General features: G+C 38.9%; 1 protein-coding gene across 1 annotated transcript; it reads left to right on the forward strand.

The window, feature by feature from the left end:
* The first annotated feature begins 9,918 nt into the window (after positions 1–9,918).
* On the forward strand, positions 9,919–55,257 carry LOC126161780 (CKLF-like MARVEL transmembrane domain-containing protein 8). Its single transcript, XM_049917849.1, has 5 exons — positions 9,919–10,086; positions 19,787–19,968; positions 27,499–27,672; positions 35,573–35,671; positions 52,035–55,257. Exons 2-5 carry the CDS (start codon positions 19,828–19,830, stop codon positions 52,170–52,172), a joined length of 552 nt encoding a protein of 183 aa, XP_049773806.1. The 5' UTR covers positions 9,919–10,086; positions 19,787–19,827; the 3' UTR covers positions 52,173–55,257.
* The last annotated feature ends 16,832 nt before the right edge of the window (positions 55,258–72,089 follow it).

A 72,089-nucleotide genomic window follows, 5' to 3' on the forward strand; every position in this document is an offset into this window, starting at 1 on the left:
ACAGCAATAAAGACTTAATTTTTTATTTAACAATTCTGTATGCTTATGCCACCTTAAATGTTCTTCTAGCCATACTCCTAAAAATTCAGCAAGAGGAGTTTGGTCTATCTTACACTTTCCAAGTTCTACTGTTAAACTGATTCCTAGTTTGTTTGTTGTATGGCTTAAATTTATCCAAACAGCTTCATGTCATTCACAATTAATCTGTTACCTCTCAACCAAGTGTATGCTTTTTCTGTAGCCACTGTGTTTCTAATCTGTATGGCAGCTTGGAACATAGCTTTAATAAACACACTGGTGTCATTGGCAAACAAAACTGTATCTGCTACTGATATGTACATATAAACATACATTAATTCTTGTTACATAGATCATGAATACGACATTTCATAATGATGTGGAACATGTCACTTTAATATAAGTTTTCTTTACAGAAGATAATTAACTTTTTTATTTTATTTTTGTGGATTGGCATATCATTTCAAAATATTAAGAACAGCAATTGTTCTATTATTGAACTCTAGTACACTCTATATGTGACTCTCTGGTGTGCTGATGAGTAAACTCCACCTATATATGAATGGAATGAATCATATGCCATTCCACAAATCCTGTAACAGGGCAGCGTCCTGGGCAATAAATTATATGTTGATTACATACAGTATCTTGGATAGATCCATAAACATGCCACAATTTAGTTCATTACTATCTATGGAATTTATGATCAGTTTTAAAATCAGTTGACACATTTTTCCTAAAACCAATTTCTTTATTAACCAATATTTGATTTTTATTGAGAGTGTCTTTCACACATTGTGCTTTGAATTATTTTCGAAAAACAAGGTATCAATGATATGAGTTGATAGTTAATAATATCAGAGTGGTCACCCTTCTTGTACAATGTCTTGATAGTCAAATTCTTTAGTTCTTCTGGAAAGACTCCTGTTCATACATTAATGATATCAGCAAGCTCCGAAGTACATATATCATGCATTGTGTTTTATTACTTTGTCTGGAATCCAGTCACTGCCACGTAAAACTTTCATCTTTTAGTTTATTTATAGCATTTTAGACCTCTAAAGCAGTTACAGGGTATAGAAACACAGTCTTACCATTCATGGGAAATAGCATAATTTAGCTGGAACTGTATTTGCTTTGAATTGGGTATATTGCTGTATTTCTGTAATGTTTTTGTGTATGTTGGCTATCGGCAGTGGGTCCTCAAAAGTTCTACCTTCACTTTCAATCACAGAGTTATTGTTTTTTTTTTGTCTATCAATATTCCCATTCATTACCTCTCACACTGATCTTATTTTGTTACTACTTGTCCTAATACATGTGAGTCATTATCAAGCTTCTTAACTGCTATTATAATTTTATTATAGTTTTGTGTAAATTTTCTCTAGGATGTAACATGTCAGTGTTACTGGAAGATTTGTTTAACTTTCTGAGGATATTTTTTGACCTTTTTCATTGCTGGAATTACCAATATCTTTAATTTAACCTTAAATTTCTCTTGATTTATTGGAAATGAAACAATAAAACAATGCCTGTAACTTGCGAGAAATGACTCAAACTTTTATCTAAATTGTAGATTGATTCTATTGCTGAGTTACATTTTTCAACATGTGATTAAAATTTTGTATGCCATCTTTGTTCATAGTTCTGCTCGCTCAGTATTTATCACTAAGCACCAGATCCTCATTAGAGAGAATATTAAGGTCAATATGACTGTGTTATGATCAGAAAACCCAGAATTTACTACTCAGTGATATGTTCACATTGGTTCTTGTTGATAATTAATACTTGGTCAATCATTGTTTCATATCCTTCAAATACCGTTGCTGTCACTTTATAAAATAAGAACATATTACTCAGTTGATGTCATTTATCACCCTTATTTTTTGATTATGATTAAAATCTGTGAGAACAATTGCATTCTTTAGTTGATGTTTGAATTCATTTAGCATTGTTTCAAGCCTTTGCAAGAAAACAGTAAAATTGCATGATGGTGGTGTATATACACCCACAAAAATCACCTTCAGTTTGATTGATTCACTTACACAATACTCAAATTTTTTTCTAAGTATACAATGTTATTAATTTAATTTCCTTTGAATCAAACCCTGTCCCAACATACTCATATATGCATGAACCCTCTCCTTTTTTGTTAACTCTACAATACTTACCTATCATTTCAAACTTTTTAATAACAGTAGTGCATGCTTGCACATGTTTTAATCAATGCTCCTTTTTTACATAAAATCTATTTTTTAACCACTATTTCAGATTGACTTTTATTGGACGTAACTTCCTGTTTAATCCCTGTGCATTCCAATAGAAAACTATTAACAGATTTTTGTTTTATGACTTACATGCACTGTTTAAACAATTGTTTATACAATATTGCCTGCTGATAAAAAATCCTTGAGAGGCATCAATGGAGCTGTTTTCTTTCTGGATCGAAGTCTAACACTCCCTTCTGAAGTTGCTTCTGCTGATGGTAGTGGTGCTATTGCTACTTCATCTTCAGCAAATTATGCATCTTCCTGTAATGGTTGATTTCCAGTTATAATAGATTCAGCTGCTTTTGTGAGAGAAGTAGTTCCTTCTGTGGAATTTGTGGCATTAATGAAGGAGCTGGAACAACATCAACTAAATCTTCTTGCCTATTAATTGCTTCCAGCATCCAGCTAATTTTTCTGCACAAGAGAGTCTTCCCACTTGTGTTAAAATGCATTCCATGTCTTCTGTAGCAGTCTCTTTGTATGGGAGTCTACACTTACGAAATATAAATTTTGCTAAGCCTTGCATATCTTTGAGTATTCTTTGTTGGCTTTTCTCATATTGATTCACACATGACGAATCCAGAAGATCATGTCTGTGTGGAATTTCAACAACAGAAAGAGTTTTTTTCTCAACGGGGTTTATGATTACTTTCATATTACATTTACACTATGTACTTTAGTTATGGGAACATAACTGGCCATGACAATGATAACAATACAACGATCTCCTTCAGTTTTTATCTATTTTGTAAGTTCATTCATAGGTGCTCCTTGTTTGAAAAAGCTAGTAGCTTCCACACAGTGATCATAAAGTATTATATCCACAATCCCCCGACCATGGTAGTCAGAATATATGGGACACTAACAATCATAAGGGCCTAACATAAAGACACAAAGTTTTGAGAAAAATAGATTTTTGTAAAATTCAGATTCGTAGATGAGCCGTCAGTCCCATATGTTTGATTTGTTTTTTAACCAAGTCTCAGTATTGGAAGTTATGAAATCTTAATTAATATTCAAGATAATTATTCATATTAATTTACAAAATTTTCATGTACAGGCTGGTGACAGGTGTCCTTTTTGACAGTTGTTAAGTCTGTAATAAACGTTAAATTAGAATCAGAGCATAAAGAACAAATAGTAAATGCACCACATGCACAACTGTGGTATATTCAGACACTTCAGAGTCCTCACTGACATCACTTTCTTTAAACACATTCTGTAGCAGATATTTGCCTTCTGCCTATGAATTTGGGCACTAGATTTTGCAAGGCATCTACAAATTGTGTGGCAATGACAAATTGTGACCTCCCTCGACGTTACTTGAAGAAAATGGTGGTTTCCCAAGATTCCAATGAAGAACATGTTACTTTAAACAACAGTTCCTGGCCACCTGCTGAAAACTCTATCATTGTAAAAATACTGAAATATTCATTCTTACAATGTACATCACCTTTTGGTTTGGTAGAGAGATTGGTAACACTCTTAGTGGTTCTGAAATCCTCAGCATTCGTTTTACACACTATGAAAGATTTAGCTAGCCTTGCCTTTAGCATAATGAGATACCAACGATGAGGTGAGAAAACAGGAATTTAATGTTTGTGACCTTAGATATCAACTGAGCAGAGCAGAGAAACAAAATTATGATTTGTGCTTTGGGCTCACATGCAGGTGAATATGGTAACAGAAAAATAGATGAGACAGTTTTTTTTGACTGTTCATATGTACAATGTGGGCCGACAGCATAGCTAAAACAGGTTCACCATACGACCAACAGATGCTAGAATTATCACAAAATGTTATTAGACTTAGATTAGATTAGTTTTTCGTTCCATAGATCTGTGCTGAGGAGATCCTCATGGATGTGGAACATGTCAATTTTTTATAAAAAGCTGAAATAACAATATTAATAGTATGAATATATATACAATACATCATTTGTTTCTATTAAAAAATTCGTCAATGGAATAGAATAGTATGAATATATATACAATACATCATTTGTTTCTATTAAAAAATTCGTCAATGGAGTAAAAGGAGTTGGTCACTAGTACATCTTTCAGGCTCCTTTTAAACTGATCTTTATTTGTAACTAAATTTTTTATGTTTGCTGGCAAATTATTGAAGATGAGAGTTCCTGAGTAGTGGACCCCTTTTTGAAATAAAGTAAGGGCTTTTAAGTCCTTGTGCAGATCATTTTTGTTCTTGGTATTGTATGTATGAACTGAGCTGTTTGCTGGAAAAAGAGATATATTATTTAGGACAAATTTCATTAAGGAGTAAATATACTGAGAGGCAGTAGTTAGTATACACAGTTCTTTGAAGAGGTTTCTACAGGGCGTCCATGAATTTACTCCACAAATAATACGTATTACACGCTTTTGGACTCTGAAAACTTTTGTTTGACTTGAAGAATTACCCGAAAATATTATACCTTATGACATTATGGAATGAAAGTAGGCAAAGTATGCAAGCTTTTTCATTTTTATGGCGCCTATGTCTACTAACACTCGAATTGCAAATACAGATTTGTTAAGGCGTTTCTGCAGTTCTGTGGTGTGCTCCTCCCAACTGAATTTATTATCAAGTTGTAATCCCAGGAATTTAAGACTGTAAACCTCTTCTATCTGCTCTTCTTCATACTTTATGCATAGGCTGGGTGGAAACCTCATTAAAGGGTTCTGAATTGCATATACTGAGTCTTTTCGAAGTTTAATGTCAATGAGTTGGCTTTAAACCATTTATCAATATCCATGAAAATATCATTAGCAGATCTTTCTAGAACTACACTCGACATACTATTTATTGCAATACTTGTGTCATCTGCAAACAAAACGAACTCTGCTTCTGGCAGTGTAACTGATGAGGGATCATTAATGTACACAAGAAAAAGCAATGCCCCTAAGATGGATCCTTGTGGGACACCACATGTAATTTCTACCCATTCTGATGATGACTGATGACTTAATTCACTAGTCCCTTGCACTGGCACCCTTTGTTTCCTGTTAGCGAGGTATGACTTAAACCATTTTGCAGCACTGCCCGTGACACCATAGAATTCTAATTTGTTTAAAAGGATGTTGTGGTTCACACAATGGAATGCCTTTGACAAATCACAGAAAATACCTGCTGCTTGTAACTTGTTATTTAATGAATTAAGTACATTTTCACTGTAGGTGTAAATAGCCTTCTCGATATCAGAACCCTTCAGAAATCCAAACTGTGTTCTTGATAATATGTTATTTGTGGTCAGATGGTTGAGAAGCTGCCTGTACATTACTGTTTCTAAAATTTTTGAGAATTCTAGCGAAACTAAATGTATCCTTCAACCTCTGACCCAATTATCACCAATTAATGAGGCTTTTCTATATCCTGCCCATGCTCATGGTCATGGAGCACTCTGTTTGGATTTTTTGCACTAATTCTGTGTTGATGTACAGATTATGGATTCTGCAAGAATGTGTTGTTGACATATCAAGCTGTCCACCACACTGACCAACAGAGATATTATTATGGGCCTACTGCTTGGTGTACCTAATGTACTACCGAAAGGGCAACATACAATATTAATACTACATTTCAGTGTCTTGGCTACATTGATAAATGCTTCAGAAAAGAGACCTTCAGATTGACACACCTGGTGTTCTACTTCTGTGAAAAGATACGGACTTTTCAATGCAGTTATGTGCAACCCACTGTGCTACAACCATGATGCTATTCTTTCCATTCCTCACCTTCTTCTTATAAAAGATACTAAAGACTCTGAACTGACAGTGCATATGCACTTTATCCGATTCATAATATTCATGTCTACCTTTGTATGTTCACTACTTATATAATTTGTCAATGATTTCATATATACTCTGTAACTACATGAAACATGTGTATATTAATTACCAAAACTCATTTTGTAGACTTAGTAAACTAAATATTTCATATCTATTTGCAATAGAAAAATTTGTTGCTAATGGCAAGCGTAATCGACTCACCATCGCTGCCAAATTTACCGCCCCCCCCCGCCCTGTGGAGGGTTATGTAAGGGTTTCACCACTCTGCTGGAGCAAATATAATTTTCATGTATCGCTCTCGTGCTACCCGCGACAGAAAATATCTTTGCTGCAATAGAATTGCAGGTCAGAGCAGTCTCGGCAGCAACTGCAGTTGCTCGCTGCTACAGTGCAGTTGTAGTCTTGCTCGTAAAGTGCAGTTCATAGCCATGTATTGTAAGGTAAATTTTATTATTTTTATTGGCATGCATCTGGTTAAGTCACTTGTCTGAGATGTTAACATGAATTTGTTTCAATCTTTTTGTGATTTGTCAGCACCAGTTGACCCAGATTTGTAATGTTCAAATTTTCATATAATTATCTTTCTCAATAATATGAGGGATTTTCAAAGTATAATTTTTACCAAAGTATAATTTTTAATTTACCAAAGTATAATTTTTACCAAAAAAAGGAGCGAATAATTTTGGCCAAAGTCATTGCCAGTCCCAATTCAGTCATTTATTTAAATTTAAATATTTCATAAATTTTCTCGGATCATAGTCATGAGTTCTTTAGTAATCAGACGACCAGCTGTTCAGCAAAGTCAGTTTTTCTGATAATTCAGATCTCAGACAAATGTTGTCCGGTATCAGTAGATAGGCCAGCAGTGCACTAAGCTGTGCCATTTACGAGCAGATATAGAGACAGCGTTATCCGGCGACACCATCTTCAGGTAAGAATTTTTCAGTTTATTCAGACTGAGCTCACAGGGCCATGGCATAGCGCTCCTTACGTCAAAATTTATCAGTTTTCATGAGTTAAAATATAAACAAAAAAAATTTTATTTTTATACGGGAAGGTCACATGCATACCAAGTGTACATGATCAAATTCGTAAAATGTGGTGATGTAAACAGACAATTCACAAATTACTGATGTTTAGAAATGCACTCACAAATTATTTTGTTGGAAAATTTTCTAAAAAATTCGCTGTCGAACCACTTCCTTATCGAAAAGCTGAATCACAATATTAGTTCCGTGTGGAATCCAATCTATGTTAACAGTCTTTTCATTGTCTTCTGGAAGACAGAGGTGTCATTATGTCCAGGCCAAGAGTAGAGAAAAGGGATGATTAATTTCTGCAACTGACAAGAAGACATTTCAGGTGCAATATTTAAATTCTTCTCTCCCATTTCTCAAGATTTTGCTTCGCCTGTTATAATATTATTGCAACTAAAGATTTTTAAATTTTTGGTCCTAATTTGCCTTGCAGTTCGTGAAGACTGATATAAAGCTGAGGCAACATTAATCCAATGACACTTATCGCTGGCATTATTGTATATGAATGTGTGATAGCATTCATTGACTGCATAAGCGACTCTATCTTTTTTCGCTCAAAATGATGAAGTGCAGTTTGCACACAGGTCTTGCATGAAATCTGGCTGATTGGCTTAATACATAGCATTTTAAGGAGCAACAAGAAGCTTCATCTATATATCAGCGACGAATTTCTCTATAGTGTTACCTATTGGTGACATATCTACATGTTTACTTTAAATAAACTTTCTAACTATGCAACATCCTTTTCCATATAATATCCTGAATATGTATAACCAGAGGACCCAGTTACATAGATCTTCCTTGGTAATGGTGCACTGCCTACCATTACTGGCTACAAATCTTTCAAACAGTTTTTCTTTTACACTTTTGCGAGTTTCATTTTGGCTCATATTTTGGACTTCTTAAACATCTTGTGATGTTGAAGTTCTTCTTCTTACATCCATGCTTGCTACGAAATGGGAAGAGGAATTCCGCTTTATGGAAGACACCTTTTCTCTATATTGTTTCACCCAGACATGTTTCAGCTAATTTGGTACTATCTTCAGTGGGTTATTTTTTTTATTTTATAACTTACGTGATACTATTGGACATTAATTTTGGTAGCTATTCTGCTACACAATCTACAACTTCTTGTGGTTTTGATTTTGTGGTGCTTTCTCATATGTTGCTGGCGAAGTGAATAGTCAGATTTCGTGACCTATGGTCGCTTGACACTGCACTTGCTCCAATTTTTCAAAACTCTGCCTATGTGAAGTGTCCAAGAAGATCTAAGATGAATCCAACATGCAAAATACATTACAAATGAACTGAATACCATTTGCTATACAATCAAAATTCTTTCTGGCTGCACATCGAAACAGGCACTAAAAATGTATACTTCACCCAGGCAGAATTGTTATAGCGATATGGCATACACAACACTAAAACAGAATAGACCTCTGCAAACAGGAAAAAGACTATACAATAAGCTACATAATAGCATTAAAACAGTAAAATACAGTTTCAAATTTAAAACTGATGTCCATAAATATTTATTGCAAAAGTGTTGTTATACTATAGATGAATGCCTTGAAACATAAAAATTTGTTCTGTCCATGTTCTGTACTTTGTATGTGAACCTGAACATCTTAATATAGAAGTGTGTCACATTGACTGTTTTACTTTAGTAACAGATTTTTCAATGGATATGGTACTTTTGAATTTGCATGTTATTTGTTTATAAGTTTCTTTCCCTTAATAATGTGAACTTATTTGAAAATAGTGTGCAATTTTGAACCTTTCACAAAGTATCCACCCATACACTTTTCAGTTTCCTGGCATAACACATGTATTATATGAGCATCTGTATCGTTATAAGAACACTGCCATATTCATTTAAACCATGTATCATCTCACCTCCTTTTTTGACTTGTTCTATATCATCATGTGCTTCTCTGCACACAATGTATGATCTACAGGATTAATAAAATTACAGTTACAATATTTGAGGTGGAAGCAAGATCTGATATGTAGTTTTACTTGTAACGTAACACTAACGTATTTTAATGTGTTATACACTGGAACAATGACAAAACCCATAGAAGTATCTTTTTTTTTTCAGACGGAATCTGAGATAGTTGTGCCCTTAACAGTCACGTTCATAACAAACTGTGATTAAGGATGTCATTGGATGGTGCTTCCTCCACAAAGCTGTGTAGACTATGAGACTGTATATGATGACAGTTTCTTTTTTTTTCTTTTTTGCTTTGATGTAAGTAACAGAGATAGCTTGAAAATGCCCAAGGGGGCGAAATTAGCCAATAGCTTAATCATGAAATATGATGATAGTTTTTTTTGCTGTGATGTAAGTAACAGAGGTAGCTTGAAAATGCCCAAGAGGGCGAAATTAGCCAATAGCTTAATCACGAAATAAAATGATTATCTTAAAAATAAAAACAGCCAATGCAGGAAAACGTCTTTCCTCAAGAAAGTTTCTTCTTAAATTGTTTTTTTCCGACTTTTTCATGTATATTTTATTTCTTGCGGTTAACGTATTTCTGTTTTCGATTCAGCCCTCTTTCTCAATTTTTATACATGCCATTTTCATGTTCTCGGCTGACTCTGCCAAATACAGAAGCCCGTAAAATTTCACCCAAGTTTTCTCAACATCATAGGACGAAAAGCGTGGTGTCAATTTCGTACTCTCTTTATTGTTAAAAAAGGTGCACACAAATCAAGTTTTACTTCTATGGGACGCATGAAGTTACTCTGTCCGTGGTAAAGTTGTGTGAGCCATCAAGAGTCGCTGGTTTGTTTATATCTTTCGTACTTCACTGGTTCGATGTCGTTTGGTAGGCGTCACCTATTTTGAGTGGTGATGCGCAGTGGGCGTTGTGTGTACTGTCTTCGTGGGAGGGAAACAATCGATCTGCAAGCTGAAACCTTCCGTTACTAATAGGACAGTCCTCTCTGTTTATTCGCTGTGTTCAAATAGTAAGTTATGCCGTAATTTACGTACACTTTCACACAGAGTGACCTAGATAATGTTTGCTACACGTAACTTTCAGACGCCCTAGTTTTATCCTCATCAACCATGTAGCTCTTGTTTAACTCACCATACCATTGAATGTTTTGATAGATCGGGCTCAATATTAGTCAGTAAGTTAACATATATATCATTTAATTATACGTTTTCTAGAAGCGTTTCTCTTAAGTAGGTGTATGCAGGCTTTCGACTTGAGTGTTAGATCTAGGTTAAATCTTGATTGTGGTGACAGACTGATCGTTACTGTAGCCCGTGGTCTAGGCTAGGGCGAAAAATAATTTGGTTGTGAGTTGGCGAAGCCAATGAACGTGAATGCCAAGTAAAGGTAATCGCAACAGGTTGACCACTAGCGTAGCCCTTTGCTTAAGATCATAGAATATTTAAACGCACTTTGCCATATTTAATACACTTTCCGTACAAACTAAAATTGCAAAATAAATTCAGAAAACTTATATTGCATCTGACGAGTATTTGGTGCGCGTTATGTACATATACCGCACAAAAACTGCGAGAAAAGCACCGAGGTCCGATAGGTAATTTTTACCAGGTTTTGTATCCATATTAGTTCGATGCACGGTCCAGGCCTGGGGTATAAAACATGTTACTACCAAATTCTGAAATCCTGAAGTAGCCTTTCGTGTGTTTGGTTCTCATAGATTAATAGAAACGCCACCGTGTCCAAATGAAAACATCATGGCACATAAGAAATTGGAGAAGTAACAAGTGAACAGCTTTCAAATCTCGAAGAAGCCCTTGAAATAGAACTAGCCATTACGTAAGTCAGTCGTGAAATGCGCGAAAAGTAAACCATAACCCTAGACAGCACCACAGCAGTACCATATGTAATTGATTTAACGATGTCAGAAATTTGTGCAGTACTGTGTAAGAGAATCAATTCTGAAATGATGCTTATTGGGTTGTTGTATATCACTACATATGCCATCAATTTTATTTGTTTACCTTTTGACAGGTTAGGTTTTATGTTTGATTCATGAGCAGTATTTATGTACAGTGCCACAGTACCAAACTCTGCAAAACAATAGCTACCATCCATCAACTCTTCACTTGTTTAGCTTTTAGACTGTGAAAGTACACATATGTTCAACTTCTTTCAATTTTTACCCTTAAGGTGGGTGCGGAATTGTAAAAGATTCAATCTATCATGGCTGTCTTAGTTTATGCTCCTTGTCTTGGCTGAAAGATATTAATGACCCAATAACAGATAACTGCATGTGCCAGTCAAAACTTTAAATAAATGAATAATGTAGACTTACAGTATTACACCCATCTCCTGGTTGTATGTAAGGCTCGTAGCTCATTACATGTGTCCCATGAAGTTGACTGGCAAGTTGCTCATTGCAGTAATGTACAGAGAAAATGGTATAACCAAGTTGTGGAAGACAGTCAGTGGCTTTTGAGCTAAAGAGAGGGGGCGGGGGTCCTAAAAGAAGGAAATTGAGCAGCTGAGCTCCTCATCTCACCAATATTTGAGAGAGATGTTGACTATGTTGGAGTGCGAAGGCCAGCAAACATACAGTGGAACAGTTTGCTATCTAAACACTGCACGGTGAAGAATGCAATCTCCAGTTTGGCTGTTTGGTGTAAAGTTCTTTTTAAAAAAAAATCATTAAAGGACAGCAAATTGCAGAGCTTCCTAGTGTGTGTTGAAGTGGATTGTTGTTGAAGTCTTGTCTCCTACTTCTATGGGAAGTGTCTTAGTTCAAATATGATACACATACACTTTCAGCCTTTACTAAAGGAATGTGAGACAATGAAGGAATAGCATTCATGTGTGTGGACTCTCCAGGTAGGAATATCAAAAATGTAGGAAAGTACAGATTTCTACGTACCATAAAGAAGACACGTCAAGTTGCAGACACACAATTAACACTTCCAACTGCTGTCCGTAGACAACATGGAACACAATTCCAGATGCTTGTGGAGAACAGTCTCTTTCCCTGGTAGTAATAAAGTTCTTAGATAGTGTCTTTTGTGTCTGCTGCTTAACAGGTCTTTTTTTATGGTTAATATTAATCTTTTCCTACATTGTTGGTATTCATGTGTATGGAATATTTGTGGCACTGCATAGAGTAACTTCTTGATGAGGATAGATCTTTCGATGAATTTTAAATTCTTCCTTATAGTGATCTATGTATGAGTGTCTTCACTGGGGAGGTAATGTGTGTTGCTATTTGGCTACAAGTACCTAAATATGCCTGGGAAATCATGGTATAGACTTCAAAGTACATCCCTGGCTTTAAAATTCCCAATATCTAAATTAATTGAATGTCTGTGGACCTCTTCATTTGTAATGTTCACATCCAACAGCCTTGGATAAAGCTGTAGACAACAAGTAACATGATTCCAGGTACTTACGGTGATCAGCCTCTCTCTCCCTGGTAGTAATAAAGTTCTTCGATAGTGTATGTGCTTATATAAGTTATGGGAAAGAGGAGTGTGGTCAGGTGGTTACTTGTTTATGAGATATCTGAGCATTTCAAATACTATTGTTTTGATTGTTCTCATAAAACAGGAAATGCCAAGATCAAATTTGTAAGCAAACATTTTACAGTTTTGCAGACTTTGTGGCACATTATATCTTTCTTAGGTGCTGAATTCCACTTGTTACTCCTCTTTAGTACTCCCAAAGTTACACATCTGGTGGCTTGCATGATATAATTTTGAATATCTTGAGTTGGTAAAATTGAAGTTTGCAGTACCAGTGGTTGGTTGTGACCCATGTTGTCAGGACAGTGGATACCTCTATTTCAAGCTTATACAGCTTGGCGACCACGACAACTCTCATTACACAGACACAAATAATACAGAAAATAATGAATCCCAGAAATAAGTTGAAACCAATGATTTTGGGTGGGAACAAACTAAATATTTGACAATCCTAATAACGGAGACATTCCAAAACATGCTAATGTAAAAATGAAGCAAACAGAATCCTCAGTAATCAAAAACCCACAATTAAAACAAAGAGTATCAGAAATTTCACTTGACTTACATAGTTAAAACAAAGTCTACAGTATCGGGTCATTCCATGTCAAGTCACCCAGGCCTTGACACCAACCATGCCAGATTTCGATGAAACTTGGTACAATTACTTCTTTTATCATCCTGAAAGAACTTGTAAAAATTTTTTTTGCTCTATCTCTTATATATATATAAAGTTTTTAGATTTGGCATTCTTAAACGTGTCCTCACGACTAAAAAAATTTGTATATTAAAGAATGCTCAAGATATCAGTATGAAATTTTGGAATAAGTTTGTGTATTATACCTAAATGTTAAAAAAATTACCATAAAGATATATTAAAATCTTCCAAATGAAAAAAATTTGCAAGTTTTTTTTTAGCTAACGGATGTTTAGTTTTACAAAAACTGCAATATCTAGAGTCTCAGACCTGATAGAAAGCTCAAATTTGTTTTAAAATACTCTTAATTGTATAGGCTATTAGATAAAAGAAAAATTATGTTGGCTTTTTAACCTGTTTAATAGTTATCAAGTTTTTAATATAATATTAATTATATTTTAAAAATAAAAAGTACCAAGTAACTTAGACACCGGAAAAAAGTTTTTGTCTTCTTGGAGTAACAATGTATGCTTGGATTTTGTTTTGTTACTCCTGTGTTTTGAAGTAAAAAATTATTACAGTGTTAAATAGTGCTTGGATAGTATGTTATTAAGTTTATTCGAACTTTCAGTAAGTACTGTTACTTAGTTTACAGAGATTCTTTTCCAATATCCTATAAAAGTAACCAGAACAGTATTCAGACCAAAAGTGAAATCAGTATGTCAGATATTCAAACCTGTAGCATAGGGTTATTTAAAAAATCTGACTGTTTCCAAACAACCTACACACCTTCAAAAAAGTTACAACTGGTATCTGAATTGAGTGAGGAAGAAAAAGATTTGATCCACTTACGATCTGCAATTAATCTGTGTGAATTTAAGAATATATGTTCACACCACAGCTACAACTTTTTAAATGTTTTTGAAAAGTATCAAACAACATGTGTAGACCCACTAAAAAAACACAAAAAGCCCATCAAAAAATTGTTGAGAAGTGTAGGCTTGGATCTTTCTAAACAATTACTGACAAGAAATATTAGCATAAAACGTGGACAAAAGCTTTGCTCAACATGCCGTAACTTTTGTGAGGAAAAATCAAGAGTTGAAGTCAATGAAAGTGAAACAGATGATGAAGTCATGGTTGAATTAGAATTATTGGAATCCAGAAATGAATCCCTCGTACAAACAAACATTGCTCTTGATAATTTAGGTTTAACACAGATAAACCTTCATGGCTTGTCAGGACAAAGTAAAGGGCCTTATTTTAAAAGGAAGGTTAGCAGTATTGAAAAGACTACAAAGAAGCCTGTTTCAAAAAGCATTAAAATATGATGCACCAAGTTCTGATGATGACGAAGAAGATACAAGTGTGGTTGAGAAAGCAAAGGATTTTGATGTAATGATTTCTCTTATGAAAGAGAAGATTTCATCTGTTGGGAGGTCTAGAAAAATCAAGATTCTGACTTTGGCTCCAGATTCTTGGAGCCGAAATAGTCATGAAAGAATTTAATGTAAGTGAGCACATGGTGCGACAAGCTAGAAAGCTAAAATCTGAAAAGGGTATTTTGGAAACTCCTGGTCCGAAAAAAGGTAAAACTCTTTCTGAAAATACAGTACGACTTGTAACAGATTTTCATGAAAAGGATGAAAGTTCCAGAGTGCTACCTGGAACAAAAGACAAAGTAAGTGTTCAAAAAAATGTGTACATGCAAAGAAGATTCATTTTGTGTAACTTGAGAGAACTCCATTATTCTTTCAAATGGGAGAATCCCGAGGTAGAAGTAGGATTTTCAAAATTTTGTTTCTTGAGACCTAAATGGTGTATCCTTGCTGGTGCTGCAGACACACACTGTATGTGTATGTAGTATCCACCAGAATTATCCTTGCTGGTGCTGCAGACACACACACTGTATGTGTATGCAGTATCCACCAGAATGTTAAACTATTACTGGATGCTGTGAAAATTGAAGAATCTTATAAAGACCTAACTAAGATGCTTGTGTGCAACACGGAAAACCAAAACTGCATGCTGCATCATTGCGACAGCTGTCCTGCAAATACTGCACTAAGTATTTAACTGAAAAACTAAGTGATGATTATGATTTAGAAGAAGAAATTGTAATCAGTCAGTGGGTTAACACAGACAGAGCAGAAATGATCAAACAGTCTATCAGTGTTGAAGACTACATTTCTTTATTTGTTAGGTCATTGAAAAAGCTCACCCCGCACTCGTTTATAGCAAAATCCCAATCAGCAGCCTTTAAAAGTTTGAAAGAAGACCCACCACCCAAAACAGCAATTGTTGTGATGGATTTAAGTGAAAATTATTCCTTTGTTATACAAAATGAGATCCAAAGTTACTACTGGAATAGAGGTGGTTGTACTCTAAACCCAGTTGGAGTTTTTCTAAGAAATGAGGAAAACAATGTTTTTGTTTCCAACCACTGTTTTATTAGTGATGACCAACTTTGTACAAAAAGAAATTACAAAGTGGCTGTCATTACATTATACTGACATTGACTCAGTTCACTACTTTACAGATGGTTGTGCTGGGCAGTACAAAAATAGAAACAGTTTTAAAAATCTGACTGAACACTTGAGAGACTTTAATTTGAAGGCCCAACACACTTTTTTTGCAACAAGTCATGGGAAGTCAATTTGTGATGGCCTAGGAGGAACTATTAAAAGAATTTTAAGGAAAGCCCGTTTACAGCTTTCAGACGAAGAACAAGTAATGACAGCAATCAGTGTGTACAAGTTTTGTGAAAAAATATTGAAAACATTCATTTTCACTTTATTGACAAAAAAGCTGATTTGCTACGGTTAAAACTAGAAAAACATTTTTCAGCATACCCAAACCATTCCTGGAACAAGAAGTTTTCATAAGTTCAAACCACTTCCAACAAACAACCTTGAAATTAGGACTACAGATAGTGTAAAACCCTCCTTTGTCTTTTCTTTCCATTCTTCTTCTGATTGGGTTCGTGTTGAACCATCCATAAATAGCTATGTGGCTGCAAATTATGATGGTAACTGGTACTTTGGACTGGTAAAAAACCATATTCAATGATGAAGAAGATGCAGAAATTCTATTTCTATGTCCTTCAGGACCAGCTGCATCATTTTATTGGCCTGAAAGAGAAGGTTCTTGCATAGTGCCTTTGGAGCACATAGTCTGTGTAGTAGGCGCACTTCAATCAAGGGGCACTGGAAGAATGTATTACTTCAAAAAAGACTGTATCAAAAGAACTGAAAGCTCTTGGATGAAGTGGAAAAACAGTTTGAATCAGCATTAATGTTTATTAAAAAGACAAAATTACTTTAAAAAATTCAATGTTTCAAGCAACAAGTTGGGTCATACATAAGTGTCGTAAGTACACTATCTTTGTACATAATTCTAATGTAATCTACTATAATTAATAAACATGTTAAAAAGCCACCATTATTTTTGTTTTATCAAGTAGCCTATATGTTTAAGAGCAAATTAAAACAAATTTGAGCATTCTATCAGGTCTGAGACTCCAGATATTGCAATTCTTATAAAACAAAACACCCGTTAAAAAGAAAAAAATACATATATATCTTTTTTCATAGAAAATATTCATATATTTTAATAGTTTCATTTTTATCTTCAAATATGTATGATAAATAAACTTGCTGCAAAAATTCATGATGTTATCTAAAAGAGTTTTTAAGATAAAAAATTTTAAAGTTTTGAATACAAATTAAATTTACCATTTCCAAAGGTTCGGAAAATGCAAAACATAAAAACTTTAAAAATTTATAAAAAACTGAGATACAGCAAAAAAAAAATTGCAGGTGTTGTCAGGATGGTATTAGAACCATTTGAGCCAAATTTCATGAAAATCTAAGGAGGTGGGTGTAAAATTTATTTTTTATTGGGCGATTTGATATGGAATGACCCTATCACAAACCCAAAATTTGTCCATGTAGTTGTGTCAAGAATCTAACCTCATCAATGTGGGTAAGCCATACTCCATGATGCCTGCCAGCCATAATCTAACATATATAAGCAACAACAACCACAAGATATCTTAAATTGGATCCACACAAATTTCGATACACAATTGTGCACATAAATACTCATACCAAACATACTAAAATTAAAAAAAAAGACCATAAAAAGGTGCTTACCAATCAGTCACACGACACAAATCTAGTGAGACCAAAATAATGTCAACACAATATTTCAAATGCCCACTCTAGACTTTGCAGAGAAGGAACCCCTCTGGACAGAATTCCATATATTGGTCCACAGACATCCCCACGTATACTGGTCCATGGTCTGGGATCCAGCTACTTTGGTCAGTATCATACATTATCAAAAACACAATACTCCACACACTTGGCATTTAAACTGAATAACTATAAGAATTTAATCATGGTCATTGTGTTGTCTCTCGTTGTAGCATTCGGGGACCTACTTGTGAACTTCATTGTCATATGCATAACTGACATACATACAGACTATTAATCTCCTACCATAAGCAACATACTGCACTGACGAAGAAAAGAAAAAAAAAACTATTGCCTATAATTCCAAACATTAAAATAACTAACAAACTGGCACAAACTCTCCCATTATTATTCTCACAAACAGCACACAATAAGCCCAATGAATCACTCGCAAACAATTTAGAAAACAAACATCTCATGCTAAAGTGCCAAAACATTGGTCTACTTCAACATGCCCTCTGCAAACACTATCCATTTCAAATACACTGTGCTACCGTGATGTTGCACACAACACAGTTAAGTCGCAGGTCAAAGTGTATGCTTTGTTACTGTGAACTTCAGTTCATTTCCTAGAGTCCATACAAGACTGAATGCAAATGTGATGAGTGTGACATTGTCACCTACTGCTCAGTAAGCTTTGAAGGCAAGTGATTGAGGCTACGTCTGATATTTCCCTGGGGTGGGATTAGAAAGTTAGAAGATTAAAGAGTAATTAGTGATGCTTATAAATATTATATGGTGGTAATAGAAGCAGATGACGACAAATACATTTATTTACTTATTTAAAGAAATAACCACCGATTCAAAATAAGAAAGATTACTGGCAGAATTAAATCCTGTATACCATTACTAACCTTAATAGAGTGGAAAAAATTGCAAGAATTGGAGTAGTTCATGTTAAAATACTTTTTTTCTGTAAGATACATTTACTAGTATCCAAAATATAAGATACAGTTACGGACATGTTTTGATAATGGATTTCTTGAGTTTAGCATTACAGTGGAGAGAAAAAAGAGTAGTGAGAAAATCTCAAGGGAGGATATTGTTGAATTTGGACTTTGAATCTGTAGAAGGAAGGCTGATCTCAGCAGCATGTGAAGGCAAATTTAAATAGTCTCTAGCAAAATCTTTTGAAGAGTGCTGTCTGCATTGGAGCTAATTCACTTTTACTTCCAGCAATAATTAATTTCATAATTTTAGGAATGTTGTTATGGATTCGTTCCAGGTTTTCCAGGAAACAAAATCTGTGGATAATGAACAAAAAACTGTGAAATAGGTGAGAATGTAGATCTACAGAGAGAAATGGTTGATATGATCAGTAGAAATTCTGGAGCTGTGAAAGCTGACATATTGTTTATTCTTTAGCAATCATTTCGGAGATTGATTATGCCAATTGTGTCTGTATGTTTCCCTTGAGGCACAAAAGCAATTACTTGTTTGGATACATATGTACAATATGTGGTGGTTTTAGTTATGTATACATGTGGGTGATTTCATGTTGATGGAAAAGTAATATTTTTAACCTTATTCTCAGATTTCTTTTAAGTTTGTTGCATTTTATGATCCAGTTAAGAGATGAAAGACTGCAAATTTGCAAAGCTATATGACAATTGCGAGGACAGTTACAGGCCACCGAAGTTTGGAAAGTCTGTTAAATTTACACACTTGTTTCTCAATGTAAAAGTTTATAATTCAAATATATTGTATTGCTCCAGAATATTATCATGAATATGAAAACAGAACAATAAAGGAATCATGTCCAAAAGTTTTTTATTTGTGATTTATTTATTTATTTATTTATTTTTTTTTTTTAATTGAAGGAGTCTTATTTTGTGATGTGAAAGGTGAAGGTCAGTAATTTGCATTTAACAATTCTTAGAAACCCATTATGTTGCACATCAGTATAAAGCTGTACTCGTTAGTTTTTCAGTGATATAGGTTTCATTGCTGTATTGGAATGAGTATGTGAATTAATCATTTGTATTGAAGCAGGTACATGTAAATCATTCACAATTTCCAAACATAGGTAACCTGTACCTCACCTCTCAACTGTTGTATATCTCTACAGATTGGCAGTTTTCCATCTCTTACTTGGGTCATTGAATGAACCAAATTTGAGTAGGGCTCATTGAGCAGTGCATTGAGTTGACATGGAATTACCCATTTGTTAGTCCTGTAAACACGTGACATGTTCATATTCCCTTTATTTCTGAGTACTGTTTTTGCTTTATTGAATTTCTGTAAATATTCTTATTTTTTTACATGTATGCTGTAAATAATTTTGACACTTGGAAATATATTTTGTTGCAGTTGTGAATTTTGGAATTACTTCTGAAGAATTTTAAAAAAATATGGCTGATCCAGGATTTCCAAGTCAGCATGTGACAACAACAGGCACAACAACAGTTACAAATACAACTGTTTCACCAGTTATTCGTTTTGATAAAACTTATATCAAGACAACTCCAGGCATCTTGAAAGTGGCTCAGATAGTAAGTGCTTTCATAATTTAAAAGCTCCTATGCAATTTATATTACTTGTCAAACCCAATATTGTAAATTGTCATGTGTAATCTCGTACTGGATTCAAAATGGATGCTCCCTTTAGTATTACAAAATTGCACAGTAGATAATTGCGGATAGTTCAGTGTTCCAAATTTGAACTCCCATTACATTAAGAAGAGATCTAAAAGAAATGCTGAATTAATACATAAAATTCCTGCATGTTTCATTATATTTTAGCCTCCTAGTGCTGATTCGGCAGAAAGACAGGTTAGCAAGTAATCCTAAAATGATCGTTACCTTGCATTGCTATAGTGCTATAGCAGTCATATCACCATTGTGTGTCATGTTACATTTTAAGTGACTGTGCATTTCCTGATTCATTAGCTAAGAATCTTATATCCTTGTGTTAATGTGTATTGAAGGCAGTTACTTCCCTTTTATATGGTCGGGCTAACAATTATTAGGAAATTATTGCTGTGACAAACAGTAGTTTGTGTGAAGACAGTGTTGGCACATTGCACATGTAGTTCAGTTGCTGGCACATCTACATCTGTACTCTGCAAACCACTGTGAGGTACATAGCAGACTGTATGTTCCATTGTACCAGTAGTTAGCGTTCCTTCCTGTTCTATTCACGCATGGCGTATGGGAAGAATGATTGTTTGAATGCCACCAAGTGTTCATTAACCATTTTAATCTTTTCCTCACAATCCATATGTGAGCAATACGTAGGGGTTTGTATTGGGTACCTAGTGTAATCTTTTAAAATCGGTTTTTGAAACTCGGACCTTTGCCTTTCGCGGGCGAGTTCGAGTCTCGGTCCAGCACACAGTTTTAATCTGCCAGGAAGTTTCATATGAGCGCACACTCCACTGCAGAGTGAAAATGTCATTCTGGAAACATTCCTAAGGCTGTGGCTAAGCCATGTCCCCGGAATATCCTTTCAGGAGTGCTATTTCTGCAAGGTCTGCAGGGGAGCTTGTGTTACGTTAGGAAGGTAGGAGACGAGGTACTGGCAGAAGTGAAGCTGTGAGGACAGGGCGTGAGTCATGCTCGAGTAGCTCAGTTGGTAGAGCACTTGACTGCGAAAGGCAAAGGTCTCGAGTTCGAGTCTCGGTCCGGCACACAGTTTTAATCTTTAAAGAACATAGCTAAATAACATTTACACTTCAAAAAGAACACTTATTTGCTGTAGAATTGCAATGACTGTGAAGTACAGTTTACTACTGTCTGGAAGAGTGCAGGAATATATCTTCATTAATGTCTCAGGTCTTTTTCTTCTAAATTGTTTCTTGTTTTTGACCCAAAAAAGCCTGAAGGTGGAAAAGATTCTCTCCATGTATGCAGTGCTGGCAGGGCAAAAAAGAGGCACTAATAAAGTAGCAGTAAAAATAGGTTAGTGTTTTGAATGAATTAATATTAGGACTTTAAATTGAACTATTTAATCGTCAGTATGAAAAAGAATTAAAAAATCCAATTTTATCCATGTGGTTGGATTTTTAAAAACAACCATGTATTTCTCAACCCTGGTTACTCCACAACAGGTAGAGGGGCCTCAAGAAAGTATAGAAAGTGTGAATCTAAGGTATGACAAGCGAAGGAAAAACTTTCCTTTGTGCAAGATAAGATGGTAGGCCTATCTAACAAGAAAGAATCCAATTGAAGCCCTTTTGATACCACAAAGGTCCAAATATGCCACAAGGAGAATTCCATGTGAAAATTGGGTTCTGTTGTCTGTCTGTACAGAGAAATGGCCTTGCTTTCCAGTTAAGTACTATGCTACAGAGAATGCCAACAGATTTAAACGAGAAACTAGTTAGCATCTATTTGCGAAAGTCACTCATTGTCTCTTCTTCAGATTGGCAGTGCTGTTGAAATACCAGAATTTTTTGACGTGCCAAGCAATATGACAGTAAACATGAAGGGGGCAAAAGGTATCCCATTAAGAGGAACCAGGAATGGAAAAAAAAGAATAACTATGATGTTAGCTGTCACAGCCAATGTTACTTCTTTGTGTCGTTCTGAAGAGAAAAACTATGCCGTCAAGAAAATTAGTGATTCACTGCTGGGAAAAGGGGTGGATAAGAACACGACTAGTTCTTGACTGTTTGTCTAGTGTTTGGAATCAGACCTCAGGCATTGCTTGCTAAGAGAGCTATACTAATTTTGGATGCTTTTAAGAGACATCTAACTGATGAAGTAGAAGATAAACTTGCTGCACTAAAGACAGACCTTCTGTGAGTGGAATCTTGCTTCGTGGTCTTCCATATTATAAGAATCTATCAAGGGATACAGTAAAAGCTGCATACCATATATTCTGTATGGCAGTGAGGATGCTGTACTGTCGGATGAGAGTGAAGAAAATGGTGGGAGTGAGTGATAAGTTGAAGACAGGTACCGATAGCGATGAGAGCAAATAAGACAAAATATGGTACCGCTAAGTAAGGTGCCAGTATGCTGCATCATAAGTTTGTTGCATCATATGTTAGAGCAATGTGTACAGACGTGTAAGTACAAGTAAATGTTATACTTTTTCTCCTCTCGAATACATGCATGGCATTGGGCCAACATGGTAAAATTCCAACATGGTAAAATTTTACGCATATAGGAAATTCTTATATAATGCTCGTAAGCTTCCTTTAATGTGTAGGTTAAACTAAAGGGAGGCTGGCCGGTGTGACCGAGTGGTTCTAGGCGCTTCCGTCTGGAACTGCGTGACTGCTACGGTCGCAGGTTCGAATCTTGCCTCAGGCACAGATGTGTGTGATGTCCTCAGTTTAGTTACGTTTAAGTAGTTCGAAGTTCTAGGGGACTTATGACCTCAGATATTGAGTCCCATAGTGCTCAGAGCCATTTTTACTAAAGGGAATTTGTTGAGAAATAATTCCTCTGCCAGCCGCCACAAGGAATCCATAGAGTGTGTGACCTTGTTTGAAACCGAGCTGGGTGGCACAGTGGTTAGACACTGGACTTGCATTCGGGAGGACGACGGTTCAATCCCGCGTCCAGCCATCCTGATTTAGGTTTTCCTTGATTTCCCTAAATCACTCCAGGCAAATGCCGGGATGGTTCCTCTGAAAGGGCACGGCCGACTTCCTTCCCAATCCTTCCCTAATCCGATGAGACCGATGACTATGCTGTCTGGTCTCCTTCCCCAAACCAACCAACCAACCTTGTTTGAATCAAACTGGTTCATAGTGTGCATGAAGGGGCAGACAGTGCAAGCTTACACTAAGCCTTGGTGTTTTTGTTCAGTACCAGACAACTGCATGGAGACAGTTTGCAAAAATTAATAATTGCTTTTAACAAGTGAGGAGGATTCATTGACTGAAAAGTTATTTGAATCTGAAAACTGTGCTGTTTATTCAGCAAGAAAAAGAAATGAAATTAAGTGTCATTTACAAATTTGTAAGCATATAATATAATTGTGCTAATAGTTCACAGAATTAAATTGGTGTACAATAAAATTCAGCATTTTGGAACACATACAAAATTTCTCTCCATAATTCATGTAACACAAAATACTGATCTGTAATAACAAAAATTAAAATGACAAAATGCTGCTAATTAAGTGCTATAGCCATACAATCAACTGAAATATAAGTTGAAGTTACAAAATATCAAGACTAAAAAGTCCAGGCAAGTATAAAACTGGCTTATAGTCCTCCAAAGTGAGTCAGAAACTCAGAGTTTTCTAAAACTGAAACCAGTAGTGAATTTGTGAAGTTCGGAATACACAAAATATTTCTATCACCTGAAACTGTGCTAACTCGTGTTCTTGATAATGTAAGTTATTCAGACTGATTGACCAATTGGAACTGAGTGATCAAACGACTTACCCACAGACTGACTAACTGATAAAGCCTGTAATTCTCAGGGCTTATACCAGGTGTATAAGTATGAAGCCGGAGTTTCCCCATAGATAGTGCTAGCCACCAGTGTAGGGCCCATGAGACTGCATGTGCAGTGCCATCTGCCTCCTGTAACGGCTGATGGTGAATGTCAACTTACAGTAACCCAAGTTCCATACATCAGTATCTGTTTCAAACCAGTAAACATGCAGAGTTTTGTGCCTACGAACTATGATTTGCGGACAGCATTGGTTTTTGGTTATTGTTTGAAGAAAACTGCTGCAGAATCACATAGAATGCTTGTCAGAGCTTTCGGCAAATATGTTCTTGGGAAAACAGTGTTTTGGGTGGTTTGAAAAATTCAAAAGTGGTGGTTTTGACGTGGAAAAACGACGAGTGCAGAAACTACAAAAAAAAATTCGAAGACAACGAATTGCAGGTCTTATTGGATGAAGATAATACTCAAACTCAACAGGAACTCTCAGAACAATTGAATGTGACGTAGAAATCCATTTCTCTTCGGTTGAAAGGTTTAGGAACTGGGAAAATGGGTTCTGTATGAACTGAAGAAAAAAAAAAAAAAAAAGATAGCAAGCAAATCGAAACACAAGTTGTGAAATGCTACTTGCCAGATACTAAAGAAAGTAGTTTCTCCAACAAATAGTGATAGGTGATGAAAAATGGATATATTTTAGAATCCTAAGTGTCATAAGTTGTGGGTGAATCCAGACAAATGATCGACATCTACTGCAAGACCAAATTGCTGTGGAAAGAAGACAATGCTCTGTGTTTCGTGGAATCAGAAAGGTGTCGTCCATCATGAGCTCCAAAAACCTGGTGAAACCGTTAACACTGATTGCTGCTAACAGCAAATGATCGAGCATTAAGTGAAAAACAACTGGAATATGGAAAAAGGCAACAGTCATATTGCTCCATGATAAAGCCCCATCACACACAGCAAAATGGGTCAGGGAAATGATCAAGGTGCTCAGTTGGGAAATACTAGGACATGTGACGTATTCTCCAGGCTTGGCTCCATCTGATTATCATCTGTTTGCATCACTGGGACATGCTCTCGCTGAACAACACTTCAGCTTGTATGGAAATGTACGAAAATGGTTTGCTGACTGGTTTGCTTCAGAGGAGGAACTGATTTTTTGGTGTGGCATTCATAGCCTGTTGGAGAGGTGGGAGAAATGTATAAGTAGCAATAGAGATTATTTTGAATAAAATATTGTTTATCAGTTTTAAGCAATAGACATGTAGTTACTGCAACCAAATTCCAGTTTCATACTTCTACACCTGGTACACACCATAGCCAGCAGATTGTCTCAAGTGTTTCATAGGCAAATAATTTTGGGGCACCATTTAAATTTCACACACAAAACACATCAGTAATGGACCTCAGTATGAGCCTTTTAATGTTGGTCACACTCAGACCTTTCAAATGAACATAAAATATATGTAAATAAGATAAAATTCTCTGACAGGTATGGCCACCTCAGCTTGTGCTTCTTTCAGCTGCAACCACTCTTGCAATCCAGGTGGCACAAAATTTAGATAACAGGCAAGTTTATTATTGGTCAGTTAGTCTTGTTAGTAATGACTTAGAGCTACCATTTGAGTATGCAATGACGAAGGTTAGGTATAGGTTGTTACAGATCTGCTTTCATAATGTTTTCTGCATTGATTAATATTCTGTGTCAATTAAAGTGGATTTTGGTCATATGGATGAATTCAAAGGTGCAATGAATTCATCTCATTGATACAGAGCGTTTGTGGTTTGTAGTTTTAACATAGGTTGTCAGGAACATGTTGATTGGTTGTATAGCAAATATGTGGCAGTTTGCAAATGTCAGTTAGAAGGGCTTGCACAGCTGCCAGACAGTACCTTCATCCATCTGTCAACATATGAGAATTCATCTTCATTTATGTTCCACCTCTTGGAAGTTCCCACTACTGTTAGCATGTACCTGTCCTTGGTTGAAACTTAATGGGTGCTTTTGTTTTAAAACACTTTCAACCAGTGACTGACAAGTGAAAAGTGCCCTGAATAGGTAGCCAATCAAACACAGTTGTTACTCATTCATATTTAGATACAGTCTTTCACCTTGTCACTTTATTTTCTGTAAACTTAAAAGTGCGTGTAAATAGTCTTTGGACAAGATACAACATAGTGAACTGATGCTTATATTTACATGGATGTTCCATGGTTCCAGATTCCTTGAATGAAGGGTAACTTTCCTTAAGCTGAAGAAATTTTGAAGATAACCAATTACAAAATTTAAATATACTCAGTCCAGTCATGCTAATGCAACCACTGTCAGAAGCCTGAATATAACCACCTTTCGCAGCACAGACATGCAGGAAGATGGTTAATGTAGTTCTGGAAGGTAATGACAGGCATGTGGAGCCAGGCCAACTCCAGTGCTATGGCCAGCCGTGCTATTCTTGGTTGAGGATCCATGGCACAATCTTCTTGATTGGGTGTAAATCTGGGGAGTCTGGTGCCCAGGGAAGTGTGTTAAACTCATTCTTTTGCTCTTTGAACTACACTGCAACTTATATGACACAATGCATTACCATTCTGGCAGATGCCATTGTGCCTAGGAAAAAACGAACTGCATTTAGGGGTGGACATGGTCCCCCAAGGATACCTGCATACTTGGGTTGATCCATTGTGCCTTCCAGAATGAATAGATCACCCAGGGAATGCCATAAAAACATTCCCCAGACCTTAACGTTCCCACTTCTGGCCTAGACCACTCTGAAGATTGTCGCAATCATACACGCCAATGGCCATCTGACCAGTAGTGCATAAACTGCGATTCATCCGAAAAGGCCACCTACTCCCACTCAGTGGATGTCTAGTAGCGGTACTGGTGTACAAATTGCAGCCTTCATCAATGACGAACAGCAGTCAGCATGTGTGCATGATTCAGGCGCACACTGCAGAAGCTCATATGCAGCAATTTTCACTGAATAATCGTTGAAGAGAGACGGTTGGTAGCCCCTTTGTTCATCTGGGCAGTCAGTTGCTCAACGGTTGCTCATCTATTTGCCTGTACACACTTCCATAACTGTTGTTAACATGTCATCTGTTGCCCGTGGTGCACCATAGTTGCCTTGGGGGCAGTTTTGGATAGCAACATTTTGCCGTGTCCGGTATACATTAAACATGGCAGCATGCAAACAGTTTACAAACTTAACTGTTTCAGAAAGGCTTCCACCCTTGACCTGAAAGCCAGTGATCCTGCCGTTATGGATGCCAGATAAATTCCTCCATTTCTGCATTATGTCTATGACACTGTTTTCTGCATCCTTGACACACTTCATGTACCCTCCAGTTAGTGCTGCCACCTGTTGTCGGAGAGTGGTTATTGCACATTGATGTTGGACATAGGCGGTGGTCACATTAATGTAACCAGACCATGTACATGAACATCTTACAGTTAATTCAAAAGCCAATCATGTAAATGGTCACCATATTATCCTGCTTACCGTGGACACTTTGATTCTGAACTGTTTCTTGCTGACATTTAGCTTGTTCTAGTTGTTAGGCAAGAAAGTGTGCTTCTATAAGTACAGTTCACTTCATATACTTAAGTAGTGTTAAGAGCCTGTTACAGTTTTAAAATTTGCTTTAACAAGTTATCTTCTTTTGCAGATTTTCAATCTGATTGGTTTCATATGCATCTCGGTATCTTACCAGTGGTGGCAGTCACGTGGTGGCTGGTTTAATACAGTCTCAATGACAGGATTCTGGTTCACGGGGATTATGCTGCTGTTTTACTTGTTTCACGTCATTGAGAAGTTCTACAAGGTTCCATGGCTAAAAATTGTAAGAACATGTATTAATCTCTTTTTGGTTGTTCAGTGTGTGTATTACTAAATTTGAAAAATGGTTTTAGCAAAATGTTCCAGATCACAAACTGCACTTCTCTTTACATTAATGTGTGAGAGTCTTATAATACAAGCATTCATACCCACATTGTACTGTGAAAATTATTGTAACTAAAATAACTGATAGGTGTTAGTTTGAGGCCCTCTTGGATAATTGTGTAACATAGGATGCTCTCTAGGAAATTAAGTCTCCATTGCCAATTGCAGAGCATCAAGTTTTTCAGTGACCTGATTTTATGCAGAAGTTGATAAGCAACTCTGACAATTGTCTATTTGAACTGATTCACTGATGATGCAGCTTGAAAAGTTTGACTTATGGGTAAAAATTTTTGTTCTTGTGTTTCATCAAATGCCCAGTAGCTATAAAATGTTTGGCCATAGCAGACTTACTGGCTTGGAGAAGGCGAATACGTCACTGATGTCCTACAGTGCGCTTCTGCAATGTGTGTGTCATTTGCCCTATATAAGATTGCCACTTTTGCATGGAATCCTGTAAGTACCTGCTGTAGATAAAACTTCGGTATCCGAAAACTTCACTTGGTGGTTGCCTGGTTGAAGAGCATGTTCGCTACAGCTGACTTTTCTATTTTTCCAAGTCGACAAAGACTTTTATGCTCTTTCAGTCGCGTGTTTACACTTCTTTTGGTAGTACCAATGTAAACTTTACCACAGGTACATGGAATTTTATACACACCACATGTCGACAGGGGAGGGCGTTTATCCTTCACAGATCGTAGTACTTGACTTATTTTCTTTGTTGGTTTAAAGATCGGTTTTATTGAAAAACTAGAGGGACTAACTCTGGCCCCTGAAGATATTCTTGTAAGTTTTGACATTGTGTCCTTATTCACAATGATTCCTGTTAACGAAGTTATGATTTTCGTAGTGGATATTTTTCCTGAAGATTTGACTGTTCTTTTCAGACATTGTCTTACATCAAGTCAGTTCCAGTGGGATAATGAATTTTATGAACAACTTGATGGAGTAGCAATGCGTAATCCATTAGGCCCTGCGATTGCCAATCTTTATATGGAGAAATTTGAACAATCAGCCCTAGACAAAGCTAATAACAAACCATCTCGTTGGTATTGATATGTAGAGGACACATTTGTGGTTTGGTCCCATGGCAGAAAGGCCTTGGACAATTTCTTTGATTATCTAAATAAAATTCACCCAAAAATACAGTTTACCATGGAAATAGAAAAGGATAACAGAATATCTTTCTTGGATGTCTTAGTTATGAGACGGTCTGATAGAAGCTTGGAATATAAAGTTTTTCGGAAGGCAACACATACGGACAGATATTTACATAAAAATTCTAATCATCATCCTCAACAAAAAAGAGGTGTCATAAAAAGTCTTGTCGATCGAGCAGAACAGATATGTACACCTGAACATTTGGATGCTGAAGTGAAATATCTGAAGCAGGCTTTTGAAAAAAACGGCTACTCAAGAAAAGAGATAAATAGAATTTTGCGTCCAAGGAACAGAAACCCAAAAGGTAAGAATGAACCACGACAGAAAAATACAGTAGTTTTCCCTTTTATTAAAAAAGTAACAGATTGGATTGGTAAGATTTTACGAAAACATGACATAAAACCGATCTTTAAACCAACAAAGAAAATAAGTCAAGTACTACGATCTGTGAAGGATAAACGCCCTCCCCTGTCGACATGTGGTGTGTATAAAATTCCATGTACCTGTGGTAAAGTTTACATTGGTACTACCAAAAGAAGTGTAAACTCGCGACTGAAAGAGCATAAAAGTCTTTGTCGACTTGGAAAAATAGAAAAGTCAGCTGTAGCGAACATGCTCTTCAACCAGGCAACCACCAAGTGAAGTTTTCGGATACCGAAGTTTTATCTACAACGTTAAATTACTATCCACGGCTATATAGAGAAGCTATCGAAATTTATAAACATCACGATAATTTTAATAGGAAAGAGGAGGCTATGAAACTTAGCGATATATGGACAGTGGCTCTACAAAATTGCTAACAATTTTTATCTTTGACAAGGTGGTAATCGATAGTCAACGTTATCTTTGCTATGGATTATCACTGCTCATCACGTGTCACCTGAACCACGCCCCCCCTTTCTCACAATATATAAGTCACTCTCAGACACCCGACCAGTCAGTCGGCAAGACTCAGCGGAGCAGCGCCTCTGAGGAAGTCCAGCGCAGTCCTGGACGAAACGTAAGGAGCAGAAAAGTTCTTGGACCATGACCTCACATCCTGGAAAGTACATAAACAGCCTAAATGAAGTGTGTTGAGGAGAGAGTGTGCTTGACCATTGCTGCAATGAGTCACAAACCTGTTAACAGTGAGATGTAGTGAATCCATATTTGTAAAAAGAAAAGACATTGAAACTCATAAACTTGTTGCTTTCCAGCTTAAGCAACTGAAATGTGCCGATAAAATGTATGTGGACACTTACCTACAATGGGTTTAAGTAAAGGTGCCAAATACTCGGCCAAATCATAGCTGGCTGCTCCTGTATCGTTCAGTGTAGCACGTAAAGGCACACCTTTGTGGATCTTGGGCAGTCCATGCAGTCTAGGTGGAACTAATTTTTTGGTTTCAGCCTCTTACTGACCTCCTTTGGCAGGAAACTGTTAGATGAAAGTTCTGCTTTTCGCATCACACGGTAGGATCATTATCGGTCTTGTGATAAGCTGATTCACACAATAAAACATTGATCTTGATATGCCTCCTGCTGACGAGTACAATACAATTACCTTGCTCCAGCTCGCCTACTGCCGTAACCACATCTGCTCTTGAGTTTTGGAGGGTTGTCTTCCCCATAGGCCTCGTCAAAATACAGCAAGACTCCAGACAAATTTCCTCTGTTGCGTCTGTTGCAAGATGGTGCACAGTCTCTTCGATGGTACTGATAAATTCCTTTAGTGAGGTGACATAAGTTAAGGAGCAGTATTAAAACTGCATGCAAACATAGACATGGTAGCTTCATCTACAGATTTCCCCATCAAGTTGATAATTGATTGTTGAATAGAAACATCTTGTTGCACCCATGTTGAAAATGTCAGTCTGTCTTTGTAGTCTGCCTCGTTGTGGCATTTGTGTGAATCCAGACCACTTTGGCGCATGACGAAAAAATCTTTAGATGACTTTAATACTTAAAATTGTTCTAAATGACTAATGATTCTTTCTCTTTTTCTGCATCCTAATTACTGTCATCAGAAAGCTGATGCTACTATGTGGAGTGACAAATCAGTACTGTATACAAATTAGCAAGTCATTCATATACTAATGTTACCATGTTTATTTGGTTAAATTGAATTATGGCTAATTAGACTACTTTTTTAATGAAAACTAATATTAAGATACTAACTGTGGCTGATGCTCTTTCAGAACTATTGATTTATGACTTTACAAGAGAGTTGATGTGGTAAGATGCTGAAATTGTTGAAGGTTTACGGTTTAATCCCAGACCAGCATTCCTGATTAATATCCATCGTTTCCCTAATCACATCAGATGAAAGTTGGGAAGTGTTCATGGGCAAAGTAATGGGGATTCCTTCCTTGATCCTTATTGGCTCCAAGTAAGTACTCCATTTCTAATAACCTTGGTACTTTCAAAACTTCGTACTGATCCTCTCCTTTGTAGCCCATTCACCAGTTTAATAGATAATGTCTTCAGTAATAAAGCATGTGTATGGGAAAGGAAGCACTTGACATGTGTGAGACTCTTTGGTTATCAAATGCAGATAGTGGAAGCTAAAACTAAAATAAGTAATTTTACTGTTGAAGAAATTGTGAAGTAATGGCTACCTTGTTGAAATAGTAAATAATTAAGTTTGTAGAAGATTACTTGCAAACAGTTTAGCTTTTTGTTATCATAAGCATTTAAATATGTAAATGAAAACTTCCATCTCTCATTTCACCTAGTAAAATTTTCCTGCATGCTTCTGCAGTGTGGTATTTGGGGCAGATATTGACCAATTAATCGAAAAATGCAAGCTGTTTTTTTTTTTTTTTTTTTTTTTTTTTTTTTTTTTTTTTTTTTTTTTTTTTTTTTTTTGGGGGGGGGGGTGGTTGTTGAACCTCAGACTAGCCTTCTTTCACATGAAGGTTATTAGAAATTCCATGCAAGATAGGAAACCTCATCCCCATTTGTTGAGTGTTGACTGAAAGGAAATGCAAAAATGAATTTCTCAGCTGTATTGGTAATTTTAAAATAAAAGATTCTAACTGATTTAATCTCACTTTATAACTATGTGAGGTATATGCTCAAAACATTAGTCAGTGAAAGCTACAGAATTCTTCTGGAACAACTGTATGAAGAAATACATGTAGTACTTAAAAAATGAGTACAAAATAGTTTTCAGTGCTGTATGGAGACCATTTTCAGAAACAGTGAACATGTTTTTCAAATGCTGCCAAAACTAGACCAGTACATTGCATAGTCAAATACATGAAACAGTTCTAATTTTTGGGTTGTACATTGGAAAGTTTTCGAATGTCAAAGCAGAAACAGCCTTGTCTTTTTTCTTACCTATCTTAGATCACAAAATTAAAATTCTGGTTAGCCACTTTCTTCTGCCCTTTGGATGAGGACTAGACTAGACAAATGTTTCTTCTTTTATTAGTTAAATCAAAAAGTTCAAATTTCATAGATTGGCTAACAAAAGAGTTAACAGCACTCCTTGTGGCAACCAGTGTTAATCCTACTGCTGTTTCCACGATGGTCAGGACATTAAGGAGCCTAACGTGTTTAAAATTGGGCTCGTCAGTTCCCAATATGGTTAAGTCTGGAGACACCAACTGATCCTGATAATTTCTGTTTTTTATGCAGTAGAATTATCATCATCATCATCATCATCATCATCATCATCATCATCTTACAGTAGAATTTCATTCTTTTGGTGCTTAGCACACATGTTTATAACCATCACAGCTATAGTCTTCAAAGTCCAAAAAAGATGAATGCACAATATGACAGTACAAGCAGAGAATGTGCTAATGAAGGAACATATGAAGCAGTTTGGTGTGCGATGTAGACTAATAATAGTGCAGTTAGATGGCCATTCAGTTTCTGATATGTTATACTGAAAAGATAATACAAATGTTGGTGCTTTTGGAACTTCAAGGTAGTGGTAAAGTGTCACAATATTGTGGATGAGATTTCGGGATTGCAGCCAGATCATGTTGACTTCTTGCCATGATATTTCGGCTGGCAATCGTCCAGCCATCTTCAGGTGAGTGTCCGTCACTGGAGACTGCAGGTTCCCAGAGTCAATTTAGAGCAAAAAATTGGCACAAAAACGCGTGCACATTGGCCTCCATCACAGGAGTGCCCTCTATGGCAATCCGCGCCCTCTGGAGCTACTGTTCTATCTGCGGCGCACAGGCACATGAGCTTGGTGAAAACTACATGTCCACCCTCTGTCGGAATGCACGCACGAATCGCTAAAAATTGACGTCAGATGTCGCCAAACGTGTCATTATGAATAAATTGTCTTCTCTGAGAGGAAATTACAGAGATCACCGGGTCCCAAGTCTTGTCCAGTTGAAAACCGCCATCACGATTTATAAGATTTTGCACTAGGCGTATCTCCACAGATTATTCAATTACTGAATTCCATAAAGTTTTCGCAGAGGCCAAGATTTTTGTGGCAGAAAAATCCATAGCGTATCCTGTAGTAATACAATGCTCAGCTACTGCCGACTTACTGGGCTGCGAAAGGCGAATGTGGTGTTCGTGTTCAACACACCTTTCATGTACTGTGCATGTCGTCTGACTGATGTAAGCTTTGCCACACTGGCAAGGAATTTTATAGATCCCGGCTTTCCGCAGACCCAGATCGTTCTTTACTGAACCGAGAAGGGCACTAATCTTTGCTGGTGGCCGGAAGATTATTTTAACTTTGTTTCCTTAGAATCCTGCCTATTTTAGATGAAAGGTTGCCAACGTATGGAAGGAACACCCTGGACTTGAATAGCTCCTTATCTTCTTGATTTTGTAGGTGGTCACGTTTCCTCCTTCTTAGCACTGTTCTAATCTTATATGGAGAGTAACCATTTCCTCTGAACACCCGACTCTAAATGTTCCAGCTCCTTTGTAAGGCTGTCTCCATCAGAAACAACATGAGCCCGGAGCACCAACGTTCTTAGGACGCTGGTAGTTCGTGCAGGATGATAACTCGACGCTAGCAAGTAAAGGTCCGTATGTGTTGGCTTACGGTAGACAGAATGCCCTAATGACCAATCCACTCTTAGTAACCAAGACATCAAAAAATGGCAAGCAACCATCCTTCTCTATTTCCATCGTAAACTGGGTGTTCTTGTGGATTGCATTCAAATGTTGCAAGAACCATGACAGTTCTTCTTCACAATGGGGCCACACTATGAAAGTGTCATCTACATATCGCCAGAAAACTTTCAGTTTCAGTTCTGCTGAGTCTAGCGCCCCTTCCTCAAAGTCTTCCATAAAAAAGTTTGCTACCAAAAGCGAGACAGGCCTGCCCATTGCAACACCGTCAGTCTGCTCAAAATTTTCATTGTTAAATAAAAAGTAGGTTGAGTCCTTTCCTCAACCTATTTTTTTATTTAACAACGAATATTTTGATCTCTTTAATTTCTTCTGAGAGAAGACAATTTATTCATAATGACATGTCTGGCGATATCTGACGTCTGTTTAGCGTCTGTAGTTTTCACCAAGCGTATGCGCCTGTGCACCAAAGATAGAACAGTAGCTCCAGAGGGCACGGATTTTGATAGAGGACACTCCTGTGACGGAGGCCAATGCGCATGCGTTTTCGTGCCAATTTTTTGCTCTAAGTTGACTCTGGTAACTTGCAGTCTCCAGTGACACACTCCCCTGAAGATGGCTGGATAAGTGCCAGCCGAAATATTATGGCAAGAAGTCAACACGATCCGGCTGCAATCCCGAAATCTCATCGAACATTCAATACGCCTGGAAAACTTAAAGAATCATATCATAATATTCTCAGCAAATAAGGAAACTGGCACTGATCCTATAATTTTATTCTGTTAAGACATATGACTTTTTATGAAAGTCACCCAAGAACAGTTAACTGAAATTACTGAGGAGGTCCTTATGTGTAAGCTGTGCCCATCTTTTTACAGCAACTGAATTTGGGGAAGAAGCACATTACGTGAAACAAAAATCTGCATCTCAAGCGTTATTTTATCCGCAGAATAAATCATTTATGTAAATGTAAATCTACTGAGCACTCAGGTGAAGTTGCAAAACAAACAAACAGAGCTTTTTTTCCTAAAGGTCACTGAAAAAATTACAAGAACAGAATGTCAATGAAAACACTGCAAAAATGAGATGCCAGTGAATACATTGTAGAAATGAAATTCACTAAAACGTTGCACCATTTGTTTAGGAATTTATTACATAATATTCTAGTGAACCCTGCTATAATTGCATTAAAACACACAGTTTGTGAGCAACAAAAAGTTGTCTTTAGACGAACGTGTTTTGGGTTTTCTTGCAGTTTTATCAGCATCAAAAAGTTTGTCCATATTTCAATTAAAACTTTACTTGTTGCTGCCATTGTGCACAGAAATCACTGATGTTTACTGTTCCTTTTGAAACCTGTAGAAAAATAATTATCAACAGTTTACCTATCATTATAATTATAGTTGGGCATTTAATGAGAATTAAACTGAAAAGAGGAGAACTGTGATTTATATCTATCGTAGAAACTCAGTTTTTTTAACTAAATCAATGTGTTGCTTTCTTATGTTACGGCAGTGGATTATCCAGTAGAGGATTAAACTAAGATTGTGATTAGAATTAAGTGTTCCCATGTGAAAGCTTTTACATGTGGTGTTTTCTGCACAGGAATTTGTATTCTGTGCTGTGTGGACTTTCTTTTACTTAATTGCTGCTTCTCTGGCTGCTGACTATGGGAGGCATGATGAAGCATATGGTGCAGCTGCAGTAAGTATAATATTCAGTCTTGAATTATTTAGATGTAAATGAATATAGTTAAATTTGAACTTGTGTCAAACTTTTTTCTCCAACTGTTTCACCAATCGTTTCCCAAAAAGTAACTTTCATGTGTTAAGACTGAGAGATTGACATCATAACAGACTGCTAAGTTGCTTGTCAGGATTATACAAAACTCCAAATAAATAGAACTGTTGGCTGCAAACAGTTATGTCAAGTTTAGTCACAACCTTCAACCAGATTGACAGCCACATTAGCAAAAAGGTATGTTATGTTTATCCAGCAATCCTTTCCTCCTCTCTCCTTGGTGAATTATAGACTATATATGGAACTCTGGCTGTAGCCAATCTATTGTGCATTGCCGTATTCCTCTTTTAGTGCAGGAAATGCACTTGTGATGTTTGTTGACAGCTCTCTGTGTAAATCATAGAGTATGTATCTTTCTTTTTGGGGTGCTGGGACTCTTCTAAAGCTCCTTCTACAAGGTGGCCCATGTTGTGGCTGGGTGGTGTCCACGAAGAGCATCTGGTAGAAGTCGTGACATGTGGGAAGATAATATGCAAGGAAACTGGTTAAAGTGTTCCAAGCAGATGGTTCTGAGATGTCAAGAGTCTCATCAGATAGGCACAGTAATCCTGATGTTAACTTAAGTATCTCTGCCATTGGGCATTGCAACAGATGCAGGTGGGCTGGTGTGATATTGCTATTGAAGAGAGTGTACAACTGCCATGGAGGGTGCATGCAGTGCGTGGTATGGGCAGACCCATTGACAGAAATGTTTACCTACCCATGGCAGTGAGCCAGGTGGGTCAGTTTTAATGCTGAGTTCAACCACGGTGAACATCACCTATTACAGTGTGCTGTTTGTGTGCTCAGTCGTCAGCTGACTGTGCCTGCTATGTGGTATTGACCCCTGTGCACTTACCTGCATTATTTTTGGAATTTCTGCTTCCCTGTAGATTAGACTCGGACAGAGAGTTTTCATTTCCTCTTGCAGGGTTCTGTTTCCCGGCGTGTTGTTGAGTCCCTGTTGACCTGTTCTGTACCTTGTGCTAACAGTGTTGTTTAGCCGTGTTGTTACGCCTGTGCAGGTACTAAATTCACTATTACAACTATTGGCTACACTACGGGTGGAGAGAGAGCGGATCAGGGGTAGGGCAGTATTGCCCACAATATAAACTTTGTTGGCTCCGTGGTCTAGGGAAGCATCATAGACTATATTATGAATGGGAAAGTAGGGCATAGAGTGGCTTATTGTGAACAATTACACTATAAGATCGTTCTCGTCAGAATCGTCCACAAACAATGACAACAGTACACACGTCTGCGTCACGAGCACAAGGTGAAGAGATTGTGAATGTGAGGTTACTGAACGTGTAATTCAGTATTTAAAGGGAGCTGAAAATATAATAATCGTGTCTAATTTGAGCATTATACTAGGGAAAGGAATAGAAGACAGTAGTGGGAGATTATGGGCTCTATAGCAGGACTGAGTGAGAAGGAAGTATAATAGAATTTTGCAATAAATTTCAACTACCAGTAGTGAATGCAGCATTAAAAAATTGCATGAGGAAGACATGTACCTTGAAAAGGTTCAGAGACAAGGGAGGATTCAGCTGTATTAAATTGAAGTCGGAAGATCTTAAAATCAGATATTGGATTGTGACGTGTGCCGAGGAGCAGATACAGACACAGATGACAATTTAGAAATGATGAAGAGTAGACTAAAGCTAAAGAGAATTGCCCAAAGAATCTGTGTGAAAGAACTGGGATACTGAAGTACTGAGGAATCGTAAGATGAGATTGAAGTTTTCAAAGGCTATTAATACAGTGATAATGAATACCATAGTAGGCAATTCAGTTGAAGGGAATGGACAGCTCAAGAAAAATGCCAAAACTGAAGTTGGAGTGCCAACCATTGGTACAAGGAGTATAACTGTGAAGAAATCTTGGTTAATAGAAATACTTCAGTTGATAGAGGAAAGAAGTAAAAAACTGTAGCGGATCAGATAGGCATAATGCAGTTAGGAATGAAATGGATTGGTAGTGCAGGGAAGCCAGAGTAAAGTGATAGCAGAGAAAATGTAAAGAAATAAAGAAGGAAATGGTTGTCGGAAGGACTTATTTGGCATACAGAAAACTCAAAACAATCTTTGATGAAATGAAAAGCAAAAGCATCAACTTTGAGTGTAAAGAGAATTCCACTTTCCAACACAGAGGATAGTCAGTAGGCAGAAAGACTACACTGAAGACCACGAAGAAGAAGAAGAAGAAGAAGAAGAAGAAGAAGAAGAAGAAGAAGAAGAAGAAAGGTCCTTTGGAACTTCTGAAATCATGGGGAAGTGGGAACTATATGACTACTAAAGTTGGTCTGTAGAATCTTAGTATTGCGGAGGTATGCTGTCAGTTTTTTGGAAAAACATCATCCACACAATCCCAAGATAGCAAAGGCAGATAAGGGCAAACACTATTGCATATCTGGCATAACTGTTTGCACGTTCAAGTTGCTGTTGAATATAATATACAGACAAATTAAAAAGAAAACTGAGAATCTATTAGTTGTTGACCACTTTGGCTTTGGCAAAAGTAAAGTCACCAGAGAGGCAGTTCTGACGTTGCACTCCATAATGGAAACTAGACTTGAGAAAAATCAAGGCACATTCATAGCATTTATCAACATAAAAAAGGATTCAACAATGTAAAGAACAAAAGTTTAGAAACTCTCAGAAAAGCAGGTGTAAGCTGTAGGGAAAGATGGGTGATATTGAAAAGAGGGAACAGTAAGAATGGAAGACCAAGAATGTAGTGCTAGGATTAGAAAATGTGAGAGACAGTAGTATTTCGCCCCCTTATGTTCACTCTCTGCATTGAAGTAGCAGTGGCAGAAATAAAAGAACTGTACAGGAGTGCATTTAAAATTCAGGGTGAAAGAATAGCAATGATAAGATTTGCTGATGCCAATGTTATCTTCAGGGAAAGCGAGGTAAAACTGCAGGATCTGTTGAAAGGAAATGACAGTCTAATGAGCATGCACTATTGATTGAGAATAAGTCACAGAAAGAAAAGTAATGTGGAACAGCAGAAATGAGTTGTGGTTGCTGGGTCTTCAGGCTGAAGACACAGTAAACAGATTCACAAGGTTGCAGTAGTTATTTGAACTACTGCAATCTTGTGAATCTGTTTACTGTGTTTCTCTTAGTCCCGCCTCTAAGATTTTTACCTCCCCCCCCCCCCCCCCCCCCCCCCCCCCCCACACACACACCTCCATTATTAAGTTGATGCCTCAGAATGCATCCTGTCAATTGATACCTTATTCTAGTCCAGTTGTGCCACAAATTTCTTTTCTCCCCAATCTATTTAGTACTTTCTTATTAGTTATGTGATCTATTCAACTATTCTACAGCACTCTTCTATAGTACCACATTTCAAAAGCTTCTATTCTCTTCTTGTGTAAACTGGTTTCACTTCCATGCATGGCTACACTTCAGACAATTACCTTCAGAAAAGACTTCCTAACACGTGCATCTATATTTGATGGTAACAAATTTCTCTTTTTCAAAAACGCTGTTCTTGCCATTGCCAGTCTACATTTTGTATCATTTCAACTGCAGCCATCATCAGTTATTCTGCTGTGCAAATAGCAAAACCTATCTACTACTTTCCTAATCTAATTTCCTCATTATCACCCAATTTAATTAGCTGTATTCCATTACCCTGTTTTGCTTCTGTTGATGTTCATCTTGTACCCTTTCAACACACTGTCCATTCCATTCAACTGTTCATCCAAGACCTTTGCTGTCTCTGACGGTATTAAAATGTTGTCAACAAACCTCCAAGTTTTTATTTCTTCTTCCTGGACTTTAATTCCTACTCTAATTTTTTTCCTTTGGTTTCCTGTACTGCTTGCTGAGTTTAAAAATTGGATAACATTGGGGGTAGGCTACAATACTGTCTAACTCCCTTCTCAACCACTTCTTTCCTTTCATGCCATTTGACTCTTGTAACTGCCCTCTTCTTTCTGCAGAAATTGTAAATAGTGTTTCACTCCCTGTATTTTACCCCTGCTACCTTCAGTATTTCATAGTATTTCAGTCAACATTGTCAAAAGCTTTCTGTAAGTCTACAAATTCTATAAATGACTTTCCTTATCCTCTCTAGTAAGAGAATTTCTGGGATCTGTATTGCCTCATGTGTTCCCACATTTCTCCGGAATCCAAACTGATCTTCCCCAGAGTCGGCTTTTACCAAATTTTCTATTCTTCTTCTGTAAAGAGTTCGTGTTAGTATTTTGCAATCTTGGCTTTTTAAAATGATAGATCAGGTAATATTCACACCTGACAGCACTTGCTTTCTTTGGAATTGGAATTATCATGAGGTTAACCATAAAATTACAAAATGGGATTATGAAGGAGACAGTGAAGGAATTTACCTTGGTTAGGTTAATGGATGTTGCCTTGCCACAGATCAGCTCCAAAGGGCCTCCAACTGCCTCTGACATAAGCACTGGCTCTGGTGCCACTTCATATAATTTGTGTAATAGATTTTAAACCCCCCCCTCCCCAATGAACCTTGGACCTTGCCATTGGTGGGGAGGCTTGCGTGCCTCAACGATACAGATAGCCGTACCGTAGGTGCAACCACAACGGAGGGATATCTATTGAGAGGCCAGACAAACGTGTGGTTCCTGAAGAGGGGCAACAGCCTTTTCAGTAGTTGCAGGGGCAACAGTCTGGATGATTGACTGATCTGGCCTTGTAACACTAACCAAAACGGCCTTGCTGTGCTGGTACTGTGAACGGCTGAAAGCAAGGGGAAACTACAGCTGTAATTTTTCCCGAAGGCATGCAGCATTTCTGTATGGTCAAATGATGATGGCATCCTCTTGGGTAAAATATTCCGGAGGTAAAATAGTCCCCCATTCGGATCTCCGGGTGGGGACTACTCAGGAGGACATTATCAGGAGAAAGAAAACTGGCGTTCTACGGATCGGAGCGTGGAATGTCAGATCCCGTAATCGGGCATGTAGGTTAGAAAATTTAAAAAGGGAAATGGATAGGTTAAAGTTAGATATAGTGTGAAGTAGTGAAGTTCAGTGGCAAGAGGAACAAGACATTTGGTCAGGTGAATACAGGGTTATAAATACAAAATCAAATAGGGGTAAGGCAGGAGTAGGTTTAATAATGACTAAAAAAAATAGGAGTACGGGTAAGCTACTACAAACAGCACAGTGAACGCATTATTGTGGCCAAGATACACCTATTACAGTAGTACAAGTTTATATGCCAACTAGCTCTGCAGATGATGAAGAAATTGATGAAATGTATGATGAGAAAAGAAATTATTCAGGTAGTGAAGGGAGACGAAAATTTAATAGTCATGGGTGACTGGAATTCGAGAGTAGGAAAAGGGAGAGAAGGAAACATAGTAGGTGAATATGGATTGGGGCTAAGAAATGAAAGAGGAAGCCGCCTGGTAGAATTTTGCACAGAGCACAACTTAATCATAGCTAACACTTGGTTCAAGAATCATAAAAGAAGGTCGTATACATGGAAGAATCCTGGAGATAGTAGAAGGTATCAGATAGATTATATAATAGTAAGACAGAGATTTAGGATCCAGGTTTTAAATTGTAAGACATTTCCAGGGTTTCCAGGGGCAGATGTGGACTCTGACCACAATCTATTGGTTATGAACTGTAGATTAAAACTGAAGAAACTGCAAAAAGGTGGGAATTTGAGGAGATGAGACCTGGATAAACTGAAAGAACCAGAGGTTATAGAGTGTTTCAGGGGGAGAATTAGGGAACAATTGGCAAGAAGGGGGGGAAAGAATCATCATCTGAGGATAAGAAGAAACTGCACACAATCATCGGCAAAGGAGATTATGCTGGTGATAAACTTTACAACTGTGATGAAATCGTGTTGAATTACAAAATGTTGCCAACAAAAACCCTTGCCTCTAAACAAGAAAAATCAGCATCCGGATATAAAAAGAACAAAGAAAGTGTTACTATCTTTGCATGCAGTAATGCCACTGGCAATCATAAACTGTGCCTTACTTGGCAAATCGAATAAACCAAGAGCATTTAGACGGGAGACGTGATAAACCTTTGCCATTGTGGTACATGAATCAGTCCAAGACATGGATGAACGGTGCCATCTTCAATGAGTGGTTCCAGGCAGTGTTTGTTCCAGCTGTAGGAAAAATACATGGAGGAAATGGACTTTGTCGAAAAGTGCTACTTCTTGTGGACAATGCTCCTTCTCACCCAGATGATCTAAATGATGAGGATACCAAAGTTGTTTTTCTCCCACCAAACATCACTTCTGTCAACCGATGGACCAAGATGTTCTTGAGACAGTGAAAAAACATTATAGACGCAAGTTACTTGACTGCTTAATCAGTGCGATTGATGCTGAAGATGATTTTGTGCAAGCTCTTAAAAAACTGACGTTTTAAAAGTGTCATTCATTGGCTTGTTGAAGCTTGGAATCTAATTCCTCCAATTTCTCTCTTTAGATCTTGGAAAAAACTCTTGATAAGGCAACTCATCAGTGGTGGGAAGGAGGAGGCAACACTGAAACTCAAGCTGATGTGTCAGAAAGAGATGAAAATTATGTAATTTTAGTGAATTTACTGGAGAAGCCACCGTGTTGTGAAGATGCGAATTTCGAAGACATTGAAGAGTGGTTGGAAAATGGCTTTTTTGATTTGACTGAGGAAGAAATCGTCCAAATTGCGACCGACCAGAAAGTGTCAGAAGAATATGTCTCTGATTGCAAAACAAAGAAAAAGATACAGCACACAGTCAGTTACGAAGCGATCCAAACCACCCTGGAGTATATCAGTGAACAGGAGGAGGCAGCTTATCCCAAAATCATTTGTTTCCAACGTTGGAAATATGTTGCTGCAAAAAAGTTTCTCAAGCCAAAAACAAAAAAAAAAAAACATTACAGACTTTTCTACCAAAAAGTAAATTCTAATGAAGCGTCCTAGAACTTCAGTGTCCATAAGTTAAAAGTTTCTTTTGTTTTACTTTTAAGTTCCTCTAGGCAAACTTTTTGTTTCATAATTTTGTACAGCAGTTTATTTTTTGTTCAAAAGAGTAGGTTAATAAACTTAACTCATGTTTTTTCCTGCTGCCAAATAAGACAGATTTTTCTGTAAGAATGCAAAATAAATGAGCATTGTTATTCAGCATTTAAAAACTTTGAGTTTTCAATCATACTTTGGCATCTTTTTAACACGTCAACACAATTTTTTCAGTCAATAACATGCAGGCTTATTCACAACCATATTAACAACATAAGTACCCTATACAAGTTTTCCGATCATATTTCACGGTATTGACACAATTCGGGTGTTTCACGCGTGAAAATGGGGGACTTCGGTTTATCCAAAATTTTCATTATCTGCACTGGCCACCATCCTGATCATTTCAGATAAACGGGAGTTTACTGCATTTTTAAATTCTATTGGAATGCTGCAGGTATGATGAATAAATTGCTCTGTTAAAGAGTGATATGGATAGTGACAAGTAAGAAAACAGTTTCCATGATTGGAATGCAGGCAGCAAGGCTGGCTGTGCCATTTTTTTGCTGAAAATGTGCCAGTGGTATGGAAAGGCCAAACAAGTCTTCAGATTGGATCCAGTTTGGTGATCATAAATGGAGGAAACCAAATATTTAGGCATGGAATTAATGTTTTCTATATTGAATACTGGCTGAGAAGCATACCACTGCCTGGGTATTCAGTTTGCCAATTTTCCATTAGAAACTGAAAAAGAAAAGAAAAAAAGAAACTGTAGTGTAATATCTCGCACAGTTTTTGTCACTGGGTGTAACTGCTTTGCAAGTCTACAACACAATTTTGTAAATGTCTCTATGGCAAAGCCTCTTCATAGCATCTGTTGATGGTTATTTCTGCAGACAGCCATTCAAGTTTTGCAATTGAAAGCTGTTAACAGCAGTGCCAGGTGTCTGGGATTTCCTTAAGTTGACTAGACTGTAGGAGTGTCTTAATAGTAAAGAATAAATGTATTAAAGCATCATGCATCCCAGTGTTTTTGATCTCATATCTCATGAACTGTGTGTTGTACAATGATATATTTGTGCAGGTACATTCAGCAGCATACATTGATACTGCCTGCAAAATGTCTTGCAAACACATACAATGCAGCAGTTTTTTATGCATATGAGATGTTTGACATCACATCTCCTGAAGTTCTCACCCTGACATAGATTGTTGCCAGACAATAAGGGATGTGTGTACCAAGTTGGTTGATATTGGTCTCATGGTTTAGGAGATGTGCATCCCCCGCCCCCTCACCCACGCGCGCGCGCACACACAAAGACAATACAATACAAAACAAACACACACACACACACACACACACACACACACACACACACACACACACACATTCATTTCAAGCTTTCGCAACCCAAGGTTGCTTCATCAGGAAAGAGGGAAGGAGAGGGAAAGACGAAAGGATGTGGGTTTTAAGGGAGAGGGTAAGGAGTCATTCCAATCCCGGGAGCGGAAAGACTTACCTTAGGGGAAAAAAGGACAGGTATACACTTGCGTGCGCGCGCGCACACACACACATATATACAGACACAGGCTAGGGCCAGCATTAGTGTTGACAAAGCTTTACCATAATTCCACTACACAGCTGTCTAGTTTCATCAAGAAACAAGTGACAGTATGTTTCTGGCAACCTACAGATCATTCCATTGACGTATGGCATGTGTTGTGACTTGGCAAGACAGCCAAGCCACTATGATTGGTAGCCGAAAGGCACGCGTTAAGCTCACGCAGGCTGGCGTGAGGTCTGGAACATTTAAGGAAGTTAGGCTTTAGCAAAAAAGGTCGTAGCTCTTGGAATACTTAACTTTAATCCATAATTGGTGAACATCGGTCTGACGGTACATGCATCACAAGATAAATAGCAAATAATGGCGCCTTGCCAGGTCATAGCAAATGACGTAGCTGAAGGCTATGCTAACTATTGTCTCGGCAAATGAGAGCGTAATTTGTCAGTGAACCATCTCTAGCAAAGTCGGCTGTATAACTGGGGCGAGTGCTAGGAAGTGTCTCTACACCTGCCGTGTGGTGGCGCTCGGTCTGCAATCACTGACAGTGGCGACACGCGAGTCCGTCGTATACTAACGGACCGCGGCCGATTTAAAGGCTACCACCTAGCAAGTGTGGTGTCTGGCGGCGGTGATACCACATTCCTTCCCCGCAAATCGGCGAACGGTTGTGTTATAAGGCTTCCGCCCGTCATGCGGAGGACCCCATGTTGAAGTATGCGACAAGGTGGGGAGGCTAACAACAGGCGAGGCTGTGCCACCCGCACCCTGCCATTCGGTCCGAGGGGAGCTAGGAAACGCCTGAAAACCTAGTCCAGGGTGCACACCAACATGCGGTGTATGCGCCCGTAGAGAGACAGGAGGGGCTGAAGGGTCGACCTCCATCGGGTCGGGGCACCCGACGGGCGAAGACACCATGTGGTCCGGAGCGGGCAAGAAGTTCATAGCGGAGGACAATGGGTCACGGGAAGCGATCGGCGGCGCGTGACCCAGGGAGGCGCCAGGTGGTTGCAGCGACGCGTCCACTGCGGGCGTCGCCGATGGGAGAACAGGCGGCGGCGTGGCGCCATGGGGCAAAATGGAAGGCATCGTCGGTAACACCTGGGGCCGAGGCGAGCCAGTAGATGGGTCCCCAGGGCGCTGACCGGACGGCACCGTCGCTGAAAGCAGACGGGGAGCGGCAGATCCCGTGTGACGACAGAGGCGCAGCTGATTGAGATGCTGACGCATCTCATCAGAGGCCCCCAAAACCAAATACATCGCGCGGCCGAGGCAGCGAAGAATGCACTCTTCGAGCCAACGCCGTGAACCTCGATAGTTGCGATAGTATACAACGTCGCCTAGGGCAAAAGCAAGTGTCTGCCGCTGCACAGGAACCTGATGCGGCAGATGTAGCAAAGGCATCAAGGTGCGATGAGGGCGACCATGAAGCAACTCGGCCGGCGAGCGACCATCTCGGGGCTGAGAGCGATACGAGGACAAAAAGAGCAATAACGCGTCCTCCCGAGAATGCAACTCTTTAAACTTCAACATCTGTGACTTGAAAGTCCGGACCAATCGTTCAGCGGCACCGTTTGACTGTGGCGAAAACGGCACGGACATCAGATGTTGAATACCATTGGCCTCACAGAATGACTGAAATTCTGCGGACATGAATTGTGGACCATTGTCGGAAACAATAGTCTGTGGAAGACCTTCAATGCAAAAGATAGCAGATAACGCCTGGATGGTGGCAGAAGATGTCGTGGAAGACATCCGGACAACAAAAGGAAAGTTACTGAATGAATCGACAACAACCAACCATCGAGCATTCCAGAATGGACCAGCAAAATCAATGTGGAAGTGTTGCCAAGGGGAAGTGGCTTTTGGCCATGCAAAGAATTTCCGCGGTGGTGCGGATTGTTGTTCGGTACACGCCATGCAAGAAGAGCACATATTCGTAATCGCAGCATCGATTCCGAACCAAGTACAGTGCTGATGAGCAAGTTGTTTCGTTCGCACTATACCACAATGTCCTTGGTGGAGAAGCTTTAAGACAGAGGACTGTAACGAACGTGGGACCACGACCCTGGACTGATCATTATCAGAACGCAACAGCAAAACACCACATCGTACAAAAAGTCTCTCCTTGTGAGCAAAAAATCGGCGAACCAACGGATCCTCGATCCGTGACTTTGACAAGGGCCATTGCGTAGCAACGAAACACAGGACGGTAGCAAGCACAGGGTCGGCAGCTGTGGCCGTAGCTACCCGACGAAATCAATCGCAAACGATTCGACCACGTCATCGGTTTCCGAATCAATGAACATGCAAGCAAGTTCGGAGGAATCGAATGCTCTATCCCCAGCAACAGGCAAACAGGATAATGCATCGGCGTTTCCGTGCTTAGCAGTGGACCGATACAAGATATCGTAGCGGTACTGCGAGAGGAAAATAGACCAGCGAATGAATTTCTGCACTGTACCTGGAGGTACAGGCTTGTTCGGATGAAAAAGCGATGTCAAAGGTTTGTGGTCTGTGATGATGGTAAAGTGACGGCCATACAAGAAATCATGAAACTTGGTAACACCAAATACGAGAGCCAATGCTTCTTTCTCGATCTGTGACTAATGTGTTTGTGCAGACGAGAGCAATTTGGACGCAAAGGCAATAGGGCGATCGTGCAAACCATCTTTGTGCGCAAGCACAGCACCGATCCCGAAATCCGATGCATCCATCATCAACAGAAGGGGTTTCTGGGGATCGAAGGGCGTAAGGCAAGTATTGGAAAGCAACGCCGATTTCAACTGGCGAAAGGCGCATTCACATTCTGTCGTCCAGACGAACGGAACACCTTTACGACGTAAGCGATGAAGCGGAGCTGAAATGGAAGAGGCATGGCGCACATAGCGATGATAGTAATTTATTTTTCCCAGCACACTCTGTAGCTGCTGCAAATTCTGCGGCGAAGGCAAGTCTTGTATGGCATGGAGGTGCTCTGGACTGGGATGTATGCCTTGGGCATTGAGTACGTGTCCCAGATAGGGTAAGTCACGAGCAAAAAAACACACATTTGTCCTTCCACAGGCGAAGACCATTTTGTCGCAAGACCTGAAATAATGTTCTGAGATTGGCTAAATGTTCTTCTTCCGTCTTTCCGGAGATCACAATATCGTCCAGATAGTTTGCTGCAGTAGGGACCGACGCACAAACAGTTTGTAGATATTGCTGAAACAATGCAGGGGCGGATGCACACCCGAATGGCAGTCGTTTGAATCGGTACAAACCAAGATGTGTGTTAACCACCAAAACACGCTGGGATTCTTCGTCCACCGGTATTTGCAAGTACGCTTCTGCTAGGTCCAACTTCGAAAAATATTTACCCGGGCACAGTTTGTCAAAAAGATCTTCCGGGCGGGGTAAAGGAAAAGTTGCAGTTACTAGTTGTGGATTCACTGTTGCCTTGAAGTCCACACAAAGTCTCAGTTTTCCGGAAGTTTTTTTGCAAAATTACTAGGGGTGAAGCCCAGAGAGAAGCCTGCACACGTTCAATTACACTTTGTGATTCCAAATCGTGTAACGTTTTTGCGACCTCATCACGCAATGCGTGGGGAACATTGCACGCTCTGAAAAATTTTGGTTGCGCGTTGACCTTCAGTTCCAAATGTGCTTTATAGTTCTTAGCGCAACCGAGGCCTGGTGCAAAAATGTCTGCAAATTCTTCACATAGACAAGAAACACTGGCTGAAGGCACAGTCTGGTTCCCTGATAGGACCAGATTCACTATAGACAAGTTAAACAACTGAAATAAATCGAAACCAAACAAGTTCACTGCAGAAGAAGAACGAAGGACGTAAAATGACACAAGTTTTGTTTGTCCCTTGTATGTTGCAAGAAGGCTGCACTGTCCTAACACAAGGATCGCTTGTCTGGAATAACTAGTTAGCTTAACATTTGCGGCACGCAATGGAGGTGTGCCCAGCTGTTTGTATGTGTCGTGATTGAGTAGTGAAACTGCAGCTCCGGTATCGAGCTGGAACGGTATCACTTTGCCGTTGATGTCCAAATCAACAAAAAGTTTATTGTCCTGCTCACGACAAGAGCGACTGTCTCGTACAACGTGAACTGACACTGGTACAGAATCACTTGCGACTTGACGGGATTTCCGGCGATGTCGACGCACACTATTTGTGGGACGAACACTGTCACTGTTAGAGAGAGTAGCACTGGGCGGAGTGGAATGAATGACATGAATTTCCATAAGTGAAGTTTCATGAGCCTTGAGTATCCCTGGTTCGATTTCGGCGCGAAGCAAAGGGCCTGGAATGGTTGTGAGTGTCCGATCTGAGCTTTTTCTGGCAAACACTTTGAACATGACCTTTTTTATTACAGAAAAAGCAAATAGCCTGGCGTGACGGGCAATTCTCACGCGAATGTCTAGTAGCACACCGCGGGCATGATTTCACTGCATTTGCTTGCTGGCTCGGGACACGTGGCTGAGAGCCAGGCGGCTTTGGCGCGGCCGGGCGCGAGGACTGTTTACTGTTCCGTGCAGCTCGCCCGGCAGGCCGGTTAACCTGACACACGGGTGGCGAAGTTTCAAATGATTCCTGAGCAAAGTCAAGTGTGTCCTGCTGATCCAATATGTCCATCACTTGTTGAAGGAAGGGATTGACTAGTTTCAAAATCTGTTCCCGTATATGAACATCAGAAACGTTCTGTGCAATTGCATCACGCACCATAGTATCTGAATAAGGGAGTCCACATTGACACTCAAAAGCACAATCCCTAGTAAGGCCTTGCAAGGTTGCAACCCACTCCCGATTAGTCTGACCTGCCGTATGTTTTGTACGAAAGAAGGTATACCTTTTCGCAACTACATTGACCGATTCTTTGAAATATGCATCTAATGCAGACAAAATTTCGTCGTAGGACAGAGTTGCTACGTCGCGTCGGGGAAATAATTTCACTATCACATGGTACGTCTGGACGCCTACGGGTGCTAACAAAAAAGGCTGCCACTCATTGCCTTGAATTCTGTAGGTGGCGAGATGGAATCCAAATTATGAAATATGCATCTAATGCAGACAAAATTTCGTCGTAGGACAGAGTTGCTACGTCGCGTCGGGGAAATAATTTCACTATCACATGGTACGTCTGGACGCCTACGGGTGCTAACAAAAAAGGCTGCCACTCATTGCCTTGAATTCTGTAGGTGGCGAGATGGAATCCAAATTGGCGTGACCACTCCGTCCAGCTTTCCAGTGCCGCATCAAAAGGACGAAGGTGGTGCAACTGCGTGTTGTGGCTGCGTGAGTGATGGAGCGGCAGCTGCCGCATCATTTTGCATTGCACCTTGACCCTGGACGAGCTGTCCAAGGGCATCCAATAAGGCCTGTGTCTGCTGATTCTGTAAGCGATAAAATTCGGACAGTACATCTGGAGATTGTGGTGAAGCCGTGACACAAGTAAATCAGCAGTAGCAATACGAACGCAAAATTCTCGTCGCCAAACTGTTGTGACTTGGCAAGACAGCCAAGCCATTATGATTGGTAGCCGAAAGGCACGCGTTAAGCTCACGCAGGCTGGCGTGAGGTCTGGAACATTTAAGGAAGTTGGGCTTTAGCAAAAAAGGTCGTAGCTGTTGGAAAACTTAACTTTAATCCATAATTGATGAACATCGGTCTGACGGTACATGCATCACAAGATAAATAGCAAATGATAATGGCGCCTTGCTAGGTCGTAGCAAATGACGTAGCTGAAGGCTATGCTAACTATTGTCTCGGCAAATGAGAGTGTAATTTGTCAGTGAACCATCTCTAGCAAAGTCGGCTGTACAACTGGGGCGAGTGCTAGGAAGTGTCTCTAGACCTGCCGTGTGGCGGCGCTCGGTCTGCAATCACTGACAGTGGCGACACGCGGGTCCGTCGTATACTAACGAACCGCGACCGATTTAAAGGCTACCACCTAGCAAGTGTGGTGTCTGGCGGTGACACCACAGCATGTGCAAGAGATTTCTATTGCACGCTGAGCCCTTCAGTCAGCTTTAGGATGTATCCATCTTTGTGCCAAACATGATATTCATTTTTCGCAATCTTTGTGATTAATCGTATTAAACTGAGCAATTGTGAACTATTTTTTTGGTGTTTGTTAAAAAATTAACTCTAATGGCATCCCAGAATATTATTTAAGGTACATATGCTAACAGCACATCAGGTTGTAGCAAAGGTTAACTGTAATTTTGCAGTCTTGAGTGGGCAGGAATGACCAGTTTTACTATACAGTGCCTTGTACCACTTTCTGCAGACTTCAGGCTAGACTGACAAATGGTTATGGGGACTTAATACATGAGGGGATCCTGCAGCCATGCTAACCCCGTTTTGAGATACAGGTGCAGAACCAGACAGGATACACAGTCAGATGCTAAAACATATAAACAAAGAGAGGAAAACAGCCTTACAATTTTCAGTTGTATATGGTAGAAAGAACATCTCTCAGATGTTGGGAAAATGTCATTGTTTGAACACTGGAATTGAGTGAAAGTGAAAAAGGCATCACTCTCTGAATAATTATGGATCAATCTGTCAGAGAAACTAAATTCCATTTCCTGGGAACAAAGCAGTAAAGGGAACTGTTTGTCAGTGAAACTGCTCCTGTGTTGATGTTTTAACTCATTACAAGGTATATGTTTAAAAAAAGTAAGTAATCCAAACCTGGAAAAAAATATATTATAAGGGAAAGAGACCCATTTCAAGCAATAGAACAGACAATTGAAATATAGTGGAGGAGGAACCATAGATTAGGAGCTGGTAACTGTAAGAGTAAATGATACATAGGTAACTGATGTGTGCAATATTGCAGAATTTAACTGGACTTTCACATCGTTTTTTTATGGCCAGTAAGTGCTGCAAAGGGTTACCCAAAAGCAGCCATTCCATTATTGTTCAGTAACATACAAATGACCCTCACTACACCATAAGTACTAATGTTCACTATATAATCTGTTTAATCTATTTAATCTGTTAAGTGGAAAAAGTGCCCTTCACTGCAAAAAATGTCCCACAGGAGCCACCAGCAGTGTTCCCACACCTTAACCTCACCACCGAAAACTGACGTATCAACACTGTAAGTAAAAGATAGCTTGCTACTTAGTGTAAGGATGACATGTTAAGTTGCAGACAGCACACTTAAGACACTTTTACATAAGCTTTCAGATCTCTCTCTTTGTGTGTGTGTGCGTGTCCCCCCGAAAGCTAATGTTTATCTTTCAGTTGTGCCTATCTGCAACTTGATGTGTCATCTTTGTGGTAAGTAGCACTCTATCTTTTCCTTAAATTGTTGATATTCCAACTTGGATGTTCCATTGTTTGAAACCTAACATATCATTTTCACCAGAATAGCACCTTAAATATTTGCATTCTGTGTCTACCAGCTATTTTATTTGACCTATGGCATTAATTTATCTTGGTATAAAGATCTTAAGATTAGTGGAAAATCATATTTTTCCTTTACTACACCATTATTGCCAATAAAGGACCCTGTGATCAGAGGGGCTGGTGACAGAGCTCTGTAGTTCCTCAAAGCTGTCATTATTTGTCATTACAGTTTGAGCAAGTGATTTGAAAAATAGAGATAAATAATACGGCTGTAAAAATAATATAAATACATTAATAAATATGTTTTGCACCAGCCTTTAAATTTGCAGCATATTTTAATTCTTAAAGAGAGTAATAAAATGTCTCAATATAATTTTCAGTAATATATCCTCTTGAAATTTACAGTTTTTTGGGTTTGCTGCGATGGTTGCATATGGAGTTGATGCATATCTGAAGTTTGTGGCAGTACGATCTGGTAGCATAGCTCAAGGTCAACGAACTGTTCAGAAGACCACAAGCACAGTAACGTCCCCTGCATATTAAAATTACTGAAAGTTTAAAAGACTCTACAACCCCTGTATGAAGTGTACTGTTATATCAAATGCCTTATTTAACCAGTTTCTATTAATGTTTAACGCATTTCACGCATGTGTTTTGTACTGAATTATACATATAATTGTTGCAATGTATTTAGATACCAGATTTTTTGTGTACCTGGTGTCATAGTGATTGCTAAGATAGTACTGGTTACACTAGAATAATTGTATATTTTTGTATGCTAGTTCAGCTGTTGTATTTATGTTGGATATAATGTGACTAATTGTTGAACTTTGTAAACTGATATTTTATTGCTAGTTGTTTCTGGACCAATCAGCCCACCAAAAATGTTCATAAAGTTTTCTCTGGCAACTTTTTGAAGATTTTCCATGTTAGTAGACAAGCAATGATAAAAACTGTAGCAGGAGGCTTGATACATTGTTTGCTGACTGCCCTTAACATCAAAAATGGTTTTAAACAACACGTCCGCTAGTCAGTGTAAAGATAATATTCACAAGCCTTTTTGTTATCACAAGTGTTTTATACTTAACTGGAAAATACCATGTCTTATTAGAGCTGAACTTCTTGAAAATATTTCCACTTAACTGTAAAATATTCAGTAATACTTTGCTAGTGTTCGGCATAAATTGAATGTTTATTAGCAGTAGTTGCTGTGGGAAACTGTTGTAGTGAATGCTGGACATTCCACACAAAAAGGAACAAATACTTTACGTTAATGGTAAAACCATGTTTAATTTAAATATTCATAAACTAATCAGGTTTTATAACCTATATTAGAAATATTTGTGTACTATTCAGGAGCAGTTTTTACTGCTTCAGATATTTGTAACATGTAACATTTGTTGTTCTATTCTCCTAATGAGAACTTTTACCTTTTTTCTGTTCATAATTGCTCATGCAGAAGTTCATATATCATTTAATAACCGAATCTCAAATCACTTCTTTGGTCACTGTATTGTGTAAAAGTGTACAGTTGTCAGAAATATATTTTCAGTTAACATTTTTGGCAGGCAGATCAATTTGATTATGCTGTTCTTGAATGGCACTTTTAGTTACTCATTGATTGTAAAAAATAATGGAAATTTCCTATAGTGTATTAATTCATGGAGCCCAGTAACACACAGTGGAAAATGTCATTTACACTAGCTTTCAAGTACTAGCTCTTTTTGCAGCAATACTGCACACATACACAACAAAATCCACACAAACCCAAATGCACACTTTCATGGCTGAGCCTTACTGTGGCCACAAGAGTGCATTTTGGGTGCCTGTGTGTTTGTGTTTGGGAATGTGTATACTACAGCTGGAAAAAGAGCTAGTGCCTGAAAGCTAGTGTGAATGTTGTTTTGTATTACTGTGCTTCATGCATCGATCCACTATAGATGAGTGGTTGCCCTACACTTATTTTATGTATTCTTCAGTGTACAGTTAGATATCCAGTGTTCTGGTTTTTTTATGAAATTTTGCTGGTTTTAGATGAAAGTTGATTACACAAGTAATGTTAGTCAGAAGAGCAGGTATCAATAGTTGGCAATTTATGTACTCCTTATTTTCTTGTGTATGTGTTCGTATTGTACCATAATATACCCTTTATCACCTTTCTGCAGTATGTTCAGAACATGAAACTGTTCCCACCAAAGCAACGAGATTAAAGCACCAGAACGTAGCTGTGTAGTAAAAATCTACTTGTCTGAATGTGATTTGATGTAATGAACAGAGCAGTTTCCTGTTCAAATAACCGTTCTTTGCCACTTAAGATGCAGAAGGAAGTTCGAGCTGTTGTCAAGAAAGATGAACTGATATTTTATGCTTGCTTCAGAGTAAAAAGCTACCACTTTTTGTTAAAATTTTAACACTTAATTCGAATATACAGCAACAGTTCCTTCTTTTGAGTTCTCTGAAGGAAGAAAACGATAAAGAAGAGTTGTTAACCATGTTCTTCATTGCTCTGTTGTCTTGAAAGCAAAGATATGATATTTGCTTTACCATGTTTGTTCAAATCCATGAAAAGTGGACCCAAATTGAACAGTAATTCTGATCAATATGTATGGAAAACGTTTTCTAAAAATTTACGTCATAATTTCAAGATGTACCTTAGTAAACATAGTTGATGATAAAATGTTTTTCAGAACACAAATTACTACTACTACTACTACTACTACTACTACTACTATTATTACTACTTGGAAAGGGGGGGGGAGGGGAGAGAGATTATCTGGGAGGCATAAGAAAGAACTGGAAAAGGAAAGGATTGTTGAGAATATACATCTATAAAACTCTCTCTCTCTCTCTCTCTCTCTCTCTCTCTCTCTCTCTCTCTCTCTCTCTCTCTCTCGTGTTGTCATTGATTCTGACAAGCAGCTTCACAATTTCCAAGCTCTGAATTTGTTTCATTCAGCCACTGCTTGTCACTTTTACATTAACTGATGCTCTCTCAGCAGTTAGTGGTTAAATAGCTTTTATCCACAAGCATATAAGATTATTCGTGGTATATCATAACCCCCAGGTATAATATGTTTACAGTTTGTATTATTGTCTTTGTGGACTGGCTGTTTGTTAGATATTAAGTTTGAAAGAACATATCTGGACAACAGCATATCATATAATTAATCATAATAAGTGTTAACTACACGTGTAAAGAGTAGTGTTGGCACATTAGAAATGCCTTTAGTCTCCTTAAGGAGAATTGAGTCTGACACATTGTATGTCATGTAGTAGTTTGTGTGTATGTATGTCTGTGTCAAAGTACAACTGCAATAGATTGTGTAAGTTAACTAATCTGCTAGCTGTTGTAAAATGTGTTATATGTATGTCCGCATGAAGACAATACAGGCAGCTACATTTACATATTAGAAATTTGGGACCATTGTTGATCAAAGTTTATAAGGTTGTTCGTAGAGCAGTAAAAGTTGTATTCTCTTTACATAAAGACCATCTTCTGTTGTGTTAATAACTTATTGCTTGCCATTTTAAAGTTTATATAGAAGTTGTGATTTTTGAGGATTTGTTGTTGAACTTTATTAATAGTTTTGTGACTAGTAACATTGATAAATACAGTAAATTATAACAATGGGATATTTTCATTTTTACATTATGTATAATATCCTAGAATAGCAATCAGCTTGCAAACCTTCTTTGCCTAATGATATCCATTAGGACAAACCATTACAACAGTGTATTGGTACCAGGTTGGGGGAGGGGGTGGGCGCGAAAGCACAGTAGAACAAGGTGACTGCCATGAGGTTGCTGGTAGCGACAGCAGAGCCATTACACGTGATGCCGTGGTGTTGCGATTAAACATCTACCGATTTGGATTCAACATGTTAAAGGGTGTTACTTCTGACATAACATCTGAACTACTGCTTCATTTGTTTGCCTGGCAAAAATTGATTACTAGTCAAAAGTCTGAACTTCTGCATGTAAAATGAAGAAAGTGGAGCATTTGAGTTAGTTACTTAAATAACTTTCTCTGTGAAAAACGACCAGGAATAGCAAATACCCCTAGAGCATGTGACCTGTGGACATGACAGCACCTTTGAACAACATAAAATGAATCTGATTGACAGTTTCTTTTAAACAGATTAGTTTCAGTTGTCAGTTACACAAAAATTGGGTAATTTTAACTTCTTATGAGCCTGCAATATAGGAGTCTAATGTGGAAATCGCTTCTCAGTATTTTATGGTTTACACGAAACATCTAGTCCATGGAGATATTTGTTTTTCTGGGTTTAATTGTACTGAATGTGACCTTGCTGATGGACCATGAACAAAATTATGCTGTAGGAGAGAAATGCTGTGTCCAACATGAGCACAAGTGGTATGGTGTAAAGGGCTTTAAATATTGCACATTAGCTTTGAAAAAGATATTGAATGCTGAAGTTAGAAGGCATGCTTGAGAAATTTCTGTTGTATCAAAAGTACCTACAGAATTTGTGCACTGTTAAGTATCTTGTCTTGTTAATTTAGTTTGTTTGGTCGAGGTAGCACTGCTATGAGTGCAGTAAATGCAGAAATAGTTTAAGTTAATAGTAAAGACAAAATGTAAGATATGATACCACCTCACATGAGTATTGTGGAACTGAAATTAAAAGTGCTGATGAAAGAGAGAAGTGCTAAAGGTATGAGCTTCTAGACCACTGGTCAGAATAGTTACTTGGAATTTCATTGTCATTTGGAGACCTGACAAACATTTTGACTACATTTGCAAAGATTGTGAAACTGGACAAAACATTTACTATAAAATCAGAGGGACTGCTGAAAATAGGCAGTCAAATAAATGACATACCTTAACATGAGAATGTAGTTTGTTCTGGTGTCATTCTGGGATAAGTGTTGCCACATGTGTGTCTGTTTACTCACACTTTTGGTAACTTCCTCAAGTGCCACAATCGTGAGTTAATTGTCTATTAATAGGCCAAGTTGTACTTTGATATGATGTTGGCTGAATTATGCGGAGAAGACATCATGGAGTTATGCTAATAGAGATTATGTTCCTGGGATGGAACAATGAGATTATTAGTGATATTGAGAAGCATCCTTGGTGTATCCATTGACCTGTGAACAAGCTGTGGCATATTTCAAATCATTAAGAAATCTCCAATTGCCTCATTAAGAAATTCATCTGGTGGCAGAAACAAACAAATGTGATATTCAAGTGAATTTAATTCATCAGTGCTACCCATTCATGACATCAGTCACAGAATCTCAGCGACACTGAGCGGTTCATTATTCCTCTGCAACAACTTAATAATATGCAAGGAAGACAGCTACCATTCACATATTTTCAAATCAATAAGAGCTGCAGGTATGTTCAGAAATTGTGCAAATAATTCCAGAAATTTCTGCAGCTGTTGCATTCCGTATATTCAGTGTTCCACTGTACAGGCAGTCTTGGTGGTAATCGATGGCTGACCAACAGCCTCCACAGTTTCTCTGTCTTTTCTTCAGGGATGGCACAGTTAACTTTATTGAATGCTCAAGCAGTAGAACTTGAGACTTGGAGGAGTAAACAAGATGTGGCCAAAAGTGTTCTCAAAAATGAAGTGAACTAAGGGACTTGAATGTCAGGTTACAAATTTAGCATTTTAATGGTTTACTACGTATTCTGGTTGTAGAGGTGTATGTTGCAAATATGCATTGATTTGAGGGTATGGAGTTGAAATGACCACTGACTGGTATTACAAGCACTCTTCATGCATTAGTCCAAATAGCTTTGAAATTCATTTTCATGTGGAAAATACTGAAATTCAGTGAAGGATACAAGGTTATCAGGTTGAACATCAATTTTATTTTTTTAAACTTTTAGTAACAGAAATACTCATATCTTGGTAAATGTTCTTAAAATGCATTAATTTGTGAAATTCTTTCATGTATACCTTTATTAAGAGTGGCTTTTCATGTAATACTCTTCCTTAGGCATCTCTTTCTCTGTATTGAGTGCGCAATACACCAATAACAGGCGGTCTACTGTGTGATCACCGTCTCCGCATGTATAAGAAGTGCTTGGGGCTACCCTGAACTGAAGGTAGTAAGACATTAATTTTCTGTGCCCAGTTAAGTGTTGTAAGATTATATGACCGCAGTAAAGTGTTATCCAAGCGTAAATTGTTTTTCCATCTGTTTTGTATGACTGTCGCATTTTCTTCAGAATGAAGCAATATTGTCAACAACAGAGGTAATGATTAATTGTACAGAGTGGCGCAGGTAGGACACAATAACAATAATATACTAGTGTATTGCTAATCAATGTGAAAACTGATATTTACAGATTTAAGAAGCATACAGTGGGGGTTTTTTGTAGTCATTGCACTGGAAAAAGCTTACAAAAAATTTAATTAAAATATCCAAGAACATTTTCAAGATCATTAAGTTTTCCTTTATTGGCGTATCACAGTGTACTAATCTCATCATAAAAGAGAGCATTCAGGGATGTGGAATGAATCAAGTTACACATTTAGCAGGCACTGCAGCCTCTGCCCACACAGTATAGCACTGCTACTATTTTTCAGCGATACGGAGTGAAACAGCAGTGCTGCCACAGCTGTTGCAAGTAGGCTGTGCATGCGAGATAGTGCAGAGTTGAACAGGAACCAGCGATTGTGAGAGACACAGGAAAAAAGGTCGGCTGATCACGGCGACAGGAGGCCAGTTGCCACGCCTTTTGGCTGCCACCTTGTTTTGGTGTATGTGGGTGGAAGTGATTCCTCGGCACAAGTGGCTACCGAACTGTATAAACACCTAAGATTTTTAACCAAACGCACGTATCAACCACAAGGAGGGTCCACACAGTTACAAGGTGAAATGCTTTTGAAAGCTGCCACCACAAGACTTGGGCTCCACTACCAACAAGCCAACTTCTGGGTACAAGTCCAGAAGAATGGACTTTTTGACTGGGGCAGTGCAGCTGCCCATCTACCAATACTTGTGCAGCCAAATTGATGCTATACAGCTCCACTTGTAAGAGCAGACACCACCACTGGGGCAGTCTTCCTTTTCAAGAATCAGAAGTCAAGAAATACTGCATCTATCTGACTGCCTTGATTCAAAGCCATCAGTAAGAAAAGTGTAGTAGGCATGTATTGCCTTGAGCTGCGGAGTTGCAATACTGTGGTGCACATACCGCTGCGGATGTCCTGTGTCACCATTCCAGCTCAGTCAGCTGCTGGCTGCCTGTTGTCTCAGTACCATTGGCCTTGCACTGTCAGCATGTGCTGATGTGCGTTGTTACTATGGAATGGTGCTATGAGAGCTGTAGCCTTTTTTTTTTTTTTTTTTTTTTTTTTTTTAATAAATGAATGGCTGGGCTGTTGGTAATGATTTCTTGAGCCACTAGTGGACAACATTCTGATGTCAACCCACCACCTCAACTGAAACCTAACACTTTGAGGCCACCTACCTTGGGCATCTATAGTAGAAAATCAGTATGAGAGTACCCACTTTGAAGTGTTTACAATGCAATAGCTAATTCTGGCCACCTTACCCTACAGCTTTAGCACATTTCTCAGATACTTATCGGAAAATATTTCTCACTTTGTGGGTTTTGGTATTATGTGACATTGTTAAGTTGATCTCATATAATCCAGTCCTCTTGAAAAGCGAACCTCTGTTCCTCCTCATCTCCCTCCTCCATACGTTGTGTTATTGTTAGAAATTGTCGAGATAAATAACACTGTGATAAGTTCTCTAGAGGAAGAAAAAGAAGCTGAAATACACCGTTAAGAAACAACAGAAAACATGTTTACTTTTGGGCTTTAGTATTCTGTCTTCGGTGGCAGCGCTCATATCCCTATATCTGGGGATTCCCCATACAGTAAACTCTACAATGTCTGCAGGCAGATTATCTGCTTTGTGTATTATCTGCAGCCTATTTCCCTCACTTCTTTTTGCTGCTGAATTAACTAAAAGCTTTACAGAAAACCTCAGTTCGCTTGTAAGTTTCAGTCATACTGCAGTTGGCGCCAAAACTATAACGATCCAACAATCACGTGAGAAATCACTGTTTTGTTAGAGATAGATATGACAAGATATCCTGTGAAAGATTACTAAGTCTTTTGTGAAAACTACTTACAAGGGAACCTCCCCATTGCACCCCCCTCAGATTTAGTTATAAGTTGGCACAGTGGATTGGCCTTGAAAAACTGAACACAGATCAATCGAGAAAACAGGAAGAAGTTGTGTGGAATTATGAAAAAATAAGCAAAATCTACAAACTGAGTAGTCCATGCGCAAGATATGCAATTTCATGGATAATTCCAGCTGAGGAGCGCCGTGGTCCCGTGGTTAGCGTGAGCAGCTCCGGAACGAGAGGTCCTTGGTTCAAGTCTTTCCCTCAAATGAAAATTTAATTTTTTTATTTTTAGTTTATGTGACAAACTCTTATGTTTTCATCACTTTTTTTGGGAGTGATTATGATATCCACAAGAAAACCTAAATCGGGCAAGGTAGAAGAATCTTTTTACACATTGGCCAAGTGTACAAGTTAGGTGGGTCGACAACATATTCCTGTCATGTGACGCACATGCCGTCACCAGTGTCGTATAGAATATATCAGACGTGTTTTCCTGTTCAGGAATCGCTTGACCTATGACCTTGCGATCAAGTGTTTTCTGTTCACATTGGAGAGGCACGTCCTTTCGTCTACTAATCGCACGGTTTTGCGGTGCGGTCGCAATGCACAGACACTAAACTTATTACAGTGAACAGCAACTGCTCACGCTAACAACGGGACCACTGCACTATCGTGCCTTTACTATCCTTGATATTGCCTATCTTGCGCATGGACTACTCAGTTTGTATGTTTTGTTTATTTTTTCATAGTTCCACACAACTTCTTCCTGTTTTCTCGATAGATCTGTGTTCAGTTTTCCAAGGCCTATCCACTGTGCCAACTTATAACTAAATCTGAGGGGGGTGCGATGGGGAGGTTCCCTTGGTAGAACAGAAAATTCAGAACCACACTCATGATGTAAATATATTAGATCTAATGCCAACAAATAAGCCTGACCTTTTTGAGGAAGTCACCACGAAACTGGTATCAGTTATCATGAGGCAGTTGTGACAACAATGATTATCAAAGTACAGAGGGCAACTAAAACAAGTATGAAGATATATATGCTAAACAAATTAGATTAAAAAAAAAACAGTAGTGTCATATCTCAATGAGGAACTTGAAACTTAAAGCACAGGACAGGACCATATAGAGGAACAATGGATTAAGTTTAAAAGAATAGTTGAGCAGCCCAGATACAAAAGCCGCTAAACGCATTTTTCGTCGATTGTGAGTTGTCCGTACAGTTTTTTCAGCGCCTACACGATGTAACAGGTTTCAGGGTGCACAACCCGCTATAAACCGTTGAAAACGGCTGTAGAGAACCGTGTTCGGTTGCAAATGCCGCTAACTGCACGTTGTCTCTGGGTGCAAAGCACGGTAAATGTCTAACGTTTGCAAAACCCGCGAAGTTCAACGGTCGTCATACCATCTCCTGATGCAAAGCACGCCAACTGAAATGAGACTTAACAGCCTGGACATTCACAGCTTCCTTTTTTTTGTCACGATTAGAACGGATATTTTTCTTATTCAGAGTTAGGTTGGCTGCGCTGTAGCGAACGTTTACGCAACAATGAAGCTCTCACTGCCGATGCATTGTAGAAATATACGCTGGTAAGCAGAGTTTAGCTGATCGGCCTTTGTTTGCTGGCGTATTTGCATGAGTGTTTGAATAAAATGAGTGATTTTGTAGACGGTTTAAATACAGAAGATGAAACTAACGAAGCGGGCGTAATTGAGATATTAGGAATAGTGCGAGAAGTCGAACCTGTCGTAATAGTTGCAACTGACCAGAATGAGACCTAGGACGACGGTCCCTCCCGGAGAAGGAAGAGATGTCCTGATCAGTGGAAGAGAAATGTTTCCAAAACAGAAAGGTAGAACATGAAAAGCATTATTAAAGTAGTGTTATGCAATGAAAATTGTTGACATAAATTGTTATGACATAACATCAATAATTTCGTGGTCAATCTGTGCTCTCCCCTACCAGTGGCCTAGTCCGGCCGATTTAAAGGACAATTCCTGCAAAACTGAAACTGGTAGACATCTGGCAACAAAGCAAGAGCGTAGTACGTAACCAAACTAAAGAAAATTTATGTTAAATACAACAGACCTCGTAGGGAGCAGCGCGGAGTGCACGCAATCGCGCGTAATTGTGCTATGCAAAAAAATTTCAGCAAAGAAAACGGCCTAACACCAGTCACAGTGGGTGTAGAACTTTCAGAAGCCAAACTTGGCGACGTTAAAAAGTCTTTGAGCTCCACTTCGGCGAAGACTGGACGAGCAACCACAAACTGAAATTCTACACTGAGGCGTTCGACGAGCAGGGTAGCAATCTAATAGTTGCTCCTGCCGCTGGCAGTCCTGAGAATGAGGAAGAAGCTGGAAGCGATTCTGAGTTTATGGTCAGTGCTGAGGTCAATGATACTTAAAAGCCACTTTCAGCCAGTTTCATTTCTAGAATTTGTTAATTGCTGTTTTAACTAAGATGTAACTTTCCGATAGTTTTTTCATCTTCTAAAATTTTTTCGATGCTTTACTCAGATACAAAAGCTTATTTTGTTTTCTACAATATCTTGTAATGTCGAAAGAACGATGCTACTTTTTCTTTAACTAATGCTCAATATTCATTTTTATTCTCTTTTTTGTCGTGAAATAATTCGGTTTTCCCCAGTAAAATAATGTCACTTTTGTATTTTTATACACCAATTTTGCAGAATTATCAGACTTCTCTTTGAAATAAAACGTAATTCTGTTTATATTTGCAATAATTAAATTCCATCATTCCTAACATATCACCCAGGTAGCACATTAAGCCGGTTTCAAACTTGTTTCCAGCTGTAAAGTTCAAGTATATAAGCTTGATCAAAGCTGGACTATTCAAGCCTGTTAGCTGGATTCTAGCTTGAAAGAAACATCAAAGTTGGCAGAGTTCAAGCTATATTTCAAGCTTGACTTATCAAGCTTGGCTCCAGCTGTATCTACACACGTGGAATACAGCCTGGTATTTACAGCTTGTTTTAAGCTATATAAATATTAATCTGAATTTATTGATCCTAATTAATTACGTTACGTAATATTTAGCATTTGTAACATTAACGTACCGAACTGTTTTCTAGTATAAAACAAACTTGTCAACGAACCACAACCATTAACGCGCGTCACAAAGGTAAAATGGCCGTAAACGTAACTTTACGTTACGTAATATTTAACATTTGTAACATTAACGTACCGAACTGTTTTCTAGTATAAAACAAACTTGTCAACAAACCACAACCATTAACGCGCGTCACAAAGGTAAAATGGCCGTAAACATAGCAAGGCTCAGAAAAGTAAATAAAATAAGATAAAACAGAACTGGAGACAGCCACACTCAAACCAAACTCCGCGCCGTCATGACGTCACACACGACAACACCCTTACGTCACGGCTTATAAACGCTTGTGGCGCTTCCCGTGGACGTCTATGGAAGCTATGCTGCGCGCGCATCTGCTGTACAGCCTTCCAGGGAAATTACAGTTTATTTCAAGCTTAGGAAAATTATTTTAATTCAACCTAAATTTTTACAGCTTGATGTAAACTGTGTAACAGGTTGATTTTTCAATCTTGAATTTTCAACTGAACCTAAACTCAATACCCACCTTGAAACAAGCTGTGTAACAGGTTGATTTTTCAACCTTGAATTTTCAACTGAACGTAAACTCAATATTCACCTTGAAATAAGCTTGAGTGCTAGCTGGGCACCGAATGGCAGGTTTTGCAACTGAATGTTTGTTTCATAATTGGATCGATACGTTTGAAAAACCAGTAAACTGCAGAAATCGGGTGCAAAAGCCGCTAAGGCAATATTTCCCTTAAGATTTTAGTGTGTGAAACATAATCACAGATTTCAGCCATTAACACTGAGTAATTAATTACTTTTTTATTTATTTTTAAAACAGAAATTAAGTCTTTACCTTTAATAGTTTGGGTGGGATGAGTTTTTCGCGATTATCTCTTTTTCGCTTATGATGTCGTTAGCGGATTTTGCATCTGGGGTACTCAGCTGACCGACCATGCAGCAGAGTGGTGGAAGCAGAGCTATCGTTTTGCAGCCTCGTTCCCAGAAACAGTGACGGTTCTCTGGTTTGCAGCAGACTGGAAGGCCTGAACAAGAGACTCAGATGATTCTGCGTCGGTATCGGATGCAAATTTCCCAACGTCCGATATGAGGTGGCGGATTGTAGAGTTCTTAATATGTCAGACATGCACTACACGCTGGAAGCAGCTATTACAGCAGCAGAGTACGTGTGGGTTTCTTAGGACGGAGAAATCCCCTCACAGGCCCGCTAAGATGCATTCGGAGTCCAGACAGGATAGCATTTATCACGAAAGATCGAAGAAATAAAATGTTAACGTAGTATTAGAGCGCACGCCACTTAAATTATCATGTGGCCGGAGACTGCACAGCCAGCAGTTAGTAGTGATGGAGGAGCCATCTGCTACAATGTTGCTAGCCTGTGCTTTAGCTGCGCTCCATTCGGCAGTCAGCTACTGACTGCTGACTATTAACATTACGTAAGCATACAAGAAAGGTGATAAGCACAATGATTTACGCCTTTCTGAGGAAGGCCACGTCAGCAAAATGTGTGTAACCCTTTGTGGCCTGACGGTACTAAATAAGTACCAGTAAGTTTTGACTCTCATTATTTTCTCGTGGTGCAGTTTCATGATCTGAGAGCCTGCCGTACCAGTAACTTTGCTCTACTGTTTCATAGATGTTATTGTGCAATACATAGACCTCTCTGGCGGTCAGAGCTTGAAATTGTTTTTCGCGCGCTGCTGTGAAAACAGAAGCTTGTATGTGCTTGTTTCCATGGTGTTGCGTGAAGTTGTGCGCAATTTATTGAAACTTCCGTTGAGTTTTCCATTGTAAGTACTAACCTTCTTTGTTTTTTTTTTATATAATAGTTTGAAGCATTACGTTATAAGTGAATGAGATAAAGTGGAAAATATAAAGCGGACTTACTAGTACCGTCAGGTTGTGCGAACACTTTATTGTAGCAACAATGCGGTACCTCTTACTAATTGTTCTGTCCACTTTTTCTCACACAGATGGACGAAAATCATAAAACTGGTGGCTACTTTCGACCTTTGAGTGATGCAGAGATAGAAGCAATTTTGTATGAGGACATTCCCTCTGATATTGCAGAGGATGCTGACATCGAAGATGATGACGAAAATGTTAATAATTTTGACAAAGCTTTTTCGTGCAATTTGCAAGAGGCAGATTGTGAAACAAACTCCACTTGTTCAGATAATGATGCCTCAGAGAGTTCTTTGCCGTTTACACCTTCACCTCAATCGGACAAACAGAATGTGGAGAGACACACACATTGAAATAAGGAACTGTGAATACAGATATAGTAAGGGGTCTTCTTACACTTAGATTATCATAAATTCTTTTTCAGCATTAGTCACTTTCTTATTTTTCATTTCACAAATTACTCTAGAATCCTGTTCCGTCTGTGACAACTGCAGTACTATTTCCATTCATGTATTCGTTTTGCAGGGCCTGTGGAAGAATTATTTCAGGATTGCCACACAGTTTGATGTTTTTATTTTCATTTTGAAACCAACTGTAGAAGACATAATTTTCCAGAGCAATCTTTACGCAACACAGAAGGGAAAAATTTTAAATCTGAAGGAACATGAGCTGTTTGCTTTTTTGGGAATTAATTTATTTATGGGTTACCACAAGCTGCCGTCGTGGAAACACTGCATGTGATGACCTTGGTATTTCTATTGTAAGGTGATGCATGAGTAGGGGCAGGTTTGAATTTATTTTGAGTAATTTACATCTTAATGATAACACAAAAATTCCAGAAAGAAATACTGATAAATTGTATAAAATACGCCCGCTTCTGACTGCTTTGAATAAGCAATTTATGTCCATATACAGGGGCACTAGAGAACTCAGTAATGATGAATCAATGATTGTCTTCAAGGGAAGAAGTAGCATAAGGCAATATAATCCATTAAAATCAATCAAAAGAGGCTATAAACTATGGGCAATTTGTGATCGAAAAGGATACACACTCAATTTTGAAGTGTATCAAGGTAGAAATGAGACACTGGAGAAGTACTTTGAAGGGTACGGTTTAGGGGAGAGAGTAGTACTGAAATTGTCTAAGCCATATTGGGGTCAGTACAGAAAATTGTACTTTGACAATTTTTTTACTTCTACTCCACTTTTGGAGAAATTAAAATCCGTAAATGCATTTGCCACTGGAACAATTAGAGCAAACAGGAAAGGTTTGCCAGCGAATTTACCTAAAGAAAAATCTCTAAAGCGTGGGGAATCAAATCACAGAGTGTCATCTTTAGACCTAACAGTATTTCAATGGAGGGACAATAAAGTAGTGTATTTTGCATCAAACTTCCATGGCACTGAACAGAGCGTAGTGTCAAGAAAACAGAAAGATGGAACTAGTATGACTATACCATGTCCAGTTATTGTATGTGATTACAATAAAAACATGGGTGGTGTGGACTGTGGATCATGCAGACAGATTACGTTTAACTTATGATCTTGACAGGCGATCAAAGAAATGGTGGCACCGTCTCTTCTGGGGAGCAATAGAAATTACTTTTGTCAATGCTTACGTCATTTTCAGTGATCTACATGGGGCACTGCCACTGCTGGAATTCAGGCGTGCTGTGGCACTAGGGCTAATGAATGAACAGCAAGTGCCAAATCTCAAGAAGAGAAAGTCTGGTAAAGATGAAATAACTCCCCCAAAGAGAAGGAAAGATAACTTTTCTGTTCCTAAGGATGTACATCTTGGCAACCAAGGAAACCATTTTGTAGTGTTCAATTGTAAAAGAGGACGATGTGAAATGTGTGCGAAAATAAAATTCAGTCGAGAGCACATTCACAATGTATTACATGTAAAGTGTATTTGTGCTGCAATGAGAAAAAGAACTGTTTCCTACAATTTCATGAGGTATCACTAAATATGTGATATGTATATACTCTCAAAAATGTATAGCTAAGTTACTATGTATTGTGAAGTTGCTCTAGAAGGTAAATTTATGCGAAATTTTAAAAAAATTCAGAAATGTGTTTTTGTTAATTAATTTTCTAATGTAAAAATATTTAATATTTATGTGGAATAAAGTACATGTTATAAAAATTGGAGCATTTTTCTGCGCAATTTGTGATTCTGTCCATAGAGTCTGACAGTACTTCTTAGTACCAGGAGTGAAAATAGTTGTAAAAAATAAAATAAAATTTTACAAAAAATCCTACCGTCATTTGAGGCCACAATAGCATAAATTCTGCAAAGAAAATGTTAAAAAGTAATTTTTTTCTTATGTCAGGAAACAAAGGGCTAAAATATGGGGCTATATAAAATGTGTAGCGTAGAAAAATAACAACGAATGGCATTAGGATGAACAGTGACAACAATAATAGGCGGATTTGCATTGTCAGTCGTTTCCATCGATCAATGCAAGAAAATACCGTGATGAGTAGTTATGATAAAGAGCGACACTTTTATTTATCTTTCCCGTCTGAAATCGCAAAATTCGTTATTTTGTGATGTTTTGCGCAGTAAAATTCACAAGCAAGAAATGTAGTGAAAAGCGTATATATATTTAGTGACGCATCCTGGACCAGTGGTGGCTTTTGACCATCCTCAAACAATATTTATAATACTCAAAAACGTTTTGCAATACGTGTGATTAACGGGGAAAACTGCGGCGCATTTACGAGCATTTATCTCACCCTTACGAACCCAAAGGTTACGTTCACCTTGTGCTGGCTTGCAAACTGTAGTCACAATTATTTACTAGTGGTTGCAGAGTAAATATTTGCACATATGAAATGTATCCCTGTCATTCTTTCAAGTAACTTAAGCAAACGTCTGAGCAATGTACACGTTCAGTATCTTTTTGGCACATATCTAAAAGAATCTTATTTCAGAAAATATAAAAAAGGTCTTTCATACGTTCAAAATCATTATTAAAAAAATCTCGCTTATATCAAATACTTTATGATAGTCGTCGATATTGTTTCTGTTGTACATACCTTAGTTATTACCATACATAATATGAAACAAGTTTACACTCGTTGTTTGTTGAGGCTAATTGTGGGGAAAGTGAGGACATATTTTGATAATTTTCCCAATATAAATTTTCGAAGAAGATATTACACTGGTATCCAGAATTAAAGCAACAAACAGAAATTGTGCAAAGTTGCGTTTATTTTGCCACAAAACAGTGTGAACAGGTGATAGTAAAGTAGAAACAATGTTAAAGATACAAAACGTAAACAACTGCAACATGGGTAATGGTAGACAAATACACTCCTGGAAATTGAAATAAGAACACCGTGAATTCATTGTCCCAGGAAGGGGAAACTTTATTGACACATTCCTGGGGTCAGATACATCACATGATCACACTGACAGAACCACAGGCACATAGACACAGGCAACAGAGCATGCACAATGCCGGCACTAGTACAGTGTATATCCACCCTTCGCAGCAATGCAGGCTGCTATTCTCCCATGGAGACGATCGTAGAGATGCTGGATGTAGTCCTGTGGAACGGCTTGCCACGCCATTTCCACCTGGCGCCTCAGTTGGACCAGCGTTCGTGCTGGACGTGCAGACCGCGTGAGACGACGCTTCATCCAGTCCCAAACATGCTCAATGGGGGACAGATCCGGAGATCTTGCTGGCCAGGGTAGTTGACTTACACCTTCTAGAGCACGTTGGGTGGCACGGGATACATGCGGACGTGCATTGTCCTGTTGGAACAGCAAGTTCCCTTGCCGGTCTAGGAATGGTAGAACGATGGGTTCGATGACGGTTTGGATGTACCGTGCACTATTCAGTGTCCCCTCGACGATCACCAGTGGTGTACGGCCAGTGTAGGAGATCGCTCCCCACACCATGATGCCGGGTGTTGGCCCTGTGTGCCTCGGTCGTATGCAGTCCTGATTGTGGTGCTCACCTGCACGGCGCCAAACACGCATACGACCATCATTGGCACCAAGGCAGAAGCGACTCTCATCGCTGAAGACGACACGTCTCCATTCGTCCCTCCATTCACGCCTGTCGCGACACCACTGGAGGCGGGCTGCACGGTGTTGGGGCGTGAGCGGAAGACGGCCTAACGGTGTGCGGGACCGTAGCCCAGCTTCATGGAGACGGTTGCGAATGGTCCTCGCCGATACCCCAGGAGCAACAGTGTCCCTAATTTGCTGGGAAGTGGCGGTGCGGTCCCCTACGGCACTGCGTAGGATCCTACGGTCTTGGCGTGCATCCGTGTGTCGCTGCGGTCCGGTCCCAGGTCGACGGGCACGTGCACCTTCCGCCGACCACTGGCGACAACATCGATGTACTGTGGAGACCTCACGCCCCACGTGTTGAGCAATTCGGCGGTACGTCCACCCGGCCTCCCGCATGCCCACTATACGCCCTCGCTCAAAGTCCGTCAACTGCACATACGGTTCACGTCCACGCTGTCGCGGCATGCTACCAGTGTTAAAGACTGCGATGGAGCTCCGTATGCGACGGCAAACTGGCTGACACTGACGGCGGCGGTGCACAAATGCTGCGCAGCTAGCGCCATTCGACGGCCAACACCGCGGTTCCTGGTGTGTCCGCTGTGCCGTGCGTGTGATCATTGCTTGTACAGCCCTCTCGCAGTGTCCGGAGCAAGTATGGTGGTTCTGACACACCGGTGTCAATGAGTTCTTTTTTCCATTTCCAGGAGTGTATGTTCTTCGTTTTTTCCAACTTGACAGATTTAGACACACGTTCTGACAGCTGGTTAATGTTCTCAGTACGGGGTGTGACCACCTCTGGCATCAGTATAGGCCAAACAAAGATTGGGCATGCTGCAAATGATGTCATCAATCTCATGTTGAGGCAGTAACGCCCATTATTCCTGCAGAGCTGGAGAGTTGTTGGTGAATGCTAACGTGATGCAACCTGAGTCCCTGGTGTATCTCAGACTTGCTCTACGGGATTAAAACCGGGGGAGTGAGCAGGCCATGCCACGCGTCTAAATTCTTCCGTTTCCAAGAAAATGTCAACCACTTGTGCTCTATGAGGTTGAACATTATCGTCCGCCAGTATGAAGTCTGGGCCCACAACACCTCGCAACAACCCCACATGAAGTCCCAAACTGTCCACAGCTCGTGCTCTAGTGGCTAGCGGCGCTGCCTCTAGATCACGGGGTCCCGAGTTCGATTCCTGACTGGGTTGGGGATTTTCTCTGTCCGGGGACTGGGTGTTTGCGTTGTCCTCATCATTTCATCATCATCATCATTCGTGACTGTGGTTAGATTGGACTGTGTAAAAATTTGAACTTTGTACGGGCACTGATGACCACGCAGTTGAGCACCCCACAAATCAAACATCATCATGAGGTCCCAAGATCTCATTATGATACCTGACAGCAGTTAAACCTTGCTGATTCAACCATTAAGTACATGAAGACGTGTTTGAGTGGTCAACATAATCGTTCGGGTCCTGAAATCGTGTTCCACATTCCCTCCAGATAAGTATCCACCGAGAATCACTCTCTAGACCAAATTGGGACTCACCTGTGGAAAGAACATTGGCCCACTGTTTGACCATCCACGTGACATGTTGACGACTCCAATATAGATGTTCCCTTCTGTGAAGTCGCGTCAGAGGGACACATACAGTAGGTATCCGACAATAAAGGCCACTCTGCAAAAGCCTTCTGTACACTGTTTACCGAGACAACACGTCCAGTGGGTGCTGCGAGGTCATATGCCAGCTGCCGTGCAGAACTAAGGCGGTACTGTTGTTCCCGTACAGCCAAATAACAGTCCTCTCTTTCTGATATCACGCATGCTTGGCCGTGATCTGGTCTTTGGGACACAGTTCCGGTCTCAGTGAACTTTTGCCACATCTCTAAAACAACACAACGATTCACATTAAGCCACTGGGCCACATCAGTTTGCGACTGTCCTGCTTTCATTCTTCCTATGTCCATCCTCTGCAGAGAATCTGGTAGGCGTCTTCACTGTGCCATACGGCACCGTCTATGACCGTGTAGACAACGATTGTGGATTTGGACTAGCTGGCAAACACTACCCCGTTTGACAGGTGCCCTGACATCATTGGCGTGGTTGTTCGTTGACCGGTATGCTATATTCCGTGCAGGACACAATCGTACAGACATCTGTTGACAGTTTGTATGATTATATCATGAATTAGACACAGGATGGGGAAATAGTGGCTTGTTGCTTTTATTATGGACACCAGTGTAGAACATTGAATAATTGACATACCAGGTGAAATGAATGAGTAATTACTTTTTCAAAAGTGAAGACAAAAGTCCGCGTAGCATAAATACAAAATAAATTCGACGTATTTTTACGGCTAGGAGCCAAACTTTGAGTTCACAACAAAATCGGCGAATTATTGAAGAACGAAGACAAGCCTTAAACAAAGTTCACACCAAAACTGCAGAAGGAATAAAAATCTTTGCCAGTCCCTTAACAGCCCAGCAAACCTAGTCTCATGTTGCATAACCTAGGCTTAAGTTGTACAATATATTTTTAAATGCGCTGATAAGCAGTACTAATACAGTTACCTTAGCACATCTCGTTTGTCATCGCTGTCTGCTTCAGACGAATGGTAATGCTACATCACTGAGTCCCTGACGATTTCCTTTTTAAAATCTTCTTGCACTGTTTCTGAATGCCCAACGCCCCACGAAGAGAGTTATGTTGATCACAGCTTCATGTGTGAGTTTTTCGACATCAGCAATCTGGAAGGTGCTATTCCTTAGTAAGTGCAGTAGGCTTGTATGCATCTACGAGCACGACTCGCTCTGCCCTGGTCTGTGGTGCAGTGTGAGGAATTCCATTAGATGACAAACCAGAAATCATTTCATCCTTTCTGCTATCGAAGTAGGAGCGTTATTCACTTGCACAGAGTGCACGCTTGCATTGTCCGTGACAATAACGGAGTTCTTTGCCAGGCATGGAAGTAGCTGTTGTACGAACGAGTGCTTGACGACAGCGTAAGTCATATCAGAGCGGTAGTCATTTGACTGCTTTGAGTCTCATGCTTTAAAATTTGATTTACTTTATGTTATGTAGCTTGTCTCTGCAGAACAATTATGAAGCAAAGTAAGGCGCCTCCCATTGCCCACAGGAACCTTCAGGCTTCCAACATCCTCACTTGCCTTCCAGCACACTGGTCATGAATAGTTCCCCTTGAGGAAATAAATACGTGATTTGATTTCAAGAACATAGTTCTTACTACAACAACATCACTTCTCTCCAAGAGCAGTTTTCTTCCGTTATTGCCCTTTCTGTAAA

This window comes from Schistocerca cancellata, chromosome 2, assembly GCF_023864275.1.
Source record: "Schistocerca cancellata isolate TAMUIC-IGC-003103 chromosome 2, iqSchCanc2.1, whole genome shotgun sequence".
NCBI classification, from domain to species: Eukaryota; Metazoa; Arthropoda; class Insecta; order Orthoptera; family Acrididae; genus Schistocerca; species Schistocerca cancellata.

Bases quoted from the DNA above. Each gene is read 5' to 3' on its own strand.
- LOC126161780 (XM_049917849.1), top strand. From the start codon at position 19,828: ATGGCTGATCCAGGATTTCCAAGTCAGCATGTGACAACAACAGGCACA. The intron at 27,673-35,572 runs GTAAGAACATGT...TTTTCTGCACAG, and splicing joins AGGTTCCATGGCTAAAAATT to GAATTTGTATTCTGTGCTGT. The intron at 35,672-52,034 runs GTAAGTATAATA...TGAAATTTACAG, and splicing joins AAGCATATGGTGCAGCTGCA to TTTTTTGGGTTTGCTGCGAT.